This window comes from Semicossyphus pulcher, unplaced genomic scaffold (genome assembly GCF_022749685.1).
Source record: "Semicossyphus pulcher isolate SPU_LCO1_2020_fin unplaced genomic scaffold, fSemPul1.0.p SCAF_7, whole genome shotgun sequence".
NCBI classification, from domain to species: Eukaryota; Metazoa; Chordata; class Actinopteri; order Labriformes; family Labridae; genus Semicossyphus; species Semicossyphus pulcher.
Genome location: NW_027211748.1, coordinates 10,608,955 through 10,675,899, shown reverse-complemented (window position 1 = coordinate 10,675,899; position 66,945 = coordinate 10,608,955). Strand labels below are relative to the sequence as shown.

The 66,945-nt window shown below is 42.5% G+C and overlaps 4 protein-coding genes across 23 annotated transcripts; 2 read left to right on the top strand and 2 right to left on the bottom strand.

The window, feature by feature from the left end:
- The first annotated feature begins 9,086 nt into the window (after positions 1–9,086).
- LOC138611246 (cerebellin-4-like) lies at positions 9,087–10,301 on the top strand. Its single transcript, XM_069684227.1, has 3 exons — positions 9,087–9,321; positions 9,408–9,530; positions 10,021–10,301. The coding sequence occupies exons 1-3, from the start codon at positions 9,087–9,089 to the stop codon at positions 10,299–10,301; spliced, it is 639 nt and encodes a 212-aa protein (XP_069540328.1).
- A 2,174-nt stretch (positions 10,302–12,475) lies between these two features.
- On the top strand, positions 12,476–13,640 carry LOC138611244 (complement C1q-like protein 4). Its single transcript, XM_069684226.1, has 3 exons — positions 12,476–12,728; positions 12,859–12,981; positions 13,114–13,640. The coding sequence occupies exons 1-3, from the start codon at positions 12,476–12,478 to the stop codon at positions 13,392–13,394; spliced, it is 657 nt and encodes a 218-aa protein (XP_069540327.1). The 3' UTR covers positions 13,395–13,640.
- Positions 13,641–17,690: 4,050 nt separating this feature from the next.
- LOC138611844 (ras-related protein Rap-2b-like) lies at positions 17,691–19,762 on the bottom strand. Its single transcript, XM_069685095.1, has one exon. It carries the CDS (start codon positions 19,463–19,465, stop codon positions 18,917–18,919), a length of 549 nt encoding a protein of 182 aa, XP_069541196.1. The 5' UTR covers positions 19,466–19,762; the 3' UTR covers positions 17,691–18,916.
- A 1,752-nt stretch (positions 19,763–21,514) lies between these two features.
- Positions 21,515–61,773, bottom strand: mbnl1 (muscleblind-like splicing regulator 1). 20 transcript variants are annotated; one of them, XM_069684569.1, is made up of 12 exons: positions 61,657–61,773; positions 48,901–49,847; positions 32,740–32,955; positions 32,351–32,572; positions 30,572–30,811; positions 29,586–29,639; positions 28,227–28,380; positions 26,919–26,954; positions 26,160–26,251; positions 25,796–25,840; positions 25,108–25,179; positions 21,515–24,951 (listed from the first exon to the last, which is right to left on the bottom strand). In XM_069684569.1, the coding sequence occupies exons 2-11, from the start codon at positions 49,072–49,074 to the stop codon at positions 25,123–25,125; spliced, it is 1,290 nt and encodes a 429-aa protein (XP_069540670.1). In that variant the 5' UTR covers positions 49,075–49,847; positions 61,657–61,773; the 3' UTR covers positions 21,515–24,951; positions 25,108–25,122. The 20 variants fall into 20 exon arrangements, with proteins under 20 accessions (XP_069540670.1, XP_069540671.1, XP_069540669.1 ...); XM_069684570.1 differs by lacking the exon at positions 61,657–61,773 and adding an exon at positions 57,344–57,524; XM_069684568.1 differs by lacking the exon at positions 61,657–61,773 and adding an exon at positions 56,394–56,730.
- Between the last annotated feature and the right edge of the window lie 5,172 nt (positions 61,774–66,945).

The following is a 66,945-nucleotide window of genomic DNA, read 5'->3' as shown; positions in this document are numbered from 1 at the left end:
CATAATTATCTTCATTTCCACATTATAGCATTCACCATTATGACCATCAGCATCATTATCAGGCCGGCTTCTGTCACGACCTCATCTTAGTTTGAAACCACTGCATACTGTGACACTGATGAGCGCTGACATCTTTATTGTGATAACCTACAGATGCCTAGTGACCTTATGTGTCTGCCCAGCAGGCATTTGGCCTTATAGCAGGGATATTGAATGATAGAGGGACGTGGATGCATAGCGATTTATTTCTAATGGTGAGCACTCAGTGATTAATAGTTTTCAGTATCTATGCAGAATATCAAACCAAATTTAAAGGCTTACAGTATGCCCATAGTAAATGCAACAAAGCTATCAAAAGACCAACTGCTTGGCCAGCTACATTACTGACCAGTCACTGTCAAAGTGTCGCTTGAACATTCATTAACATAGTTCTGCGTTTACGTAGTCGTCATGGGCTTGCGCGTGGTATTAGACTCTTCTGGCGGCCTGGCCTTACTGATTGCTAACTAATTAGAAGTTTCACATCTTAATTCACTTACTTGTTTCATGCAGAAGATATTTTTTGGTTTATCTCAGATTTCTTCTGGCCGCTAACTTTCTGTTAGCTAGTTTGCTCAATTAGCTGTGCAGCTGGGGTCCAAATACCCTGTTATGTTTTGAGGTCATCGCACCGGGCCAAGGACAAGGGGTCATCGAAGAATGCTAGTGGGGAGTTGCGTCCAAATGGCCACCAGAACCAAAGCCATGCGAGCACACAATGAAATCAGACTCAGCATCCTGTCAGTGAACATGGCCTTACCAGTACTGAATACAGGCTCAGAGACCGGTGGAGGCCAAATTAAAGACAACGAATACAGAGGATGAGGCCAGAAATTGTGAAGTAAAACCATCTGATCATGCTTTATTGCATTCATTCAGTTCAACTTTTGTTTGTAGCGCGTTAAGCTAGTTAAGCATTGATAGAGTGTAAGGTGTCAGTGTGTCAATAATGATGCCGGTTTTTATTGAAAACTTGTAGCCTGATGCTTTCTCAGGGGTAGGCTAGTCTGGAAACACTGTTATGCTTTCTGTATAGGGATGTATTTTAACACATTTTTTCAACTACACCAACAGCTCATTCAAAAAGCACTGAGAAAACGATTCTGAGCTAGCTATGAATCTATATTATTTTATTGTTATCATCAGATTTTAGTATAGTCAACCCTAACCCTAGCAAAAATAAGGTACCATTTAAAAAATAGTTAAACATACTTGGAAGTAGCCTTTTTGTTAGATGAGAGAAGCGATACTACTCATTTAAAGGCTAGGCTAGCAAGTGTGTAGCTTAGCGATGCAAGCATAATCTGCTAGCTTGCTCTTTCAGAAATGAACAAATCTAGTAAAGCCTCTAAAGCTAACATGTTCTATCCATTTGTTTAATTTACACAAAAAATAAAGACAACATAGAGTCACAGCCGTGCAAAAAATAATCTAACAACTCTGTAAAATCATTTCCCAGTAGGCAAAGAACACTAGTGGCAAACACAATAATTCCCTCCCTTGTCAGAAGTAAGATCATTAGCTTGATACCACTGTTTTGTCTTTATGCTAATATACTGCAAACAACCCACTAATTTAGCTTTAAGATTAGCAAGTGGTAACTTGCTAGCCTGGCTCTGTCAAGATATAACATGTTTGTTAAAAATTTGGATTGGTATCTGCAGATTTGTATTTGTAGCTAGCCATTTTTCCCTGCTACCAGCCTTTATGCTTAGTAAGCTAACGGTCTACTCGCCTTCCCTTCAACAGCCATGAGAAAGGACTTTCATTTCATCCATGTAGCTCTTGGCAAGAAAGTAATAAGTGTATTTCCATAGGTTAACATTTGCGATCATTATAAGACGTAATAATTAATTGTGTTTCCATTACATGGAAAATTTGCATTCAGAGATGGCTACTCTGGAGAATTCCCTCAACTGAATGATGTGTCTGATCATTACTGCTGACAGCTCACAGTCTCCTTGCTTTGCTTTGACAGTCAAACATTAGCCTTCTTCTTCATTACTTATTTAAATCCTCAGTCTTTCCACAGCACTGAAACCTGCTGTAGCTAATATACATAGCAGTATGTCTGGTGGTGGTCTCATGTGCCTTAAAGTCTAATTGCAGAGGAGAATTAAAGCCGGGGCTGGCTGTGCTAAGAAGGACTGTTTCTTATCAGGAGTTGATGAAGGCATTAGGTATTTAACAGAGCAGGAACCCTGCTGAGGAAAGTTTTACTATAATCTTAGTTCCAGTGGTTTAGAAAATTATTCAAATTGGAATGAGTTGACAAACAGGCAGCTGTTTTTCCTGATTAGGTTTTCGACTAATTTCACATTACTCATGAGAAGATGAAGAAATGCTGATATGCTGCTGAATCACCGAAATAAGCCTTAATGGTGCAAAATGTAATCAATGCATTAACGTGCTGTAATTCTCCTCCTCTAATCTCTCTATTTGAAGGTCTGCATGCTTCTTCAGATCTGTATGTCCTACCTGTAGACCATGTTGGCACTAGGTTGGGTAGACGCCTGGAAAAAATGGTTTCGTACAAGAAGACGCTCTTCCAAACTCTGCTGCTCCTGAGGTCTGCAGGCTTCAAAGCTTCCTGGAAAGAAGCTGGTGGGGCTTGAGGGCTGCACCCTGGTTCCTGCCCCCTGCCTCTGCTGTATGGAGCTGGGGCAGCGATCCAGCCTCGGCCCCCCTCTCTGCCTGGGCATGGAGATCTCGCTGCAGGCTGCCTTGAGATACATGTTTTGGATCAACCTTGTTTCCCACAGGCTGATGGGACACTTTCTTTTGTTGGCAAATCCTTTTCAATATATTTAGTCATCCTGTGGAGAGAGTCTGGCCTTAAAACATCTCCATGTAAGTACAATGCACTTCGGGTCATGCGGGACCACTGAGGATATCCGTATTTGTTTGCAGAAGAGTTCTTGTCATGCCTTGAGCTAACGGAGAGCTTTAGAGTAATATCCCAAAAATTTCTATAGATATATAAAACAAAAGTTCACATAGAGCAAGCCAAGACAGCCGCACAAACAAATTAACAGCTAACCGAAACGGGGGCCGAGATATCTCCGTGAGCCATACCTGTGATGTCAACTTTATTCTTAGATGAGTGACAAATTAAAAGACAAAGGCAGCTTTTGTTTGAGCTCCTGGTGGCTCCACTGAGAGAATCCTGCTTGTCTGTGATGCAAGCCAAGCAAAGCCGGAGGGATATTTCTGTCTACTTGTCAGAAAATATCTCCATGATACATCTGTTGAGTGTATGTAATTCAAGTTGCAGCTGAGAACAAAATCTGGCCTCCTGGTCTGCTCTGGTTTAAAGCTCTTACAGCAAATGGGTATTAATGACAGAAAGAGCAGTGCAGTGAAATGGTATATAAGATGTTTATTCATGTTAAATACACAGAATCCAGGATCTTTCATATATGTAGAGGAACCTTAAAGCTCTCCCGTGAGGAGTTTTTCACTGAAACAGCTGAAATTAGCACCCTGCCTTTGTTTACATTTTGCAGGGCAAAAGTGAGTGATACATATGACTGCTAACGAAAGCATGATGCGATTGTTTGTTAAAAACCACCACTTAAGCGTGTACAGGACAAAATCAGCAAAGAAATAAGAGGTACGGCATTGTCCACAGGGGGCGCCAAAGTCAACACAATCCAAAAGTTCCTCAAAGGAGCTTTAATTTGCACTACAGTACCACAATCATAAGGCAATTAATGTTACAATGAGCTTAAGTTAACAAGTTTTAACAAGTCATAGATTGTTGTGGTTGTATCCCTGAAGCTATCACAACTGTCGCTTGTGGTCTTAGGGGCCTGTGTCCACTAACAGGGTTTTATGCATTAGCAGCACCCACAACCTCAATTTCCGAGCGCTTCTACCCGGCACTTACTGTTGCGAGGTTCTGAAAGTTGTCTGGTGGCTCTTCTGCTTCCCTCGGTAATGACCGTTACGTTTGTTTTAAAAGGGTTTAGTGTAACAATCTCGAAAGCGTTTAATTTTTCTGCTCTCGAGCGCCTTCCACTGGCAATAACCAGTAATAGGTAGAGCACTCTTCCCAGTTAAGACAGACATCTACGGCTGGCTCCCTTTGTCATGGTTTTAACTCTTGATTTTGCTCGCTTTCCTTTTTAGACTGTTTACCTTCATCAAAAAGTTCGAGATGTCTGAAGTCACAGCTCTTTTTGATTTTGTTCATTGACGAGCACGGCGGCGTTCCAAAAGAGGAACTCTTTTTGAGAGCGCTGTGAGTGCAGCGACAAAAATCTGCTGACGCCGAGGGCTCTTGTGTGCTGAGGACGCTGAAAACGCTGAACTGCATTGGTTTCGTATAGAAAATATGCTGCCAGCGAAAAAGTGCCGTAAGTGGACACAGACCCTTATGTGGCCACTTTTGATCTGCTTGCTGCTTTCGTTTTAAATCGTATTCTTTGCATACAAAACTTTGGTTCCAGACTTTAGGTTATTAATAAACGTAAAACGTTTTTACTATCCAACAAACAAAATAGATTTACAGGCTTAGGCCTTTAAACAGGGTCAAATCAAGCCCTTTCTAGTATACTAGGACAGTTATTCCATTGAAATGTTATGTCACACATTGCTGTGTACAATACAGATTGTTTTATGCTTGTTTGTATCAAACAATATGTCTTACAATTGAAGTGCATTTAGCTTTCCTTGTGTTCTTTGGTCTTAACTTAAAGTATATTTTTATTAATATGAGAAAATATTTCAAAAAACTTTGCAAACCGTGTCCTAAGACCAGGTTTTATAGCTGCAATTTTAACAGTGAAATCAAAGAAACACATTTTATTTATTCCACATTACTTGTATTTGTGTTTCTGCTTGGTTTCAGTGTGAATTAATTTAGGTAAACATATCCTAAAATGTAGCACAAAGAACATGTTGAAACAGCATCTTACATATGTAGCTATATGGGTCCCCTCTGTTCTTTTGGTCACTTGTACCTGCCTGCCCTCTTGTGAACAGACACGATACAGCAGCCAGAGCCACGGAAGGATTCAGTTTTAGGCTCTCACACACGATCAAACCTTAAGAATATTTGTACATTTTGTTCCTTGCTCATCCAGAAAAGGAACACACGGACCTGCAGAAACAAAAAAGGATAGAAGTGAATGCAAACACACTCACACACTCACACACACACATACATACACACACACACACACACAGTCATTGAAAGCGTGTGACTAGATGGGCTGAAAACAGAGATAAGATGTTAGATGAATGTGGGGGAGCTGAGAGCACCTCTGTGTGTCTGCTGTGTCCTCCCACTCAGTGTGCAATGTGAGAGGCAGATGCAGAGCATTTAGTCTATTTCAGTCCATGGATATGTGAGGTCTTTTCTTCACTGTTCCCTCCAAGAGCAGAGTGACTCATCCACAGTTGGACACAATCTGACTACTGCAGGGAACAACGCTGCAGGAAAAATGTGACCCTCACTGTGCAAGAGACTCGTGGTCATCATGTACAAATGTCTTGACCTACTCTCCAAAACTGGCGTTATTACTGTGACTCTGGTTGGTTTCCGGTTGGGTATTAGCTTTCTTCTACTTTCTGATTTTCCTTACTTTGTGTTTTTTTGCTTATAATTAGACACAAAGACGAAAACCAAGAACACTGAAGCCGTCTACAAGACGGTCCTGAGCCACCACTACTTCATGAGGAGGCTGAGGTCCTTTAACATCTGCAGGACGATGCTGAGAATGTTCTATGAGTCTGTGGTGGCTAGTGCCATCCTGTTGGCTGTTGTGTGCGGGCAGCAGGCTGAGGGTAGCTGACGCCAACAGACTGAACAACTGAATAACTGAATAAACTGACCAGGGACATTGTGGGGGTGGAGCTGGACTCCAGCAGTATCACAGACAAGGTTGCTGTCCAAGTTACGTGTCATCTTGGACAATGTCTCCCACCCACTCCATGATGTGCTGCTTAAGCACAGGAGCACACTCAGCAAAAGACTCATTCCCCCGAGATGCACCACAGAACGCCACAGGAAGTCATTCCTGCCTGTGGCCATCAAACTCCACAACTCCTCCAACTCCAACATATTTCTGCATATATAATGCACACTTTTTAAAACATATTTCTGTATATATAATGCACACATTTAACATATTTTTTACTCTATTTATATTTTCTATATTTCTTCAACTGCAACACACAAATTTTCCCCCGGGGATGAAAAAAGTTTCTTTTTTTTCTTTTTTTTAATAATTATCTTTAATCTTTATCTTTGATTTCTGATATTTCTGATTCTTATTTTACCATAGTTTGCCTGACATGAAAACATTTCTTTCTTTTGTCTTATCGTACCTCACGTGCAAATGCTTTTCCTGTCTCTGAAAGATTTACACCTGTCACGTTTTCTTTGGAGGACAAGTAAGTCATTGTATCATGTATCTTATCTTTTTTGTGTCCTTTAACATTGTTTATGTTTTTGACCTTATCTCAGAGGAACCATAAAGCGCCGCCATTATAGTGATAAAAGATTCAATGCTGAGTTCAAAGAACAATAATTACTGCCTCACGCTTTCATGACTCTGCCAGCCAGGCCAGTCATAGTTTACATCAGTCTGTCTAGGCTCATATAATATATGTAGTGGTGACTTGAAAGCAGTTTAATAAAAGATTTCAAGATTATTTTATGTGAAACTGAAGTTATCACTGTCTGGACATGTATTTTTGCAGTGAGTAATTACCAGTGAGGAATATGCAGCCTTCACTGAGAGGCTATAGAGTAGAGTATCAGGTCCTCCCAGATAAAAGCTGTCATATATTTTTACGTACTGTTTGTAATTTGGTCTTTTTGACTGTATATTGCAAAGTACTAAATCTAGTGCCTCCATTGTTTCTCTTCCTGAGGTTTCCTTCTTTTTGCCCATCACTAAAGGTTGATCCTCATCTGAGTTGAGGGTCTAAAGATGGAGGACGTCATTTGGTTTACAGATTGTGCAGCCCGTTGGGGCATATTTTTGATTTGTGACAGACGTTTTTTGTTCTGCTGTATGTCTTTTAGAGTTCATATAGAAAAACAAAAAATCAGATCAAATCAAAGTTGTAGCCATGACAGGAGAAAACACTTTCAAAAAATGATGCACGGAAGCTGCTTATTCAAAAATGTGGAACCTTCACAACGATCTTTATCCACATTTGGTGATTGAATGGATGCACCCAAGGGTAGTATCACCCATTCAGTATCCGACCAAATATGGTCACAATCTTGTGGAGTTGCACTGTTGAATAAAAGCCAGAAAAATGTGTTTTTGCCTTTATGGTGTCATATAGATGTTGACCTTTGACCTTTTGGATATAAATGTGTTATATCTGTAATATTTATTCATAATCATTTTTTTTGTCTAAAGACGTGTTGTCTGAGGTCACAGTGACATTCAGTCATTTGACCTCCAAATTCCAATCAGCTCATTCTCAAAGTGAACGTTTGTACCAGGTTTTAACACTGTTTTTTGATTTGGTGATCATTTTGGCTGTGATACAGCTTTTGGCATGAATTTTTGCAAGACCTTTACTTTTAGGTCAATTTTTTTTAAATCCAATGCCTTTTACTCTTTCGTGTCTTTTATACTCTCGTGATGCATTTTGCACCTTCTGGACACCTTTGTGACAAAAATGTACACGAACAAAAAACTGCTACTAAATCATCAATATTTTTTTCTGCTTTTTTTTCTATAAATCACTTAAACAACTTCAAACTTGCTCAAAACTACCAAACATTCAATAATTTTCAGGATTTTAACCCTTTAAATGCCAGTTTAATTATTTGAATTATTAATTATTTATTACAAAAACCACAAAAAGTTAATCATTTTCCATATAATAAATAGTAGGGAGATGGGCTTTGGTGGTGATTAGAGTCTTGGATATGTCAAAGATTAGCAACAAAATTGATTTGATTGCATTAGTATTTTTCATGTAGTATTGCATACTCCCTCCGGACACCTTCGTGGCCAAAAATGCCTCATTGACTTCCATTAAAACCATCCAACAGAAACCACCGACACCGCCACTGCTGCCGCCAGCTTGACCAGGAGGAGAGTGTTGTGTTGTTGAGGTGTGTGTTGCCTGTGCACAGGCCTAAAAAAGAGGTCTTCTTGGTAGTTTTGAGCTGGTTTGAAGTTATGTTAAAAAAAAAAAAAGCAGAAAAAATATTGATGTATGATGATTAATAGCAACTTTTTGTACATGTACAATTTTGCCACGAAGGTGTCCAGATGGTAGTAAATTTGAGGAGGAGTTAAGAGATTCCCCCTCCTTTCCCCTAGCAACAATCAAGTTGAAGTTTATTGATTTTCAAAATATCTCGCCGCTTTGTTGGATGGGTTGCCAAGGCCTTTTGTGTAGACATTCATGGTAAGCAGAGGATGAATCCTTTTTGACTTTTTTTTAACCCCTGGCTTTTCATTTAGAGCCACGAGCCGGCCAAAGTTTCAATTATCCAGTGAATTACCTCAACATATGCGAGATGGATTCCCAACACATTTTATACAAATACTCACAGAGGATATATCCTGCTGTATTTGGTGATCCTTTGAATTTTCCTCTGGCACCAACACAAGGTTTGGTTTCTAATGAAATGTCCCAACAACTATTGCATGGATTTCATACACACGGTCATGCACCCCTTTGGGATGTCTGTATCAATCACCTGCCTTTTCATCTTGTATTGTCACCAGGTTAAAGTTTTTTAGCAAACACTTTGCTTTATGACTAACTACTCCAGAAGTAATAACGAATCCATCAAGCTTACATGTATTTGATTAGCAGATCTCAGCGTGCTTATACATCGAAGTGAAAGGGTCATTCTACTGAACATATTTATGATAATAGTCTACGGCTTTATTAACCAAAACTGACAATGATAAACTAAGGAAACCTTTGGACAGCTTCTTGATTATTATATGGCTGATAACAGTTTTGCTTTCTGGTAAAATCACGGTTATTTCCTTGTTCGTGTGGTATAAAAGGAAAAGTGTCGAGACCTGATCATCACAAAGAGAAGTTACGGAAAGATGAAGACCTCAGTGGCTGTGTTGGTTTTATCCCTGTTCTACCTTAGCGTTGCTAAGGCCCAGAAGCTGGATCACGCAGAAGAAGAAGGCAATGACTTACAGACTTCCAACATCGACCCGGCCATGGCAGGGAACCTAAAAGACAATATCCCAATCTTTATTCCATTAAAAGAGCTGGAGGCCAAAATCAGAAACACTGAGAGACAACTGGAGGATCTGAGGCGGGAGGTCAGAGGTAAGAACAGGCAGTAACAAGGCCAAGTGCACGTATCACTTTCATTGTTTTCAGTTAAAATGACATCCTGTTTGTAACCTCTCAAGGTAACCGGGTGGCATTTGGAGCATCTATTGGTAATGTGGGAAATATTGGACCATTTAATTCTGAGATCACACTGGCCTACAGGGTTGTCCACTACAACTCAGGAACATACAACCCTGCAACAGGTAAATATATACATGATGATGTGTCTTCATAGAATACATGGTAAATAAACAAAGATATAGTGTGTCAAACAGTGGCTTTAGTTCTTCCAACCTGCAGTGCTGTCACCTAATGTTGTTGGAGGCCAGAAAGAACTACAAACTATCTCAGCTTTTATGTGTTGTTTGCACTTGATTTGAAAACTGGCCACAGAAGCATCCTGTGAGCAGTGAAAATGGCTAAATGTGGGCGCAAAGTTATGGACAAGAATACATTTTGCAGTGTTTAGAATAACTCAATATTCAGATATTATTCAAATAGGAGTTTACAGTTGAAGAGAGGCAGCAATGCATCCTGGAACATGTAGGAAATACCACCACAGCCTAGTGATCTCTGTCAGTATAGACACTGAAGAATGTATTGCTTCAGTTAGCCACGTTTGCCATCAGCTCAGATTGGACATCCATTAAACGTGACAGAATATTTCATGATGTAACTCTTTCTCATCCGCAGGTATTTTCACCGCCCCAGTCAGAGGAGTCTATTACTTCAGCTTCTCTGGTCATAATATATCATCCAGACAAATGGGGCTGCGACTGATGAAGAATGGAATGCAGGTGGTTACTGTGTTCAACCATCGTGATGGAAATCGCCATGAGACGGCAACCAATGGCATGACTCTACGGTTGGAAGTGGGAGACCAGGTGTACATGAGACTCAGGGCACACACCTGGATTTTTGATAATCTGAACAACCACAGCACCTTTATTGGACATTTGTTGTTCCGTCTTTAAGTTAAATAAAGTTCACATAGGCAGAAAAAAGAGGCTTTAAATAGTGAAACAGGGTAGTCAGTGAGGACAACAAAATCCAGCCAGAGGAGACACTACTGTATATTATCATTATTATAGAATAGCAACTCATTTAAGAGATATCAGAAAGATATACTACTTTAAGGGGGAGCAATGTCTCTAAATATGTATATATTGTGTATAAAGTTAGACTTAGAAAAACAAATCACCATCTTCTTCTTCTTCTGATAGCACACTCAGGAAGGGACGCTCAGATGCTGATATAATGTCGCACTGCTGCATTCCAGGTTGGATATAGTATAAAGTAAGGGGTCTGATAAATTGTCAAATTATGCGATACATGATCTGTCTATAACTATGTTGAAGTGCCTACTTTTATCTTGATCTTTGGCAGGTGGATGCATGATTATGTTCAACTGCAACACAATAAGTTTCTCTGTTAGCTTGTTTGATAATGGGCAGGTAGCGAAAGTGAGTTTTATTGTTGGAAAACGGTTCTGTCACCTTTTACTGCTCGGAGCAGATATGTTCCTGTTTCATGTGCTGTCTTATCTTTTATGTATTGTGTCATATTGTTTGTGTTTTATACCTTTATTTTTTGAGTTTCACCTTATCTTAGGGCTACCATACAGCAACACCATTAATGTCATAAAACAATAAAGTTTAAAAAAACTATTCTTTTTATATCATTGCCATTTTTTCTATCTTGTCAACAAATTCCTTGATAAGTCCAAGCCAACATTGAACTGGTGCCAGGCTCACCAACATGATGTTTGTGGTTTCTAGTGGAACGTCTCAACAACTGTCGGATGGATTTTGTACAGACATTATTGCCCCACCTAACCTTTACTTTGTCTTTAGTGCTGATTCGCAGATCTGAGCATGCTAAAACACTTAGGCCTAAGTAATATGGCTAATATGGTGAACAAAATACCTCATCAAATCATTATGCTAGCATTTTCATTGTAAGCACATTAGCATGCTAATGATAGCATTTTTACGCTAACCAGCAGGATGGTCTGATACTGACCCAAGTAAAATGCAGAGCTGCTAGTCATTGCAACAAAGACACCCAGTGCAACAGCGTCGCCCACTGATGTGTCTTAAATAATTTATTCACAGCAACAAAGATCTGTTGCAAAAAAGAATAAATTAATTCAGGTGTTGACAGGTTTAATGTGTATTTCTAACAGTAAGAAAAATATAGCAATATCAAGCCAGCTGTATCTTTTAAGTGAATAAAACAATAGATTTTAAATTTTAATCTGTGATTTTGTGGTGACAATTAACAATTCAAAAATAAACCTTTAGTATAAATAAAACCTTAATTATTACATGGCGAATTATAATTAGTTTGTTGTGGTAAATTGTATCCACATGGTTGAATGTAAGTTGGCTTGGATAAATAAAGATGAATAAGATGAAATAAATAAATGGACTGTCATGTCACACATCATATACATAAAAATATTCATTTTAATACTGGCAGTTCAAGGCTTCGGTACATTTACTAGCATGTGGCTGACCGCATCAGGTCAATGTGCGCTTTTGTGGGCAATGTGTTACAAGGACTGTCCTTATGAGGTCGATGACAACGTGTTTGAAAGCAGGTGCGCGCTGCGGACGTAGGTGAGGACAGCGGACGAGCAGCCCCGCCTACTCCCCGAAGTATCCAGAGAGTCGTGTCAGTGGAGGTCCAATATGCTCAATGATCCGCCATTGCGATGTCACAACTCTCTCTCTCTCTACGGTCACATACAGACCAATGTCAATGGCTGACTCCGGCGGTCAGCCAAAAATAAGCTTGTTAAATAGTCTGCGGTTCAAATCACCATAAACGTGTCCTACATCTTTTGCTTCTGTTTATTGTTAAAGACAAATAGTGTTTCACTTTGGCCAATCACATACAAATTCCTTTCCTTCATGTCAAAAGCATCTGTCACTTAATTCTGTTGCAGCAAATATGTTCCTGTTTCATGTGTTTTATTATCTCTTCTGTACCGTATACTATCTCTGATAAGACTTTGTTTGCTCTGGTTCACCAGAGCAGAAAACAAAACAGCCTTTACTGGTAAATTCCAGGGTACTTCCTTCTTTGTGTGGTATATAAAACATGGGGCAAAGAGCTGATCATGACCAACAGAAGATATTAAGAGATGAAGACCTCCATAGTCGCGTTGGCCCTATCCCTCTTCTACCTTAGTGTGGCCGAGGTGCAGGCGCTGCAGCAGCTGGATCAAGATGACAACTGCACAAAGATTCCTGACATTGAGCCAGCCTGTGTCTGTGCTGATGACCCAGCAGTGAGCCAGGAAAAGTATTACCAACTTGTTATCATCTTAAGAGAACTGAAGGCCAGACAGAAAAACACTGAGAGCCAATTAGAGGATCTGAGGGCGGAGGTCAAAGGTGAGAATATTCATTAACTAAGCTACGGGTTTGTGTTCTGTTTTTGTGCATGTCTCATTTTAATTGTTCACAGGTTGGTCAATGTTCTTTAAAACATTACAAAACCTCTCTCTTTATGTCACCTCTAAAGGTAACCGGGTGGCCTTTGGAGCATCTATCAGCGATGCTGGAGTTATTGGACCCTTTAACACTGAAATCACACTGACCTACAAGAACGTCTACTCAAACACAGGCGCATTCAACCCTGCAACAGGTAAACTTACCATGTTGACGTGTACTCATGGACACACGGTTACATTTTGAATATCAATATCGGATATAGTATAAATAGAAAAGCACAACAGATATTCCAGTGGTATATTGCATAACTGTTGATCATCTGCAGGTATTTTCACCGCTCCAGTCAGAGGAGTCTATTACTTCAGCTTCTCTGGACATAATGGCTCGTCTAAACCGATGGGGCTGCGACTGATGAAGAACGGAGAACAGATGGTTACTGTGTTCAACCATGCAGCTGGAAACCGCCCCGAGACGGCAACCAATGGCATGACTCTGCAGCTGGAAGTGGGAGACCAGGTGTACATGAGACTCCGTCCAGACACCTGGATTTTTGATAATCTGAACAACCACAGCACCTTTATTGGACATTTGTTGTTCACTAACTAAGGGGAAATAAAGTAGGCAGAAAAGGCTCTGGTATTGTCTCTGTTAGTGTCTTCTTTGCTTAGTGGATAGTATAGAGCTGGGTACTTTAAGTGTTGATAATTGCAGCTGAAGAAATGTTAATCAATACACAACATTCGGCAGGTTAAAAGGAAGCCCTATCATGATTGTGTGCATTGGAAAAATGTTTTTTCATCAACATTATGTTTGCCTTTCTAAAGTGTTTTGTTTAAATAAAGCTGCAATGACTTGAGCATAAAAAAGCAAACCGCTATTTCCTCTTTTATTAACATTTGACACCGGCAGGAATCCTGACACAAGTGGTGTTTATCCCAGTTTGCAATTTTACTTTTAAGTTGGGTAAGCATTTTATCTACATGTTACAAAATTAAAATGTCAGTTGCCAAACTTTTGGAAACAAGGGTACATTGTAAAGCACAATAATGATATTAAAAATCTTACATTATGTCATACTGGGTAGCAGTAGCTCAGTCTGTGGGAGCTGGAGGCTGGCCGGTTCAAGTCCCGGTACGGACCAAGTGTGGAATTGGGGCTGGTAGCTAGAGAAATGCCAGTTCCTGTCCTGGGCACTGTCGAGGTTCCCCTGAGCAAGGCACAGAATCCCCCAGCTGCTTGGGGCGCATGTCCATTTGCAGCCCCCTCACTCTGACATCTCTCCATTAATACGTGTATTATGGGTCTATGTTTGTGTAGCATGTTTGTAATAATGGAGTGAAAACATTGAAAAGTCTGCTTAAAAATAGTTATCTGCTTCTTAGTTAGCTGAGAAAAATGATTAGCTTATTAGCTGATTGGTGATTAGTTTAGTTTATAGCAAAGATATCTGAAATAGTCCTGCTTTATGAAATAGTTAGACAACTTATCTACATTTCTGTATTTGTTGAAATTTAACAACCTGTGAAGCTAAAGAGGTAATGCTAGGTGTATTTTGTAACCACTTCACGCAGCCAAGCTAGCTACCTCGTTTCCATTCTTTATGCTAACCTAAGCTAATAGTTGCTGGCTATAGCCCTAAATCTGAGTAGTATCAACCTCTTAATAAATCTCTAGTAAGGATGTGGAGTAATGGTGTATCAGGAAAAGCCTGGCTGTGTCACAATAAGTAAACTATGAGCAGTGGTTGTGGTGTTGTTGTAAGCTAACCACGAAACTAGCTGTATGCTATTTTAACTTCTGAAAGCTGCCCTCCCATCTGCAGTTATAGACTGTTGTTGAAAACCATGGTCAAGCACGGATGAAAGAGGACTTTCTTACTTCCACATTTATCACATGATGAACCAATACTTGCTGCTGAGGTCAGACCGTGTGTGTGTGTGTGTGTGTGCTGTAACAGGTTTGATTTCATTAGGCTCAATTTCTTTACCAATCAGCTCAGAGATAACTTGCTGTGAAAACTACAGTAAATTAGTGTCATGTGATCCCGCTTGTTTCCTCACTCAAATGCAATCACATGGAGCCACCACGTGCAAAACAGCCGCACAAACCAAATCTATTCATCCTTTTCCCTCCTTGTCCTAATTCTGTATTTAAAATGCTTTATTCTTAATTTGATATTTTTCTGTGTGAGCTTTGGCTTAAGTTGAATTAAGGACTTCTCGGAGCGTTGCAGGAAAGAGGTCATGTCCTGTGTTGTGGGCACCCGATGGAGAACAGGTTGTGACAGTGCAAACTACATTTATTTCTAAATGGTTAAGAGGAAGTGTGAAAGTTTCAACATGCCATAGATGTGAGGTTAACTTACTGCAACACAACAGGAAGTGCCCTCTAATCCACCCTTCCTTTCCTCCATACGACAAAACCCCAAACATATCAGTATGTAGGGCAGGTTGTATGTGTAAAGGCTTTTCATCAAACAGGTATTAGCTGAGTGGAAAACAGTGCTAACTCACATGTATTAAACGTGTTACTTACTCTGCTATGTAGGTTGTGAAAGTGATGAACAGAAATAGGAACAGGAACAGAGGAACTGTTTGTGTATTAAGGGAGTAAGCAAAAGATGGTGTCAGATTTAAGGTGAACATCCAGCTCCAGAGATGCAATCGGCAGTGCTGTGACTCAGCTAAAGGCACAAAGCCGTTCTCTTATTCAGTATAACATCACGACCTTTAGTGTGATATTGCTTTTAAACAACAGTTCTACAAGTGGCAAATAGTAGTAAACAGTATTAATTAACAACAGATTGTTGTTCTCTGCTCCACCAACTCAACTAGTTCCACAACTTAACTGAAACTGGACTGTTGCCAAGCAACCAAAACATTCTCCTGCACTCTGCTACTATGTGTCTACAGGTTACCACGGATCAGCTACTTTGATTCATGTACATTTATCTGTATGTTTTTATGTTTTATTCACAACACCTGGCTGAGGCGGAGTGATATACAGAGTGAAAAGTCCCACTGATGTTGTACTCTATATCAGCAGTCATTGAAAGCATCTTGTCCAATCAGATTACTTGTTCAGAACTAACGGTTGTATAAATGTATATAACTTGTATACATTTATGGATTGTATACAACACTTCAATACTACCACTTCAATACTGCATGTATTTACATGTTTTAAAGGCTGCATGTTTAAAGCCCTATTTCCTCTTATCAACTTCACACTTCAACCCTGATACACCAGGCTTAATGCTGCTGGTGTCACCAAAGTGTTACCACTGCTGTAGAGAAATGGACGGAAGTGTAAGACACCCCTCATGCACATATAATAAATTATTTTAATGGAACCTGATGGGTTGTGTGACTGAAGTCTTGCAGGGCTAGAACCAATACGAGGAGAAAATTACATGTAGATTATAACATACCACAACAAACCTGTTTTTTCTTTTCAAAGTATCCATCATCCATCCAGGTCTTCTTTATATAAGAGGTTTAGTAAAGCCTAAGGGTAACACTGCATTGTGCTTTACAAACTGATCTTTCCCTTTGAAATGTAGGGGAGTAGAATTCTAATGAATTACATAATTTAAAAACTCAGGTAAAGAACAGGAAGTGAGTAAAGAAAATAGTTACTGATATGCAGAGACAATAGACCTGCTGTTGCTTGTTTTAGTCATTGAGTTATACCTGTAAGGCAAACAAACATGTTTAACCACCTGTTGTGGGATCAGATATGAGCAGCTGAACATCTTAATCTACTTTACATTTTCTTTTGTGGTCTGCTTCCTTCTGTATTTAGAAACAGAAACCTCAGGGAAATATTGTAGGATTTCCTGGTTGTTAATGACAAAGTCTTATTAGTCAGAGTTTATTAGTCTTTAACTTAATATTTTACTGTGCTGCTGATTTGTGTGCATGAGATCCAGGTCATACATTTACAATCAAATAAATAGAAATGAAGGCCACCTTTTCATCTATCAGTAACTAAGGTGGCATTAATTCTTCTCAAACCGCCAATAACTGTTCACATTTGAGGCAGATGGAATCTCGATGGATTGTTTTTAAGGGGTCAAACTCTTGTGAAGAAATAAAGCCTTGTTTTTTAGCTGAACTTCATTTCTTTGTTTGTAACAGCCAAATATATTTAAAAAAACAAAGATTTGGAGTTTCACAAAGTGCAGCCATGTGGGAGTTCAAGATGAGCAGAAATACATTTGGAGTAATTTGCAGTTGATAGATGTTAATAAATTGAATAAATCTGTAATTAAGGACTGCACAGTGTTTTAGCTTAGAATTTAATTCACTGACAGTTGCAGCTATAGTTTTAAATCATTTTCTTTACAAAGAGCATGAATAGTGCTGACATGTCCTCAGATTGAATCTCGTAATCTCGACTTTAAATCTCTGTGGTTTGATGCTTTGACACTTGAGGCAGCAGCTCATTGGCTAGTCTTAGGGATGTGCCATTCTACAGTATGTATGTATGTAAGACACAGAAAGCCCTCTCTGTGCTCCCTCTGCAGCAAAACACGCAGCAGGTTGAGGGGAAACAGCCATCCCCAGCTAAACACTCTGACTGGAAACCCTTCCCACTATCCAAACAACTGGACTGAGACGGTTTTCATTCACATGGGCAACGTCACTGAATAATACTAATTGGGTGTTTAAGGCCTATCATCCTTATAGGAACTGTAAACATTTAAAAGCTTGACCTCACATCTATGAGATGACATCTAAATACCATAATAAGTCGCCACCCGATTGAGATGTGGTTGACACCCACATATACATTACATTTTTTTACCATATAAACAAAAAAGAAGCAAATCCGAGCTGCTAGAACAAGACATCATTTTGAATTTTGAAAGGGCAATCAATTAAAAAAGGACCCCTGAAATAAAAAGCAGACACTTTATGTTAGGTAAAATGCTTTTTGTATTACAAGTCTTTTAAACTGACAGGTGGATGGCAGAAGATTTGTCCAAAGGGAGAATTACAATTACGGTAGAAGTCAAAAAATGTCACATTTTTTAGAAAAAGGAAAAAATCCTAGATAATACAGACATGGCTTGCCATTCACAGAACCAAATTCCTGGTCGGTTAAAGTTAATCTGTTGTTCTTGTTGGGACTAGTACCTGGAGGAACGGCCTGAATCTGACCCTGAAACAGCAGGTCCGACACAGGCTGCGCTTCCTGTCAGTACAGCAGGAAGAGGCTCTTCTCACTTTTGACACCAAAATGAAACTAGATACTGAAAACTGCTAAAAAGTTCTGATTGCCATCAAGACGCACTGCAGAGGAAGAAGGGCTCATCAGTTGGCACAGTCACAGGAGTTTTTCTTAGGAAGGCACTTGACATGGGGTCGTGGCGTTCCCCATGCAGCGACAGCAATGCACTAAGGTCCTTGTTTGTGCACACTGAGGAGGGACACCGTCAGCTAAGTGCAAGTTCCATGATAAATCCACTTTCACCACACCAAAGAGGAGAGAACTCAAAGAATATGTAGGGAAACACAACTCCACCACAGTCCACAGCTTCAAATACAGTATCTTAGAGGGTGGGGTGAATCTCTTGCATCACACTTGACCTTTTTTGGGTTGATAAATTGTGTAAATCAGATCTGACAACCTGTGCAAAGGCTTGAGCGGTGATTGATACGTTTAAGAGCGAAAGATTTTTAAGCACTTTCAAGTTTCCTGCTCTGTAATTTCAGCCTAAAAGATCCTTATAGCGACCAATCCCACAACCACCACCACTCTAAGACAGATGGATCCGGCCCAGAAGATGTAACAACAACTTAACAAAATAAAACCACTAAAATTAACAAAAACAAAAGCAGATGTCTCTTAGGTTTCACAATAAGACATTCCCATTGAGGCACATTTCCAGAGAAGTGTCATATACAAAGCTATAAAAAAAATCCTCAAAACATTCAAGTAACTTTGTCATGTAAACACTTTTCCAGACTATTATACATGATCGATTGTTGTCATCGTCGATTTGTGTTTGTGTGCAACAATAAGACAACAGTGTGAGGAGAGAGAAGAGTTTTGCAAGAAGCCTGCAGGACAAGTAAGAAGCTCAAATCCAGCCCGGGTGCACTCTTTCTGTAGGTTTGTTTTTAGAGCAGGACACATGAGCAGCACTGGTCGCCACCACTGGGAACTGTTGAGTAGTTCATCTGTCTGACTATTTCTGCAAACAGTTCGTCGACTGATCCTTTATTTTTGGCTGAAGTTTCCATAAACGGGCAGCTCCAGTCCTGGGCCAGCGCCTTGCCTTCCCCGGAAGTCACCTCTCTCTCCCCCTCCAGGTCCACCTTGTTTCCCACCAGGATCATGGGCACCCTCTCGTACCTCTTCACCCGGATGATCTGGTCTCTCATGGGCTTGATGTCCTGGAAGCTCTGCTGGTTGACCAGGCTGTAGACCAAAATAAAGCCCTGCCCGTTTTTGATGTACAGGTCTCGCATGGAGGCGAACTGCTCGGTCCCCGCCGTGTCCAGGATCTCCAGCACGGACGGGGACGAGTCCACCTCGATCTCCTTCCGGTAGAAATCCTCTATCGTGGGGTCGTACTTCTCGATGAAGGAGCCCGTCACGAACTGGACCGTCAGCGCGGATTTGCCGACTCCTCCTGACCCCAAAACAACCACTTTGTACTCCCTCATGGCCGGGGTGGGTGTTGTAGGGGGGGAGAAATGAAAAAAAAGGCAGACACCTCCTTTTTTCCGCGACGAAGCCTCCTCTCTCTCTCTCCCTCCCGCTGACCAGCCCCGATGTTTTCAAAGCGAGCAGGCTGGGAAGGCTGTCCTCTCGCTCGGCTAGCAGTCAAACCCCACGCCGGCAAATCCTCTGCGACAGCCGCGGAGCCCAGATCCGACCGCTCCTGGACATCAGCGTGGCGGATTAAAGCGCATTTTGATCGCACTGAATTGTGCAAACGCTGCTGCTGGGAAGCGTGATCGTGTCTCTGCTCTGTTTCACGGCGTTTCCTGCCCACCACATCCTCAGCGCGTCAAACAGCGACGCTCAGTTCCGCTTTCTTAAAGGAGCCGTCACCCGAAACCTCCTCAGTCAGATGACCAGACAGATACTGCAGGCGTGTGCAAGTCTGTGGCCCAGTCTGCATGACCTCTGACCTCATACACTTAGTCACGGTCATTGCTCTCAATTAGAGGCTCTCGAGCTGCCCAATGTCTCTGTAATTATGATTGTACATTAGCATGCATGCTAATGAGGTCATTCACTAACTCATTATCCTCATCACATGCAGTAGCACTGAAAAACACTAACAAGGAAAAGCCCTGTTGTTATAATGTGAGCATATAAGTATTATCAGTAAAATACATGTTAAATAACTATTAGACTATTACATATTACGTTAATTATCACATTTGATTTTGCTGATACTTTAACATATGAGCAGATTTTACTTTTGTAATTTTTTAAAGATGGCGCTGAATCACTAAGACTTTATTTTGTAGCTCCCTGAAATTTAATGTATGGGATTTTGTTCCAGTTATAAGAACACATTCTTCATTTGGCAGACTTCCAATTACTGTAATGAATTGCTAATGTAGCCTAAATAGTCTGACAGTCAGTCATAAATAATTTAGTTGTTCCTTCATGGAAATTCCTCTGCAAATTAGTCACTCTTTATAAACCCAACGCAATTAATCAAATGCATTTATCTGCCTCAGATCATCGTCTAAATATCCTTTCATTTCTACTAAAATGCATTGTTGTTTCAAGGTTGTTCCTATGGAGTAATTAGGAAAAATGGGACCTGTATAATAAAGTGTTACCTCTAATTATATCTACTTTTTCAATTGAATCAAATGCATTATATTCTTGTCATGTTTTGCTCGGAATTACAGGTGTATAATTAATAAAGAGGATGTTTCTTTCTGATATGTGGATCAAATATAATATATATTTAGATATAAAATTCTAAAGTAGCATGAAGTAGAAATACCAAAAGTACTTCAAATTTAACTGTAATTATTCTCTAGCAGGAACATTAATTATTCTTTATCTGTCGTGACAATCTTATCAAACCATCAGATGACACCTGGCAACATAAGATCCTTTATGGAAGGGAAAGTAGCTCGTCTCTCGACTGATCTTAAATCTTACATTTCTGCATTAGTATTTGTATTAGAAAACCCTGTCACACCATTTGGGATTGAAAGCAGCATTTGGATAACAGACGGGCAAACACAACTCACCGTGCGAGTAATCTACCCAAAGCTTCTGAAACGCTCTCATCAAATCATGGAAAATTAAAAAATAAGACCCCTGATGTCACCGAAAAGTGACATGCTCATACACAGTACTGTGGGAGACATGTAGTGACTTCATATGGGCTTCATCCAACATTATTAAAATCACTTCTGACCCACATAGTGCACACAATCTCTTGATAATTACCCTGCGCACAATCAGTTTAACCTTGCACATGTCATATATCAGTCTCTGAGGAGCTGCTCCAGTCTAATGACTCTGAACCCTCAAGGTAGCAATGATCTGATCACAAGGTCGAAGTTCAGACACGATTTGGAATATACAGACCTGGATTATCTTCTTGAATAAGACTGAAAAGTAATATATGAAATATGTATACATGCATGTTGACCTGCAGGATATAACAGATGTGTAGATCTTCAGTGACAAGGCCTCAATGTTCACGTGTCAATAAATACACACACACACAACTGTTGCATGAGCAAATCAAATATTGTTTTATTCAGATTTTTTTTCATCCATACAGCAAGAGTCAATTATGGCAACAATAAAATGTGCATAAACAAATCTGAAGTCAGAATAGTACATTATTGTGTGGCAACTGTTAGCAAATACATAACTGGTGGTTGCACTTACGAGTAAAAAGCAGTCAAAGCGCACGTGTGCCCTCAGCAGGGAAGCGAAACCCTCTGTACCAGTCAGCAGACTGAACATCTGGTTTGGAGAAACATGGTGCTTTGGTTCTGTAGCGACTAAACAGCAGCCTCGAGTCACAAACATGTTGAGCGGTGACTTACATTCATTTTAAAGAGTAAATATGCCAAATACGCATTTGGTGTGGTGAGCCTTCGCCTGCTGAGAGCACAGATATGATAGCAAGAACAACTTCCTGTGAGTCAGTGTCCACTGTAAATATATGGCTATGAGAAAGTATCCGGGGTGGATGAGTGCTAATATTTCGTCATTCTTTAAATAACATGTTTGCTTGAAATTATTTTTTCACACAAGAGTAAGATGACTTGTTTCTGAAGTATTATTTCTCCCCACTGTGGATGTTATCTACTGTATGCATAATTGTATAAAATAAACATAGTACTGTGTATTCTGAATGTTATCTTTCTTTACATATCTACGCAGTTTCTTTTGTTTACATGTTTGTACTTTTACATGCAGTCAAATCAAACTATAATAGAATATAAATTTTGATATTCATGTATCAACTGTACCATGGGAGCAGCAATACTGCATGACCAAGTCCAACAAATGATAACAGGACTTCACTGGATGTGTAATCCTACAGGAGGGGTGGAGTTAGCGTGACATGGGGGTATTTAGTCCCCTGCGACATTCCTTGGAGAAACTAGCCAGTGAAAAATAAGACAAAAAGCGCATAGCTTCCTCTGAATGCATTGGCCAAGAAACTAGTGCCCTTCTTTGCAAGCGATTTTTTTATTTAGCTGGTCTTCTAATTTAAGAATTTAAATTAATCTAGCAAAATTCCTTATAATTATAGATCTTTTTTTATTCAAAATAATATCTCAATATGATACACATTTTTTTCTCTGTTCATTTGACTATATACAGAAGTGCAAAAAGTCAACCTTCGTCCCTTAGGTTCGAACTCATCGTCTGCAGCATTTCGGACCCCTCCAGTTCCGGAGAAGCCTTTGCTTCCTCGCTCCTAATCTCACTATCCTCCAAACATCCAAACACCCGTCAATCTCACTGCTCGTTTTGGCCTGACATTCAGGGCAAACTTAAGAAATATTCAAACAAAAGTACATATCTTTTTTTTTTTTTGAAATGGATACAGTAGAAAATAATTTTTACTCTAAAACATGGCAATCTATATATCATACAATATATTTTCAAACATGATCTCGACATGTTACAAGGAAGTTGGTTAAAACATTAGTTTTTTGTCTACTCAGAGAAATTATTGATCTCTTTCCTTGTATCAAAAAACCCTCTTTCATCGACAAAATTAACTGATAATGTAACATCAACTGAAAAAGACATCCAGCTATATGAATGAAGTGAATATTTAAAACTGACTCAACACATTATCATTTATATGGTTTGAAAAAGTTATGAATGTCATACTACCTCAAAATCTACAACGGCTATATCAATGTTGTCAAGTAATATATAGTAAGGCAAAAATAAAGAAAAATCTACAACTACATACCTCAAATAGATTCAATCCTTAAGTAGTACATAACACATGAAATTTAAGAGAGTAATTGTTTCTTTTACACAGAGAGAAAGAACAAAAAAAAGATCATTAGCGGCGTGTGAGAGATTTAAAAACATCATTGGTGTTCTTTACCTGCATGGTGATTGAAGTACATTGATTGGGCTGAGACCCATTAATCGTAATCTAAGGCTTTGTTAGGTACGTTACAATCGGTAAAGACATACTACACACCTCTGTGGAAACAGAAAAGAAGGAAGTGATCATGGAGACGCGAATGAAAGATGATGAACACGTTTCCTTAATTGTTTAAGCCTGTTGAGAGATGCTGCTGTAATCGTTTGTGAACACGACCGGGAGAAAAACTGTGCTTTGGTTTCTGTCGTCAGATCTACAAGTGAGATTGAACTTTCATCTTTTGTTTTGGAAATCGACACAATAACGTGTTTCATCCCCTCAAAAGTGAAAGTTTGCTCAGGATGGCTTGTGAAATCAAAACAGGGTGAGCAGACAAACAATCATTCAAGTGCACATGTGGTTTAAATGACCTAATAGACCTTCAGGTCTGTTGTTTTAAATTCCCGTCGGTGTGCGGCTCTACGGTGCGTCTTGGAGACGCAGTTTGAGAGCGGCTTCTCTTTAAAAGAGGGGGAACAAGGTAACACACTGTCAATCAAAGCTACACCCTCTACCAGGCTTTAGAGTCAATGGACTTTCTTTATCCCAACAAACACAAACAACACTAGTCTATGAAAAGAGGTACGACAAACTTTAGAAAAACCCTCCATTTTTGATTTCAAAGAAAAAACATCAAAATAAAAAAAAACCCACTTCTAAAACTGATTAATTAGAGAAACAAAAAAAAAAAAGAGTTAAAAAAAAACACTCACAATGGAGATTCTGAAACAGAACAATACAAAAAGAGCCATACAAAACTTGAACCTTCGGTAAACAAATAACACTGCTGAGATAACACTCTGGTTTTAGCTGTATGGCCTCGATGGCACATGACAAGGTGAGAGAAAAGCTAGCCTGGCTGTGCTTTCAAGGTACACAGGTATGTTGGTTTACCCAGAACATTCATATGTCCAAGACCCTCATTTCAACATCTAGTTTCACTAGTAGCTGTAAAAACACAATACTGTACATGCCTAATTCTTTTGGCGAATAAAATTCCTGTTAAAATCATTGTGCCTTTCAGTTTTGAATTCAAATTCAAGGTGCATGTTTGCATTTCACGTGTAAACTATGAAATATGGCTATCAATTAAAAAAAATAAAATAAAGCAGAACGAATAAAAAAGGAAAGAAAAATCTTGGTCTACTAACGTACCAGCACTGGATGTTGCTTTGTGCAACCACGCTCTTGACCTTGTGTGCGTGCAGTAATGATCATAATTAGAACTAATTGAGTGCTTCGCTTTAGTCAGACACAGAGGTGTGATGTTCCCCACACTGACCCCCGCACCAAGATATCCTCCTCTCTCGGCTGGACGTTGAATTTGACAGCAAATTCTTCTTGACGTTGATATGCGGGAAGATGGCACAGATCATGTGTTGCACCTTTGATGTTTACTCGTGTGATGAGACCATCGTCGTGGACCGGCTGAGAGATGGCAGACCCTCCTCTTCGTCCCGCTGCTTGACATTCTGAAGGTTATGTACATAAAGGCTGAACTCTTTTGGCTTGGACGGTGCCAGCACACATTCATTTGATCTGGAAGACATGACGGATTTCACATTAAAAGTCGATACATTTTTGTTACATAAAGAGGCATAACTTTTATGTGCAAACTAAATCAATCTTAAAGCAGAGCTAAAATGATTCACACAACATCAGCTGAAGAATGTGAGGATTTAAATAGGAACTCACTGTTCTTGAGAGGAACTACATTTGAGTCAAGTACTTGTGACTACTCAGATGATCTGCAGATATTATTGGAATCTGTGGGTAGAAAACACACCGAGAGATCAGAGGGAGAATCCAGAACTCAACATGGACGCTAGCCGACAACACAAACACATCCTTTCACAATAAGATGGATTCAGCAACTCAAAAAGGATAGATGGCAAAAATAGAAGAAGCATTTTGGCTACAGTTGTGGCACGGTTCATTCCGACGTGAGATGTCAATAAGAGTTAAACAACACTCCTGGAAAGCAGGGAGGGGAAGAGGAGGGGTGAAGGAAGGGGATGCGATGATGAGGGGAGCAAAGGGAAACTGTCAGTGAGGTGGCTCCCCCATGCAAATCTACGTCCTCCATGTTGTTGACCTGCACACCTCAGTGATATGAAGAGAACTGCACCATGATTCATCCTACAAGTCTCTCCTCTGGTAGCATGAAATTGTGCAATGCAACAGAAGTCTTTTAACACTTTTCTTAATGAACGTGTCCGACTTTTTAAAACACCATCTTTGCTTTACTCGCTGGAAGCAGCAGCGGAGAAAAAAAATGGAAAAACAAACAAAACAAAAAGCCAAGCACAAGATAGCGACGGTAGAACAAGCTGTGCGAATGGCTCTTTTAAAAAAAATGAATTAAAAACTACCTCATACATACCAATTGCATGTATTCGTTGGTAGTCAACTTTGATAAGGAAGAGTCCTCAAAATGGGAAAGGACAAAAATCGAGGTTACAATGAGGACAAACATTAAATGCATTACAGTTTGTTTATGCTCCAGAAAGACAGAAAGATAGTCGTAGAAACGTGTGAATGTTGTGATTGTAGATAAAATAGCGATAAACGTCTCAGAACGTCACAGTATGATATGTGTACACATGTTGGACCCTAGTGTAGGCCAACAAGAAGGAGTACTGCCTTTTACCCCAACCCACCCCTTGCTGTCAGACACAAGCATCCCCAGATCGTCCATGTGCATTAAGAGAGAGAGAGAGAGAGAGTGAGACGGTAGAGGTGCAAACCTGATTGGCGGAGGCAGTTGCGAAGGGAACGCTTGTGGCAGATGTGGTGGCTGCAGACACAGTGGCTGGGCTACCACCGTGCATCATGGGAACTTTTTTTTTGGAGGGAAAATCACGTAAGCATAAATACACAGGAGGAGCAGTGGAGCCACATACACACACACAACCAGGCAAATGAGGGAAGGAGAAGAGGAGAGAGAGGGAGTCAGAGGGGGGATTCAATATAACTGCTTCCCTTTCTTTCCTCTGCCGTCACTGATTGTCGGTCCTGTGATTTTGCTGTGGCACAGTGTAAGGAGCTTCCACATTTGTGTGTGTTACTTAGACTGTGCTTTTACATGAGTCGTTAAGGCAGAGGAGATAAGAGGGGAGGTTATAATTGAACTCCCTCTGGTTTTTTTAATGTTTTTAAAAGGGTTTCAGTAGGTGTCAGCTTAAACCAGCCAAAAGCCAAGTTTAGAACGAGCACAAAGTATGGTCAAGCAATATACAGTAGGTGTACACAGACACATGTCTTAAATTGATATACTGAACAGTAGCAGCTGTCATACATGTAATAAACAACATTAAAATGTCACAGTATTTGTCTTTTCTAATGTGGACTCTTGATTATGCTTTAAATCACAGAAAGTATCTACACCAAAACCTCCTAAAAGGCGCTATCAGACTGACAGAAAAATTCACTGCATGTTTGGATTTTGGCGTGCGAGTCACAGACAAGAGGTTACAGGTAACTAAAGAAGGAAAGCTGGAACCTACCAACGCTGGCTGCAGGAGTCATGCACAATATTGAGCCTGCCCATCATGCAGTGCAACAGGAAGTGGATTGGATAGGGAAGAGAAATCAAAACAGGCCCATCACAAGGTTTCGTTAGAGTGAGGGGGAGAGATAAGGTGGGAAAAAAAGGTTAATATCTCTTGGACACAGTCATCAGTGATTGGAAAAAAAAGGCGAAGTGGTGAACTCATCGTAAGGCAATCTGTTAATCAAATGAGACTTTTGTCTGAAGTGAAATGCATATAAATGTGTAATACAACATAGTGCGGTTATGAGTGTAACTACTGTATTAAACATTATATACACACTCTAGACAGAAGTGAGCAGCAGATGTGTACAGAAGCCAGACTTTCGCAGCCTGCTGCTTGTTGCCAAACTGAGTCGTACTGTAGGAAACCATTACCATCCGGCCCCCTTCATCCCAGCCAAAGCCAAAGCCCCACAAGTGGTTTATCATCAGATTATAAATAATCACAGCGCGGACACTTTAATCAGACAAACTAGCTACTGAGTTCTGTCCTCTCTCTAATGAATATCCATGCCTTCCTCTTTCAGCCTGCAAGGACTAGTGGTTCACAAACTTGTTTCTGTAATACATCCCCTTTATAAAGAATAATCCTTGTTTATAAAAAGAAACAAAACTGCTGGGCCATCAAAACAAGTTTTCTTCCTGGCACTGATGGTTATACTGTATATTTCAGTCTCTGCGCTGTCAGCTGTATTAATGCTGCGCTTAGACGGGCTCTGCGCAAAAGTAAACAATGTGATCATTTACAGCTGTTCAGGACAGCATTAAAAATAGAAATATTCAATATAAATGTTGGTTTACCAAACTAACATTTACACTTTGCATAGAAATATCTATATAATAAGAATTGAAGGGATAATTTAATATGTAAAAAAATATAAAAATACCTGAGGATACTTTTGCCCCCTGTTTGAGAAACACTGTACTAGACAGGGAAAGAAGCTATGTGGAGTTATATTAAGGAAATTAGAGACAGACAGACATTCTAACCCATTACTATTGGCCATGCAACGCCATACAAAGCATACTGCACAAATTCATTGAAGCATTCTGAGCTTTTAAATTGCAATTTCAGATACAAGTATTTGACCCTCACTGGCAAATAATGAGAGCTACAGCATTTATGTTTTATGTTTTATAATAAGTAGTCCACAGCTGAACTGCTCTGTACTGTAATCTACCACTTTGCTCCACCCAGTCAAGCAGGAGCCGGGTCAGACTGATCCCAGAGCTCTAGTGGTGGTCGCTTTGGGAGCCATACCTGATGGAAGGAAAGCAGCCTGCTGCTGAAACTGCATGCTGGCCAGGGCCTGTTGGTACTGGAGCATGCCGGTGTTAAACATGGCAGAGGCCCCGTTGGCCTTCTCCAGGGCTGCCCGCTTGGGCAGGGGAGCCATGACATTAGGGGCGATGCCCTGCCCAGCCAGACAGAGGGGGGTCAGTGAGAAAGAAAATAAAAAAAACAGAGACAGAAAGAGAGGGAGAGAGGTGCGTGGAAAAGAGAGAGAGAGAGAGAGAGAGAGAGGGTGTGTTGGAAAGAGGCAAAAAACGGGAAAGAAAACAAAAAAGGTACAGTCGTTAGAGCACACAGAAACAGCATCACAACATCCTTGTGTGTACAACAACAACAACATCAATATCATCATATCATCAGTAGCAAGCAAGCAGCAGTCTGACACAAGTACTACACAAGCAGGAGCATGGTGCTTACTGGAGCGTCTGGCTAACAAGCATTCATATATTCATTATTATTACAGGAAGCTGACTTGGATTAACGTTGTACTCCTAGGGCTGACTAAATGCAACATATGCAAGCATTAACTATTAAAACAATAAGGCTGCTGCTAACAAGAGGTGGAACAGGTAGGAAGCACAGAGAGAGGGAGGCTGCACTGCTAGCTCCATGATAAACTGTGTAAGCCATGTTTAAGTGATGGTTCACTCTCAGACAAAGGTCAAAAATGGTCTCAAGCCAAGCGACACCGTTCAGATGTTAGAAAAGATTTGATACAGTGATACTCTCTGTGTGTGGACTTCGCCCTGGCATGAGGCCACCTTTGAGGTCTGAATATCTGTGACAAGATTTGATGATGGAGTGAACAATCATTTGAACTGTAATCATCTGTTATGGTGGGATCACTCCTGTAATGGTTTTAAAGACTGTTCCTCTTAGCCCCACCCTTATCCATTATCTGACATGCACTAGTAACACAGACATGCACACATTTGATTGAGCTGCTCCACAACACTGACCACTGACTCGGACGTAAGACTGAAGCCATGCCACCGTTATAGAAGCTCTACTTCCCTAGCCCTCACTCACTTTGGTTAATTAAGCTACAGGTGATGAAATGATTGTGGCTCCTGATCACGAAATTCCACATTTGAATTCGTGCTTGAGGTGATTTCTACATGATTTTGTTTCGTGTTCGATGCAAAAACCTTAACCGGGAAAGCCACAATCGTTTCATCACGGGCAGTAAAAATGACAGATCAACAGGAGGAAAAAACAGACATTGCACTGAGACAACGACAACAAAAATAGCTAGGTATCTTTGGTTAAAAACACTGCTCTACAACAAAGCCACATGCCAAGCTAAAAGGTGAAAGGTCATAGTACCAGGTCAAAGGTTGCGTCGAGGGGTCGCTTCAGTGATTTGACAGCCGACTGAGTCTTAATTAGCAGGCAGCGAGCACATGATGGCAATGGGCCAATGGGGTTCAAGCGCATTAACATAAACCAGCAAGCAGAGGTGCATCATGGGGGCAGCAGTGCAGTTTGGGTATAGGTGAGAAAAAACAAAAACAAATAAAAAAACAAATCATTGGAATGCAATATACAAGGGGATAACAGGACTAAGGCATGCACAGTGTGGACACTAGCTCTACTGCTCGACAGTTAAACGATCATCAATAATCTATGGTAACTACCAGTCTACATTAGTCATTGTCACACAACGATGGATGAATACAGCGATGAGAATATTATTCAATCATTACTTTAAAGCGGGTCTCAGTAATCATATCGGACAGAGAATTATATGGAAGCACTGTTTCACTGTGCACATCATAGTCAGTGTCACATTACAACGATGCACTGCCTCGCTATGTCAATAAGAGCACACGTAGAAAACACTGTGAGGCTGTAATATTATTCACAGGTGCTGCTACTGTGAGACAGGACTGAAAGCACAATGAACCCTTTTTAATAATGTCAAGAGGAAGAGAAGTAAGAGATAGGAAGCACAGAAACAATGGTGTCACAAAAAAGACCAGGCCGTAATAGACAGAGAGAGAGAGAGAGAGAGAGAGGAACTGGCTCTGTGTTTGTGGTGTAGGATGAGATGAACAAGGAACAAGACGGTCATGTTTTTTTAGTATGGGAGGCAAAAAGAGCGCATCATCATGTTCCCATGTCTGATCCTTCTTCATATCATCCTGATTAGAGCAGATCTATGTAAACCAACCTTTATCATTTGACCTTGCAAAAGCAGAACTGAAAACAGCTACACAATACACACTGGCTGATTAAAAGCAAGAAAGGCCCTGGTTTAATTGTCCTCATCTCGTGTTGTGTTTGTGATCGCGCTCGTACAGACTGCTCACCATGGCCGCGGCGGCTGTGGCCTGGTTCACCTGGTGCTGCGTAGCCTTAATTTTGGCCTGCAGGTGGGCCGGCGGGTGGAAGTACTTGCACTTTTCCCGGGAGCAGCGACCCTTGATGTAATCCATGCACACGGTGACGGTGTTGTCGTTGTTGTCGATCATGGTGCTGTCGGCGGGGTGAGCGAAGCGGCAGTCGTTCTCCCCCCGGGAGCAGTTGCCCCTCTGATATTCCCGACACACCTGGATGAAGAAGACGTGGAGTTACTTAAAAATGTATACATGCAGCATGACAATAGTTCCATGTAGACCATTTGTGTGTTTAGGAAGACTATATTAAGGATGACTCATCAAGCATCTCCTTTGCCATTATAGAGAATACTTAGACACAAACATCCGTTGAACCTGCAGTCAAATAAATCGTTTGAATTTGCTTTGGAAGATTCCCTTTGCACCATTTTCTAGGCCTCTAAGCAAGATCTGCACAGATACCTACAGCGTACTTCCTGTTTCACCACAACTGTAAGACACAGAGTTCCTGATTAAATATGACATTAACAAAGGTAAAGGCCATGCTGAAGCTTTTGCTCTTTCATAAAACAAACATAAAATCTCTTATTCTTGATCAAGAACTGTGATGTGTTTGTTGTTGACGTGAGTTTCAGACATGTTTAAAAATCTATATGTGAGACACCAGAGGGCAGCACCTTCTTTTAAATTAGATGCATGATGAGCACATGGGTATCTGCTCTCCACTCTTCTCGCCTGCTGCTGAGTGTGGCAGAAGTGTTCGGGTGATCTAACATAAATATGTCCTTCTTAAAAACAGTAAAGGTGACAGCTTAATAATTAAATTCTTAATTTTCCTGGTACGAGTATGTACAACATGTACGCTGTTTCATGATCAGCTTTGCATTTCTCGTCTATTGTGGAGTTTATCATTTGTTTTTGAGCACAAACATAAAAAATGCTATGAGAAAAAGTGATAATAAGAAAGTGTAGATGTTTCACTTGGTGGAGATGAGAATCAGAGAACAAAGCCTTCTCTCTAGACTCAACACCACCAGCCACGGCAGACGAGGAAGCACAGTAATTTCTCTGCTGACAGTAGCCTTGAAAGACCAGAATGCAATGCTGCCGCAGCAAATGTTTTGCTTTCAGCAGTGAGGTCTTTTTTTTTTTTTTGATTAGAAAGAATGTGTTCCTTTGCTGTTGCTTTACTTAACGGGTGCTATGGAAATCATTACTGCCCTCCCCACTCAAATAAATATTCAACAAGTTCAGGCTCATCTGAAAGTGTTTCATGACACGTGCTGTACAAAAGCACAAAGTGTGCTGGAACTAGACGAGGCAGATGAGGTGAGAGTGGGCTCATCAAAAAAGTAAACAGCTCTTAATTACAAACAAAATGTTTGAATGCACTCATGAGCTGATCAAATATTACACTTTATGAACATCTGAAGGTTTTATTTTCTTAAATTATCTTCTACTTTCTGTTATGGTACCTGCTCTTAATATTACAGTTCATTTTCAGAAACACTTTCTGCAGGTAATAAAGGGTCTAATTATTTTAGTGCTTGTTAAACATCGTGTTAACAACACTTGTCTTGTTTACAGGCTCATTATCATCCTGGGTGCCTCCACTCACACTGAGAAGCAAACATGAGTTTATGAGAGTTTTCCTGGAGGTCTTTGGGAGGAGTGGGCTGACTCTATGCTACACAATGCACCAAAAACAAAATGATGAGAAAACCAGGCTCAATCCATCAGCGTGTCTGTTACCTCAAGTCTGTCTGTTCTCAGCAGTTTCTGGGCTGCAGCAGCAGCAGCGTTGGGGACTTGGCTCATGGTGGGGCTGGAGGCCATGAGGACAGGGGTGCTGGGCATGATCTCTTGGGGCATCAGGCCGGGTGACACAGGGCTCAGGTAGGGATTAAAGGCCGCGGCTGCAGCTGCTGCTGCACTGGCGTTGGTGGCCAGGCCTGGCGTCACCGAGAACATGGGCTGAATGAGAGCAAATAAAAGCAGAGGGATGAAACAACTGTGGATAAAATGTACTCTTTAATGTGCATCTTTCTTTGGGACAGAGACAGAGAGAGGAATCGATACGCTGAAAGAGCCACGCAGACAGGGAGGGAGCTGCGTGAGCCGTTATGTGTATGTGGCCTCACCGTTGGCAGTAGCTGTGGTGTGTTCATACGTGTGTATCCTCTCACCATAGATGGTAGCTGCGGACCGGGCATCATGGCGTTGGCGAGCTGCATCTGCTGGGCCAGCATGGCCATGTTCTTCTGCTGGATCAGGTTGTTCCTGCCATTGATCTCGAGCTGGGTCTTTAGGTGAGGGGGAGGGTGCAGGTACTTGCAGTTCTCCCTGGAGCAACGGCCCTGAAATGAGGAACAACAGAGACAAAATGATGCACGGACTGTAGGTCAAACTTCAGTCAGATAGGTTATATTTTATCGGTACAATTTATGGACAAGTATGTATGTTAAAACAACCAGGGTCAGGTCATTATTGGCATCTTGGATACAGAACTTCATTTGTTTTTTTTCTATTACTCTGTAGAACTATTAGGTTTTTACACTTCAGTTTTGGTCTGTTGGCCGGTCCAACATTTTGCTCTGGATAGAAATGTCTCAGCAACACTTTTATGGATTGTAAATTCTCAGATGTTGAATGAATTAACTATGAGTTCGGGTGATATAGCTCGACAACTATGCGTAGATTCCTCTGAGATCTGGTACAGAAACTTACATTTCCCTCAGTATGGATCGTGATAACTTTAATGACTTTTTATCTAGTGCAGTCATTAACATTGTCCCCTTCTTTGTTTTATGAAAACAGCAGTCTCAGCTGAACTTTGTGTTAAATGCTAATTAGCAGATGTTAGCATGCAAGTTCAAAGCAACGTTGTGCCAAAGAAGAGCCTAAAAGGGGAACAAGCATGTGCAGCCATGCTAGCAATGAGCTAAGTTGTGATCTAATGGATGTCCATGTTATCTCTTTGTTACATGAAACACACGCCCAATGACAGCATGCTACCTTGTTTATAGCGAGCTCAATGTCAGACACTCAAATTCACTTTAGGTCTGGGCTCAGTCTAGCACTAATTGTTAACAACTTGCTATTTTTGTCAGTCCCAGCAGGGACATGTCTGCGTGTCAGTGTGTGTGTGTGTGTGTGTGTGTTTGTGCTCAGCTCAGGAAGTCATAACTGACACATTGCTGCTGCTCTCCAAACGTCCAGCCTAGCTACATATCTAACCAACGCTATAAATACCGTCCACTCATAGATCCATATATATCGGCTCAGCAGTCAACCAGAGGTCACACGTCAAACTCTTCAGATAATTATCATAGACAGGGATCCCTTCTTGCAGCTCGCTCTGAGTCTGGAGAGGAGGAAACATTCTCCCCCTCGCAAGAATGCACACACATTAATGCATGCACGTCGGGGTCATGCTCCTGCAACAGGTGGCAGACAGACGTCACGCGAACGGCCTCGGTCCAGTCCAGAGTTTAGGAAAGACTTGTCTTTACTTTCAGCCCTTTGGCACAGCTGAGCTGACATTGGCCGACTGTGCCTTCCCTCGCTGACAGAGCTGTCCCCACTGGGATTCATCCCTGCATCCCGTCATGACTTCATTCCCCTCTCCCAGCTCCTTCACTTTCACCGACACCAGAGCAGCAGACAGGTGCAGGGAATACGTGTGGGGGAGATAAGGACACTTAAATGGCAGAGGGGCCTCTTTAAGATATTTTGTTTTGTCCACTTGTCTGAATCTCATGTTCTCGTTTCCTTTTAAAATGGTTTCAGATTGTGTTGCAGCAGGCAGGTGACAGGATGGGAGGGGATTACAGACATGTCTCCTTGATTCTGTGTCTCTTTCATGCTTCAATAACAGAAGAGCGACTTTTTTGTGCTTCTGTTTTCATGTAAAAGCCTTTCAGAATAGCTCACTGAGGTACGACATTATGGAAAGCTTTATATCTACTTTTAAATGCTTGTGCAGATCCATATCATGGTAGACATTTCAGGCTGAAATACAGTAGATAAAATGTGCATAAATGAAGCAAGCACTGTTTTTCTCTTGACGCGAACACAATGCGCACACAAATACACCAACGCCATAAAAAAGTGTAACTAGATCTTGAATCAAGAATTTGTCTAAATTTTGGAAGAGTACGGAAAAAAATAAGTGATTATTTAGCTCCAAAAATAAGATAAAGTTCGGGGTAATGTTGATCGATTAAAGGGGAATTCCATGTAAGCATAACTTTCCATGCTGACGGGACGTTTGTCCATAAGCTGAGCTGGCATTCAGAAAAATTCTGACACTGACAACACTCAGAGGTGTGTGTGTGTGTGTGTGTGTGTGTGTGTGTGCGTGTGTCTGAGGGAAAGTGGGCGAGTGTGCCGTGCGTGTGTGTGAGATGAGAGGGGCTGAAAGCAGGTTCTAATAGCACTCATCCAGAGAGTGACAATGGCATGCAGGAAGGGGAGGGTGAGAGTGTGTGGAGATTGTGTGTGTGTGTGTTTGAGTGTGTGTGCAGAGGGGGCAGAAAAGGCATGAAGGATCATGTTGCGTTCACCCTACATGAACCTGTCTGTCGACCCCCGGATTAACAGCAGTGAGTATGTGTGCCTGTTAAGGTTGGAGGGTAATGTTTGAAGCAGCAACACGTGTGTGACTTTAGGTACATTTTGCCGAATCATGCAAAGAAAGAAAGCCATCAACCAACACCGGCGGCCATCTTGAATAAAAAATGAGGTCCCAGAAGAGGAAACGTCAGGCTGCATAAGTGAGAGAGAGAGGCTGTGGAGTAAGAGCTGCGTAAGGGAAATTTTAGAACTTGCAGAAGAAGTGATTAGTGTGGGTCATCACACGCAGGGAGGTGAGAGAGAAATGGAGATGCAGACAGAGAGGAGGAGGAGGAAGAAGACACCACTCCGCTAGCTTCATGTTTGTGGCTGTTATTGTGACATCAGCGGCCTTGAGGCGCAGCTAGAGACTGTGTCCACGGCAACAAAGCAGCCAGACACTCCTGCTCCAACAACACAGTGATTCCTGGAATCTTCCCGATCGCTGGAAGATTCTGGAGCTCAGCGGAGAAAATACGACACAAACAACGACTATTCCAAGAGAACCCGTCTCTTCCCTCGTGATCTGGTCCTTTTCATGCCACTGATAACATCTATGACATTTCTCTTTCATGTCCATTGAAGAACTCAAAACTGAAGCAGAGTTACATTATCTCTTCACACCCAAACTATCTTAAAGGGATAGTTCAGGCTTTTTGAAGTGGCATTGTATGAGAGTAGAGAGAGTGTTCTTTGTACAGGAGATGGTTGTCAGTACAGACCCTGACAGAAAAGCTAATCTGTGAACCTCTGCATACGAGGCTGAGAAACCTGCATAAAAAGATGGACGACATGACAGCTCCATAAAACATTTCAAGCGCCCCCTGCTGACTGGCTGCAGTATAGGTCATAAAGCCCGCCTCCCCTATGTTAACAAATGGGACATGAGTCAAACTATAAAAATCAAAATACCATTCTCAGACATGTTCTCTGTCATCATAGTGAATAATTATCATGTTAGTTTATGTCCAAGTGTTCATTTAGTTTTAATTAACTATTTGATGCTATAAAAAGAGGGTGTAACACCTCGATTGACAGCTCTGTTGACAAAAGCGGCTGCAGCAGCTGATCTGTTCCGCATAAGCAGAGTAGAGGAGGAAACATCGAGAGGAGACGTAACTAAAACATGAACTACAGTCATTGGACTTTCCATATCCGTGATTATCTGCTTCAGACCAACAAAAGAAGCCGTTCTGCTGCGACACGAGGGATCTCTGTCATTTTTTCAGTGAGTTACATGTGTGTTTCTGTAAGCAGAAAAGGGGCAGGGCTTCAACACCACGGTTACAGCAGGCGATCTCTACTGCGCAGACTCTGGCTCCAAATGCGCCTGATGGCAGCGCCGGCTCGCAAAACATCCCAAAAAATAACTTCATTGTTTAACTTGTTTAGCTTGAATTGTTTTTAACACTGTCGTTACCGAAGCCAAACTATTCTTGAGCCCGGTTTCTTTTAAAACACAATGGAGTGTTATGTGTTATTTTGCCAACCCTCCAGCAAAGTGAGCCTTGTTTTCCTCACTCCTGCTGCCAGCTGAACTTCCCGTGCCTTCTTGTAACTTCAGTCCACATTGTGTTTTGTATTATCAGTGGGGGGTTGAGTTTCTCCTGGTGAGATCAGTCTTGCCAAACTCCAGGCCAAACAGGGAACAATAATCCCTCGGCTACCGTGCAGTCTGATTGATGATAAGTTGTAATAACATGTCCCACCCTGATCGCTCTCTCCTCTGACTCTCATCCACGCTCGCAACTCTAACCCTGCCTTTGTGACTGTGTGGGATTTAAAACAAACAATGAACCAATGTGTAAAGAATGCTGGGTGGGGCTGCATCCCATCCTTTGGAGGAGAGGACATGATGCATGCAGTGAATGTGTGTGAGAGATGGAGAGTGCAACAGTGGAAAGGTGAAGAAAACCTTGCTTCCTTTAAAGGGTTGGGGAAAAATAGGTGCAGTAAACCAATGGATAAAGCGCTGAATGGGCAGGGCCAATAGAGGTCTCTGATATGCTGCTATGTTATGAAGCGTCCAGACTTCTCAGGTGGTCAGTGACAGGTCTGTTTAACTTTTATTGGTTTACTGTTCTGCATCTTTGGAAAAACCTGTCAAAAATCGTGACTAATATTTAGTTTTACGTTATATTTTTTATCTTATCTTAATGTTTTTCTGTCTTATGTAAACCACTTCAAAATGCCTTGTTTTGAAAGAAGCAACAATTGACCCTTTGCTAAGTCCTGCCCCCCTTGGTTACTGTTGCCAGGCCTGTCAAGCGTTTGCACTGGTGTATTTAACTATAACAGTGACAGATACTCCAAGGGAATTAATAGCACATTTCTGGAAAAGTAGTTCCCAAATATCAGAGAGAAACAGAGAGAAAGAACAACAACACGCATTTGAAAGCTACATCCAGAATATCATTAGTCAGCGGAGTGTTGGGAGTGAAGCGTCAGGCACCCCACGTCTTGACAAATCATGTTAAGGACAATCATACAGGAACAGCAATGTTCTTGCACAGCAGGGTGAGTCAATAAATTGTTTTATTTTAAGCTAATGTTCAGATATGACTCCCTGTAACTTTCATTATCTAATATGTTTCAGCCCATTGCAAGCAAAACTAAATTATCCCACTTTTTCACTTAGTTAAAAGCGCGTCAGGAAATTGTTTGCATATCGAGGGTTTAATCCAGACACTGGATCATCCTAAAGGCACAACAGGAAAGCCCAACAAAATCCTGTACAAGTTTGTCACAACAATGGCACAAACCAAGGGGTGGAAGAATAAAGGCATCGGTGGTGGTAGCAAAGGCCGGAGACCAGTTGATTGCCTTCCACAATTTATAATCCACATCCGACATGTCTCCTCTCGAGTTTTTGGCTTCGGAAAAGCGAAAAAATATGACACCCCCCTCTAAACTTTGAGGATATCTGCTGTTGGACTTGCAGATTCCGTATGCACACCGTTGTTCTGAAAGCTTGACAGGCCTCCCGCACCTAGTTACGGTTGCTAACGTACGATTGAACAGTGGCCGTTCAAGGGAGGGGCTTAGCGAAGGGTCAACTGTGACCATTTCAGCCAAAAAGTGATCTTTCCGCCTCAGATTATTTTATTTAATTAATTTAAAGAGTCCTGTTAAGCTAAAACTGTCACGTAAAACATTAAAAAACACACATTTAAAAAAGTTTGTTAGCTTAAATGTTGTGTTTTGCTTTCCTCTCCTGTTAAACGTCCCATGACCTCTCAGATCTACATTATGGCCCTTTTTCGAGAATCATTTCGATCCAACAAAACATGGAATTTCTTACAGACATCAAACTAATTCTCAGCACTTGAAAATTCGTCTTGTTACACCAAAAAACATCTGCTGTTTTCTGTTTTGAAGCACCACCTTTAAATGTAAATGCACCCTGCGTGTCTTTCTCATATTTCTCTACTTCTTATCTCTGTTGCTTTACTGTTGTGGTGTGATGTTGTGGCGTAAGCCTCGGTTGTGCTGATGTGACGCTGCTCTGTTCTCTGCCCGGCGTTCCAGTGACTTCTGTCTAAACATACGCAGAGATGAAAGCCCTTTCTCCTCACACACGCTGTGAATGAAGCTTTGTTTTGCCGGAGAGCAGCGGAGACTCAAAGGGCCGGGCCCAGCGGTTGGTCTCTTTGTCTACTGTGTGCTCCAATACGGCATGAAATAAGAAAATATATCAATCAGTTGATATACTGGGTATGTTCAGATCATGTTACATGTTGTGGAAACTGGAATTTCCTGAAATTCAGTGAAGAAACATGCAATTTATGAGCATCACAGCAGAGCAATGTGTGCAGCGGTTTACATTTCTATATCAAACCATGAACACACACTGACACCCTCGTGATTATATCTATATCTCCCTGCTGGGACTAACTGTCCACATTGATCCATGCTGCACAGCTTTGTGGTCAGGGAGTTGATGTGACCGGGTGCAGCTTATTGAGATATGGAGGAGGGAGTGTTAATCTACGATAATAGTTACAATATGCCCCCGGTGACGCATTACCAACCTCACCAAACAACGGCAGAGAGAAAAGGATTAAAGGCTGCAGCACGGACCACACAGAGCGATGAGGTTAGCCACATAAATACAACGAGTTTGTGTGGATGGAAAACTTGAGAGGGTTTTAAAAGGTTTTGAAAATTAAATAAATTCTGTGCTAGCTGGAGAATAAAATAGTCTCAGGTAGCATGAACACACACACACACGTATCAGACACAGTAGCAGCCACACAAACCTGTGACACAAACAGACCGACACACACGGCAACGAGTTATTCACACTTGAGAGGGTGTTGGTTCTCAGAAATGCCTCGGGTCAGATGTCACGTACACAAGAGCCCTGGATCCAAACTTAGACCTCTTTGACTTAGACCTTTTTTTTCCTGACGCCCCCCTCCCTCCTCTATCTCTCTATCTCTTTCCACACAAACAAACTTTCATGTGACTTTATTTACAGCGGTTTTCTCTCCCTATGCTCTCTGTACCGTGCTGATCTGCCCCTGCTCCTGTAAGAGCTAACAAGGTTAGCTCTGTACTTTTCATTATCAGTAATAACAGAGCGATCACGCAGGTATTGATTTGAGCAGCAGCACTTTATGAAAGCCATCCAGTGCTCGCAGTGTGAGTGCGTGAGGCGGCCTGGGAACGTTCATTTAATCATCTCTGATTCTTGCTTTCCAGTGGGAGAGAGAAAGAAGAGTCATTGAGCAGAAATCACAAGGTCCGGGCAGCGGCGAGGCGTCGATAACTGCACCGTTGTTTCTGAAATGACTGAGGTGTACTCTTTTCTCAGAGTGTGTGGGCCTCACAGGCTGCAGATCAAAGCCTGCAATTTATCTAAATCATGATCGAAAAACTAGAAAGATGAGTAATCTAGTGACGCTGATACTTAGCTTCTTCTTTTTGAATAGAGATTTCCCATTGAAGAGCATTAGTATTAGCTAATCTAACTTTTATGACACACAGATGGATATCTATGATATATTTATCTGATATGTGCTTTAAGGCAAGGATTAGGCTACCACAACAGTCCCACACAGCAGTAAAAATCACATAAAGATAAGCGTGCGTGAAAAGTAGTGAAAAGAAAATAGTAAAAGAAGGAACAAAGGCCCACGAAGAAAAATCTTAGACTTTTATGCGGACTATATTTTTGTCTTTGGAGTCTTTGCAATGCATCTTAAAACTTCAAAGGCTAAATAAAAAAAGAAAGGTACGCCACGCCTTTTCTCTCTCTCTCATCCCCGCTGTCTGTTCTCTCTTTCTCCTCCCCTCTCCACCACTTCGACCGTTATCTGCACAGGGTTCGTGTCCTTCTCAGTTCTGGGACACCTGGACTGAGGAAGGAAAAAAAAGTCTCTTCCATCAAAGGGCCGTGTAATAACCAGCGGGCAGATGGTTTTATTTGCAGCACTAACAGATTAAATCTGGCATGTATTATGCTAATCTGATCTCACAGACTGTAATCCTATCCGCAGCTCTAATCCCACTGTCGACTGGCCTAATCCTGTTTAGGGGTGCGATTATCTCCTTCAGCCTTGGCACTAGCACAGTCAGGATGCTTTCACTCTCTCTCTCTCTCTCCCCCCTCTCTCTCTCTCTCTTATTTGCATTTCAGGAAGTGATTTTGCTTCACATCCATTTTTTTTACTCTTTCTCTGGAAAAAAGTAAAAGTGGAGGGGGGTGACTCAAGTTGTTTCCGAGACTATTTTACTTGCTTCACAAATTCTGTCCATATATGGATGCTCTTTACTATCTATCACCGAATGAGGTGACACAATGGTGATTGAGGCTATGGCCGACTGATGAAAGCCTTTGTATTTGCAGTGTTACAGACTGGGTGTTTATGGCAACTTTCGCGGAAGAAATCACAAGCGGTGCCCAGTTAGTGACGCGTTTTCCATCACCCAGCAGTGGTCGGTCTGCCAGAGAGGGTAGGCGGAGCTAAGCGGTTGCTTTTCTGGTCTCTGCAAGTGTTGCGGGTAAACAGTAATCTACTCTGGCTGAACAAACAAAGAAAAGATCGATGACTACAGATACAACTTCAAAAATAAGTGAAAATCCAAAGAAAAAAAAAACAAATTTGACACTCAGATGAAGGCAAACAGTCTGAAAAGGAAAGCTACAGTCAGTGAGGAAAATCAATATTACAACCGGGGACAACCATGGACGTCACACACATGCGACACTGTCTGGATATCTGGGAAGTGTGGTCCTGCAATTACCGTTTATCGCCATAGGGTCGCTAAAGAGAACGAAACTGAGATCTTTGAGACTTTAAGGCAGAAAAAACATCAAACTGAAGCTTTGTCTTTTCCATCATTTTAAAAGGGCTGATTCAAATATGTTAACAACATAAATTACCTTTCCTTACAGTTGCAATGATAGATTCTGAATCCTACTGTACTGTACTATACTGAGAGGAGCCACTTTTACGAACAACATCCAACCAGACTTTCAACCAACAAATCAGCATGTTTCACTGAAAATAATATCAACACTCCAAAAAAACATTAAAAATTGTAGTAAAAATTCTTATCAGAAGGTTCATTGATATTCAGCAACATTATAATTACTTTTTTTGAGGAAAGCTCTTCAAGTTATACTAATGCAAATGCTCCCAGTGTTAATGATCCATAGTCAAATATTATGTACCTGGTACCAGAATGAGTAATAGATGATGTGCTTTGTGCAGAGCAGTATAACGCAGTGTAAACAGAGACTCCAGCAGGCTGTGCGTGTCACACAAAACTAATTAGGGCTAATGCTAATTGGACCTCAGGTGGTGTGACTGTTGCAGGTCAAAAAACAAGGACACATGATGGATCCGGCCCAAAATGAAGACATCATGTGCGAGGATGTTGATGATGAGTTCATCGCTTGCCGTGCAGAGATTTTGCTCAATGTCACATTAAAAGACTTGATCAAATCTGCATGTTTTGTTAGGGTTTCTTGGATTTTGTGCAGTAACAGTAATTAAAACACTGCATCAGAGAAAAGGAGAAAGTAACCAGGACCAACGCTGACAGGCCCAGACACCGTGCGTCTGAGAAGGAATGTTCGTTTAGAAAAAAAACACACACAGATGGACGGTCATCAACTATGTGTTTCCTAGTTGCCTCGCACAGTCTCATTCCCTTCACAACCACCAGCGGGCATCTCCCCGCGCCGCTTCTCTTTCACGTTTTGGCATCGACAATGGAGATAAGGAGCGGGGTAAAGTTGACTGATGGACCTAACAGCTGGCGGGAGGGAGGGGCGGCGTGAAAAGGTGCTGAGAGAGGAGAGTCTAAGTGAATAGCTGTGCCCTCGAGCTCCTCTCTCACCTGTCTAATGGGAGGATAATGGCTGAGCTGCTGGATGTGTGACTGTTTGCGTGGAGGATGTTTTAGAAAGCTGAGAAGAGAGGAAAGAGAGAGATGTAAATGTTGTGTTCTGACCTTTAAAGTTGTTAGATTGTACACATTTACCCATTAAACATCTGTCTGCTCTGCATACTCCGTGATATATAAATCAGCTAATGCAAAGCAAGTGACAGCACCAGGACCTGTGAGAAATGTATGTGATTTTATGAGGTTTAGATTATGTAACACTTGGCTTTGATCTGTAAATATTTGTTCATTGGCAAAGCAAACACACCCTCAGGCGGTGTGATGTTTTATGGTATGTCTGTATGTTAAATAGAGAGGCAGCGGCAGAGAGAGAGAGAGAGGGATAGAAAAGTAATCATTGTATCAGTGGTGTAATAAAGGAGCCCAGTGTGATGGAGGGACAGGGACGGCTGACACTGAGAAGAAAAGACAGGCTGTTGTCGCTGATCTTCCGTCACATAAGCTCACAGAAAAGACGCACAGCCGCACTGATCCGACAAGGATGCACACACCGTGGGATGAGCACAACCAAAGGACGTCTCTGTGCGCGCGTCTGTCGCCGTTGCGAGTGTGTGTGTGGGCCCCGGATTAGTCCGCTCCATCCAGAAATCTCTCTAGCGTGAAAGTGAGAAAGACGTAAGAATAAATCCATCAACACCGGGAGACGGGACGTAAAAGATCCCACTTATTTGTATAAAAGCCGCCGTAATGTGACTCAGCTGTTATCCAGAGAAAGCTGCCCATTTTAATCAGCGACAGAGAAATCTGGGGCCGCGATATGGACGGCTCTCTTCTAGTAAAAGCTAAATCTTATGGATCACTGAATCCAAGCCTTGTTAATTAAAAGGACAGGTTTTTTTCATTGAGGATGCTCCCACAGATATCCCATTAAAAATCCAATTAGGATGTAGATATCATGCGTTGACTGCAGAGGAAGAGAAACCCAGTCTCTGTCTGATTTATAGCATCACTGCGGTATGCTGACCGGAGACTAGCACGGTGCTACTGAAAACAAACCTCCCCAAACACAGGTGTGATGAAAGCTTCATCCTGAAAACAAGTTCGCCTTGGTCGGACACTGACATTATAACACTGCGGACAGGTGTCCAATTTCCTTTTCTTCTCAATGTTTTCTTTGGGCTTGTGGTTTTTGGCAAGAGGCCTGTGAAGCGGGCGATGTGAGGATCACACGTCTATGAGCGGCTTCGGATTCTGCACGCCCATCTGTGCAAATAAACACAACATTTGGATTGTGCCTGAATGTGGCACAGATCTATTCAGACAACATCAAAGGAGGGAGTTTCATCTGTTTAGGTAAAGAAAGTTATTTACATTACACACTGTGCCACCGAAATGTATACTGCAACAGAATACAAAATAAAAGCTCTGCACTGAAAGGCATAATAAGTAGGATAAGGTAGTAAAGAGGAGGAGAAATAAAATATAGACTTTTACAAATATAATATAAATCATCACTTGGGCCTCTATACATGTGTGTTGGTGAGTGTGTGTGCAGACCCTTGTGAGACCCTTCCCTCTGCATCTATTCCGTTTTCAGGAGGGGCCCAATCACAGGCCTTCTTTCTGTTGGTGCCTCAAACCGGGTAGGAGAAGCTAACCGGCATGCTTTGCATGCTAGTACAAAGGTAACTGCTGGTTAGCATGCTAGCGCAACAGTAACTGGCAGTTAGCATGCTAGCGCAAAGGTAACCGTCAGTTTGCATGGTAGTGCAAAGGTAACCACGATGCTGGCTGTGTTAGCTCGGCAGGCGTGTTCTCGCACGAGACAGTGAGCTTCTGGTGACGAAGAGCCCAGGAGGAGGGGTTTGAATGTGTTGTTGACAAAATGCAGGACAAATCCTACTTATTATACCTTTAAGCTAAATGAAAAACTAGGAGTTCACTCCTGGCCATGGAAATGACTGCCTGCACGTGGCAGTGTGCAGTGTTTCTATTAATGAACTGAACAGTGTGTGACAGCACTGTCAAATACACATTAGCCTTCTGAACTCATAACCATATGCTCACACACACACACACACACACATACACACACCCACAGCATGACGTGTTGCGTTTACTGCCCAGAGATTGGCTGGATGATTTGTTTGAAATCATAAAAAACACTGTCGACTAGCAACGAAGCTAATATTTACCCCACATGTCTGTCTGCCCGGCCACCTCTCAATCTGTGTGTGTGTTTAACCTGATTGTTCCATGGGACCACTGTGCATAAACATGCCATCGAAATACGGCCAGCAAAATGAGAGGAAAGACAGATAGAGGCGCAGACAGAGAGTTAGAGAGATAGAGGCAGAGAGAGATAAATAAGAGGTATTTTACCCGCCCTCTGCTCTGCAGGAATGTAATCTTGGCTCAGAACAGCGTGGTTACACAAAGAAACTCGCTGCAACAGCGCTACTAATACAGATTTAACACACACACACGCACGCTTAGTCTCTTTTACTAAGAACTCAGACATGATGACAGTGGGTGTGTCGGGTTGGCAGGTAGACAAAGTACAAGGTTTAAGCTGTGTTCAAGTGTGCGTATTCAAACTATTCTCCACAGTAGATGGTTACAACTCTTTTTATGACCTGGGCAGCAGTGTTGGGGGTAAACAAAGGCCGTCTGCAGCTCTTGGGTTCACACAAGGTCACGGCTCTGCAGCCCCTTAAATAAACGCCATGTTATATGTTTGCGTGTGTACGTGTGTGTCTATCTATATGGGTCCACCGGGGTGTAATGTGAACCATCCTGTCCAGGGAAGGGTGTGGCCTGAAGTAAATGAGGCGAAAACCAGACTGAGCGGGAAATCAAGTAGAAGGAGCCGTACCAAGATGGGAGGAGAATGAAAACAAGAAGCAGAGAAAGGAGGAGTGAAGGAGGAGAAGTGGACTAGAAGAGGCTTGCATTAAATGAAGACAGGATGGTACAGTAGTTTAACTAAGCATGGCAGTTTAAGTCTGCGTGGGCGGGGAGGAGCAGCGGCGTTCATTCACTTCTGCTTCAGACTCTAGTATAAACTAATGAGGCGGGCATTAGCTCACCTACTTCTGCAACCTGAGCTGACTCCTATACTCTGATCTGATAAGGAGTGCCCTGGTGAAGCAACACAACAGATAACTAGTGATGGTTCAAAGTAGACTCAACGTCTCTCGCACATTTTAAACCCTTCCACTGGTATTTTATGTCAGATACGCAGCAGCTAAGAGGAGCGCATGCTGCACCACACTCTCCACCTGTCTCATCCTGTTTGTGTTAGCACAGATCTAAATATTTAGCCGTAAATATGAACAGTTGATGCAGATTTACTATCAGTGTATCCTTCCTAACCTGTCTGCTCGGTGGTTAATCGTTAATAGACAAAGTTGCAAAGCTTATTTTAAATCAGGGAGTTCTGGCAGCCGTTATCCTTCTCCAAATATTTACCCCGCTTTGACATAGCTGAGCTGTCTGTGCGGCACGGAGCAGATACACAGACAACAGGCAGGGCTGAACTCTGAGGTTAAGGCCACGTCTAAGGCATGTATATTGTACGTGCATCGACACAGACACATAACTTCTGCAGCCTCATCGAGAGCCTGGTTCTGATCGAATGTCTTGCTTGAAGGTTTGTCATCCACATGTGATTACTGCCACTAGCATCTTCCCATGCAAAATAGCGATTTAACTCTATTTTGCTATTTTTGGTACAAATATATTCCCTGCTCTTATTCCCTCAACGTGGATTCTACAAGTGTGGTTTGTGCAGGACACATGTTTTTTTTTCTGTGAGTGAGGCTGTGTCTGTGTGCACCATGAAAAAATAGGCCAGAGAGAGAGAGAGAGAGCGAGAGAGAGAGAGAGTAGCTGTTGGGGAAATGACTGGGTTTGGGTGTGACCTGCTCAGCTATGCACTGGTGATCATGTGAGACCTGTTCTAATTATACACCTCTCAAGAAGAAGAAGAAGGCCGATCCTCTCTCATGGGCAAGAGAGTGTGTGTGCACATGTGTCCAAGAGGGTGCAGTGTGCGTGTGTGTGTGTGTGTGGGTCTAAGGGTTGCAGGAGTAGTAATTGGGAGCTTCGTGCAAGACAACTAAATTGAGAATGTGTCCTATTTCAGCCGCTTAAAAGTGAAAGTGAAGTAGGACGTGTGATTGTGCAGCTTGTGGGTGTGCGAGAGGAAAGCCTTGATAATGTGGTGAGCGTCTCTAAGTGTTTGTATTTTAGGTTTCTTTCCGGCTGTATACATTCAAGAAACGAAACAGCCTTTTGCGCCTGATTTCCTCCATCCTCTTATTCTCTCTCTCGCCCCCCCCTCTAGCTTTCTCCTGCTGTTTCCACTGTGGGTTTCAGAGACCTGCTCTGTTTTTCATTACCAGTGGAAAAAATGGGGCAAACAGTTAAAAAAAGTATCAACCATCTCCGTTAATACACGAGTCCTAGTGGAAAATGAGTCCAAAGTACTAAAATAGGCCCCTCGGTTCCTTCAAAAAGCCTCCGTGTATCTGCCAGCTACTCTTTTCCAGAAGCCGACCTTTACCTCAGCGTGGATGACGATTTAAAGACATGTTCGGGAGCCTTGCTTCTGTCGATAAAAGCACTGCTACAGTATGATGTCTGTGAATGTCTACACGTCGTCAACGTATCAAACTGTGGAGAACATTTGTGTTGGTGACAGTTATAGTGCAGCTGGGGCTCTACTTTCTTACAGCTTGGGTCCTATTTTTTGCAGTTTTGGAGTTATTAGAACATCTTGCTTCCCAAATATGTCAAGATCACTTCAGCGAAGTCCGACATGGAAAGAAAAAAGCTCTCAAGCCATCAGCGATCAGTTAAGCTTGATTATTTGCTTCTTTGTGAGAACACGAGATCAAACTGAAAACTGATGATCAGACAGTTTAGGTAATCATTTTTCTGGCTTTTGTTTTTTCTCTTCCTGAGAAATGTTTGGTTAACCTGGAGGGTTTTTTTTGAGCCTGTATGATCTTGTGACTCCTTTTTCTTTTTCACCCCATCTGACTTTGTTCTAACTATGTTGCCATGTTCCCAGATCTTTCAATGAAATCAGAAGATCCCGGGAGAATCAGGCAGAAAGATGGTGACAATCATCAACAAGAATGACGGCCAAAACTATAAAAATACGATTCAAGATGTAATAAAGAAGAATGGTTTAATTTAGCGCATGCACACACGTGCACAGGCCTTAGCACATTGTGAGGAAACTTGGGAAGAGTTCAGCCTGGGCTCGACAATGTTCCTCTGTCCACATCTGGCTATAAACGCTGTTTCTGTGAGCCGACTCACACACGCTGTCCTCATCCTAACCCTGCCCTGCTCGCACACTGCCAATGACCACGAGTCACTGATGTCTGCAGGGGCAGTATACAAACAGAAGTGAAAAACACACACATGACCCAACCTGTGTGTGTGTGTGTGTGTGTGTCAAGGCTGGAAACTTTGGGCTGGGGTCCGCCCATCTCTGGAGATCATGTGTTTCGATAAAGAGACAGATTGTGAAAGCGAGGGAGAGAAGCAACGAAGAGGTGTTTGCTTTTCAGCTGCTGCCTAAAAATGGAAAATTACAGCAGACGTTACCCCAAATAGTCCCCCAACTTTTCACGTGTACCAAACCACCACGCGCGCACACACCCACACAAACCCCCTTCTAACTGCCCCTAGGCCTCTACACAGGAAGTGGTTTGACTGACTGAGACCTACATGATGACGCTATCACCTCGTTTCCTCGCTGTCGAAACATGTTGTGCTCAGGGCATACATATGAGTCTGTACATGTGACAGCATCTCTGTTTTCCTATTCAAACACTGGCACACAGTGTTTATCACTAGTACAAAGAACTGCGCTGACGTAATATATTCATGTAACAGTGCTCATTGTAATCTATCGGAAACGCCGCTGACTTTTAAAAGACTACTGGTTATAAAAAGTGCAGCCAAAACACATCACTCTGTTCCACAGTGTTGTTTTTAAACGCTTCACTTCTGCTTCCTGAATCTAAAAAGCTGCACCCGCACCCTCCCCTTCCTCCTCTCTGTGCCCTTGATCACGTGTTACAGTCACCTGACCAGAAATAGGTGGGACCAAAGGGGAGCACATGCCGTGTCCAGATGGTGCACTCTAGCATGATGTACACTGCAACAACTGCTACTTCAAGTTTATAACCGCCTTTATTCCCTTTAGCTGCTTGTCAGACAGAATGTGCTCGCCCTCTTATCAGCGGCTCACTGTTCTGTCTGAGATGTGACCTCTAGACTTCCTGTTCGCGCACCTGCCCCTCCTTTCTTACCTTGAGCGAGTCGAAGCAGGCGATGACCCGTCCGTTGTCGATCTGACAGCTCTTGGCCGGATGAGCGAACTTGCACTCCTGGTCGGAGCGGGAGCAGGTGCCCCTCTGGAACTCCCTGCATACCTCCAGCGTCAGCCACTTTGTGTCACGAATATGTGCTATGTTCATTGCCATGGCGACACGCTGGCAAAAGGTATTCCGAGGTGAAAGCTGTTCGAGGGTGAATACAAAACCTCTACTGTTTCAATCCACAACCTTAAGGTCTTTATCTGTTGTTACAGACTGTGATAGGTGTGTGACACGGTGAAATGAAACATTCAAAGCTCCTACTGATTGAGAGGGCTCCTTTTCCAAAGTGAAATGTTGCAGGATGATGTTTTGCTGTAAATGCTAATGGATTATTATCCCGATCAATCGACCACAGAGGAACTGTTTGTATCCTGTAGACGACTGTGCCTTACAGTTAATATGCACTTGGTTTGACTTTTCTCTTCTGCAACATTCACAAGCCAAGGAGGCGAACTGATGAACAAGAGTCCTCTGGTTAGGTGCAGTGAAGCAGGCAACAAAGGTGATAGTCTGGGTGTAGCCTGCTACAGGAAGGTTAAGGACACTGAGGACCGAGTGGAGGCTTAGAGGGTCAAAGGCGAAGGTTAAAGGCAGGGTGGGTGAGATGCTGCGTGGGCCTGGTGGTGTGTCGGGCTGCTGTGGTAAGGCTGGTCAGCTGGTTTAGAGCAGTTGGCAGCGAGGCCGTCGGGCAGGGAGTGGATGGTGATGGTGGTGGATGGGCGAGCAGGTCGGAGCGTTGGCTGCAAGGAGGGTGTGGTCGCTGTCCTTGTACTCGAGTTACTGTGGCAGCAAGCGAGCGAGGCAGGGGGGAGGGAGGGTGGAGCTTCAGCTGTAGAAGCAGGTCAAAGCTGCAGCAGACATCAGGGAAGGCACTTCCTCTGGAGGGAGAGAGAGAGAGAGAGAGGAGGGAAAGACAGATAGACAGATTAGTCTGATGATACACATCCAAACTTTCAGGTTTATTTCTCTTTCATTAATCTTTCATAGGAGGCTCTGACCCGCACTACTTTTTAAACGTGTGCTAAGCTATGCAGCAGTGGGAATGAAGAATAAGTAGAAATGTCAGAAATGCAGGGGTGTCAGCTAAAACAAATAAAAAGTTCACCCGCCCTGCGCTCTAAACACACATGGTGCACACACACGCTCATCACGCCACGCCACACACACAAATACACACACAGAAACGCACAAAGCAGCCATTCACAACTTTCCAAGTCCTCCGGTCGACGCAGGAAAATCAGATCAAATCCTGTATCACTTACGGACGCGCGCAGCGAAGCCGGCCATTGCAAATATGTTTAGAGGTGAAAGAAAGGAAGAGAGTGAAAGCAGAAGGGAAGTCGAGGCAGGGCATGTGGGAGAAGAGGTTAGTCATTTCCCTTCTTGCGAAGCGGTGTGAGAGTGGGGACCAATGAGAGCCAGCGAAGTTGCAGCAACATTCTGGGCTGAGCGCCAGGTGAGAGCAGGGGGAGGAGCAAAGAGGAGGCTGACCTGCCTGCTGCTAGAGGAGGAGAGAGAGAGAGAGACAGGCTGAACTAATCGCTCTGCTCACTTTTTCTATTACTAACTCTCTCGAAAACAGAAGATTTTTCTTTCAAACAATCAACCGTTTATGAAAAAATCCTGGAGAATAATAATCTCCATGAACTCGAGCATTTCCGGATATAAAGTACGATCACCACCATGTATCCTGCGGTTATCTCACACAGATTTGAACTTGTGATAACATCATGTTTATTATCACAACCAAAGTCCCCCTCTGTATCACATGGGGCAGAGATCATGGGTTGCAAAGTGTTTATCGTTCAGGATTTTGTAATGTTGTTTGTGGTTTCTATTTTTGGTGGATCCATTGTACGGGGGTCTGCTCACAGAATTTGAATGACTGGACTCCCAGGGGCCCGATCTGCTCTTATCGCACAGGCAGGGTAACTCGCCACACCCTGTGTAGAGAAATCGCTTTCCCCCAGAACAGCATGTGCACCTTCAGCAGTGCTACGAAACCACTGCTAAACTTTACAGCATTGCAACACTGCAACACGGTATATCAGAGCCCTGCAGCAGTACAGCTCGGGTCATGATGACCCAGCATCATGGATATATGTTACAGAGAAAGAGAGAGTGAGGAAGGACACTGCGTAGTTTCACCTTGGGTGAACCAGACGAAAGCAGAAGCAGCTTTACTGCTAAAAACGACCTTTGGAGCGCAGGCATGATATCACTAACTGCCCTACCCTCGCGATACACATATACTGGCACACACACAAACACAACAGAACACGGCAAACTGTCATGTGCTTTAGAGGGGACCAAAATACATGAACTTTTTAACAGAATGCAAACAGAGAAGTTGCTTAAATAGGAAGCAGAAATGTTTTAAAGTGTCTTTATGCCAAAATATATTTTTACCAGGACCTGCAGGATTACATGTCTTGTTTTGGAATGAAACTGTTCCAACAAACGGCATGCCGTTACTTTGTTTACATTACTAAGGGCATGTTTCTATTCCTATTCATGTGGAAATGTCAAGTCAGCCAGGCCTCATGTTACGCTGTAACCCTGTATGCCCGAGGACATGTGTTTTTAATATCATATTATGCTGATGTTACATGTATTTATGGCTAAAGCTCAGACTTATTTTGTAATAAGTTGAGTTCAGGTGAGAGAGGACCCTTTCACAGCTGGACACGAGCTAATGATGTGGAATAGAGACTTCTATTAGATTTTTTTTTAAACAGAAGGCTCCGGGAACTGTCTTCAATCAAAAGAGAGAATGTGATGACTCGATTCACGAAAAGCTGACTCCCCCTGCGTTCAGTCTGGCTGCCTAACCTGTTTCTATGGTTTCTATTAGAGTCAGATGAGCACATATCTGTGAGAGCGAGATGATGCAGTGTGGTGTAAGACAGTGCCAGAGTGATAATCAGCGCTCATTATGATCCATCGTGTCTGGACATGGACGTCCTTCCCCGATTGATTTTTTCATCTCCGTGGTCTTTCTTGTCAGTGTGCCACTCCCTCGATCTAATTCCACTTCAACTGCTGATGCTCTTTGTCTCCAAGGCATCCATTAGAAATAGATGTTTAAAGTGATCTACTTCTCTGCTCTAACCACAGACTATGTACTGTTTTAACCAGTCCATCCTACTCTGCTTCGGCTTTCCTGTTCTGTCCACCCTCCCCAACTGCCTTCGTGCCCTCAGTGTGACTGTCTGGCCTCCATTCTCTCCCAGCATCCTCAGCAGCACACCCTCAGACTCCAAGGTCTTGCGAAATGGTGCAAGGTCAACCCCAGTGGAGGTAGGCAAGATGGCGAAAGTGCGAGCAAGAGATGTGTGCTTCCTGTCGCCTTTAGAACACGTGGTGAAAACATACTGCAACATGGCCGACAAGAAGAGGAAGTCAGATCTAGGTCATGTGACCTCGGTATATGCTTCAGCAGCAAAAACAGATTCTGACATGAAAAAAAACAACCTTATTTTCTCTTGGTTATGAGTCACAAAACCAATCTGTCCACAACGAGTCAAAGACGCTGTCGAAAACCACTCTTCACCTTTAGTGAAAGCACAAAATATGCATGAAACCTGCCAGCGATTTGCACAGAGTCTGTGATGAATGGAGCTTACACACATTATGAGGTTTCCCTGAACACAGAGGAGCTGTTATTAAGGCACGTTTTAATTGATCGCTTGTTGTCGACCTGGGCTGGCCTGGAAGCTGTCGGTGTGACTGACTGTTGGACGCAACCACAAAGAGGGTGTGGTCTGCTGTTAGGGTTAGACTGCCTGAAAAATGACACATTGTTAGTCCAGTTTAGCAAAGCTGAACAGCAAAGGTAATGAGTTACTCGCGGCTTTATTCTGCATGATTATCATAAATATACACTGTAGTTAACTAGTGCAGTTTGAGCGGAGTTAAGCTGTAGTAGCTAGCTATGGCACCCTAACTAATAAACATTAACTTCTCGCCTGAGCTCCTATTCTCAGCTTTGACTGCAGCGATAGAGACGTTTGCTGCTGTTCAGTAAAAGGAGTGGTTTCAGCATATTGACAGAGGTGGAGTCAGGGTGACAGTGTGCTGAGACAGGTCGTCACGGTGGAGGACGTTGGAGGAAATGCAACACCCCCAGACTCTCTGCTGCTGCCGCTGCTGCTCCATGTGCTCGGCATATAGCATGTCAATATTGCCCTCACTGACCTTTATCTACACACACACACACACACACACACACACACACACACACTAATGCATATGTGGACACGTGAGCATGTTCTCCTCACTTCTCGCTGATCTTTTTCGCACTGACTGCAAATTCTACTCTCCTTGCATCCCTGAGTAAACTGCACTTCTTTTGATGATGGGACCTTTCATGTTGGTCGAGAGATTGCACCCATTAATGTCTGCATTAAATGAGCTTAAAGGGCCAGTTCGCCGATTTTCAACCTCAGTCCTATCATGCTATTATGGGGAGCTAATGGTAGAAAAAAAAATGCAATTTCGCTCTGTGCCTTTGGAGGATGCTATCCACTTCTCCAATGGGCCCTGGAAAGCCTCTGCCAGACTACGTAAAACGTGTCAACTGGCAGAGGCCAGGGAGCTTGCTAAACTACACTTCCTCAATCTAGGTTCGTCAGGTTTGAAATGTAGACTGCAGACCTGAAGATTTTTTAGACGATCCACCGGTATATTCTCGTCATATTTCAGATTTTGTATCGCTCTGAGCCGTTGCCTGCAGCGAAAACGGTAGTATTTCACTCCAGCGTCTCTCGATATGCCGTTCCTTTCAGAGGGAGGGGCGCAATGCATGCTGGGTGTTGTAGGAATGTAAAATGGGCGAAACCGCGAGCTGTTTGTACAACTTTCTCCACAGCTATGGCGCCAATTTCAAATATTATTGCTTCTATCGATTACAGAGAACACCAGCTTTGACTGACAGTGGCTTTTCCCAGGGGTGAACTGCTCCTTTAAGGGCAACAGCACATTCCCATTATAAAGAAAGTATGACTGCACTTTTTATGTTTGGTTTGCTATGAATATAGGTTATAGATTTGAAATATTAACACTGACAACAAGGCTCCACAGTGTGTTGCATAAACACAAATGCTTATTTCTAGCTTATGTGAGAGTCACCACAGTTTGTGTTGTCATCATCTCCTCTCAAATATTCGTTTAACTCACTTATGTGTCATTGGTTTAAATAACAGGGCTCTGAGAGTGGGTCTTATGCGAGGAACGCACAACAAACAATACCCATTGATTCCTCTGAGCGCAAAACCTCTGGAGACAATCAGATCTCTTGTTTAGCATACATGGACAGAGCTACACACACACACACACACACACACAGTGACAAGACCCACAAACCTATACAAACACACAAACCTTTATGTGTCCTGAGACAGAGTATTCTCAAGCTGTGGTGACTGTCTGACTGTGTGCGACACTGCATCTTTGTCATGCGTGTGTGTGTGTGTGAGGATGTGGCGGTCAACGGACAGTGAGGATAATGGCGGGCCTTATGGTTTAATGAGTGGCTCATCGGCTCACATTTAGGTTGCCTGGGTCAATGTGCTGAGAGCGCGACACGGTCGGCCTGATGGTCACATATGGGAGAGGTGATGCGTTTAAGTGCAACATAGCACGCGCAAAGGTTGAATGGTTTGATGAGACTATACTAACACACAGTTTATGTTGTTTATTCCCACTTTACAGATACCGCTTAACCTACTTCTTATCCCACACCAAGAAGGAAGATAGAAACGTCGGCCATTAAAAAAAGTTTGCTGTAAAGTAGCACAAACTGTCAGTTTGAAACTGCACCACTCATGTGTTAAAATACTCCCCTTTGCATCCCCCTATCTGACATTTACATTAACATACATATAACACTGAATATCTTTTCATTCCTGAGCATACACCACCGTATCTAATCATGAATGCCATTACCACAAGGCGCACACTGTACCTACATTTAGCCTCTTTATCAGCAAATTACATGCAAACATACTTCCCCAGCTACTTATCTGTAAAATTTTCATTTAGCCGATCATTTTCACGGCGGGCTGGCCTTGCCGTGTATTCGCTGGCTTGTGTTGGGGCCTGCTTTTAACAGACCTGATATTTAATGAAAGAAACAAAGGAAGCGAGGTACGTAGAAAGAGACAGCGAGCGGGAGAAGGAGACTTCTGGGGGAAGGAGTATGTTATTAAATGTTATAGTCGTCTGTCTCTGCCTCTGAGATGGAGAGCTTTAAGATGTCAGGGCTGTAAGTGGGAGCTGATGCAACTGAGGGTGCAGAAAAAACAAGGACAGGCTTGTGTTGACACGTGTTCTTCTGGACAGAACAACAACGAAATTACAGACTCTACGAACAACAGCTTTGGCATGCCCTGCTTTTCCCCCACTGTTGTGCAGTATAGATAGACACTGGATTTGTTTCCTCTATATTGCAATATGTATAAAGAATTACTATTAACCGAGTAGAAATTGGGGTTAAAGCCCATCTCCAACCTGTCTCCAACGGTGGCTGAAGCCAATTCAGTTTAGCTTAGCTTGGAATTTCATTAAGTGGAAGGTGTCTTACTCAGCCGTGGCTGTGTCAATCTGTTGCTGTGAGGGGCTGAAATGTGGTCATAACACGGTAGGAACATACAGAGAATACCTCGTGTAATAAAGGCTTAACCTGTCAGCGCAGATTCAGCCATGCACATAATCCTGTCTGTAGGGCAGATCTTAGATCACACTCATAAACGCAGAGCAATTTGCGCCTAAGTTCCCAACAATACAAACAGGGCCAGATATTATTTTTGACCTTATTGGCAAGTTCTTTCACAAGGACACCAACAGCACGTTCCTCGAGCTTCTGTTGGACCGCAATTGACAGTCTACCTGCAGCAGAGCTACCGTGGCGATTTTACAAAGTCTCCACAATGCAATCTGCCGCACATCTGTCTGTGCTGCGCATGCCTGCATGTGTGTGTACACTTGTGTGTGTGTGTGTGCTACTGTCTGAGCCACCCTGAATCCCTCTAAGTCACAACAACAACATTCCTCATCATCGCCCCAACCACGGACACACCAGCAGGAGGAAGCCTGGAGAGACGAGGTGGGGGGGCAGAGGTGGCGAGGAGAAGGGACAAAGAGGGGAGGTAAGGCTGGAGTTTAAAGACCCCCCTAACTCTCAGATACCGCACGACTTCACCCGAATCGCCCTGCTGTTATTCCGACAATTTTTGGATTCTCGGTCAGAATGAACGGCTGCAACACACTCATATATATTATAAAAACAATATTATCACACATAAGGAAAAAGATATCAGTCTGTTTACGTAATAGACAAACTTAACTCCCTAAAGAAAGACAAACAGTTCAGGGCAAATCGTACGATATCTTCCGAAGCCTTATAAAAGTGCGAAGCTACTTACTTTCACTTCAGTGACGTGTAAAATCCCTCCATTTACTGCTTCTCCTTCTCCCTGTCTCTCTCTTTCCTTCTTGCCCCTCTTTTTCTTCTTCAACTTTCTTCCTTTCTCTCAGTTACTCCCCCTCTGTCAGACGCATGAAAACACTCACTTAGTCACACACACACACACACTAATGCACGCACTCCCACAGACAGAGTCACCCTCTCACACACTCTCTCCTCCCGCGACCCGGAATGCTTGGCAAGATCCAACTGTACTGAAATACTGTGCTCGCCATATAAGGTAGCAGCGGCTTCACATGTCACACATAATTTACATGCAGTGGGGCGGGAGTTTGCCTTACACAGCACACACACGTAGAAACACACATGCAAAACCATGCTTCCCCCCTTTAGGCTGACGCAGCGAGGGAGGGAAGGGGCAGAAAGAGAGGCAAATTGTGCCATTCTCTTGTTAAGCAAGCCCTGCAGGATAACTCCCAACATGTCCAATGTTGAGTCAGACGAAGGGAATGAAAGCTGAGTGGGCGATCTATTGATCCTCTCCGCTGCTTCCTGGAACAACCACGGCCCTCCAAACACACACACAGACGCACACAAACCATCAAATTTTTCTTGCTAACTAGCGCTACCCTCAGGAAGTAGCTATTGTGTGACTGTCTGCTTTGAGCCAAGAATGTGTCTTACTCTGTGTGTCTGCGCGCGTGCGTGTACGTGCGCGTGTGAGGCTATATCTATAAAACAAGACGTGACAAATAGATGTTAACCCTGTGGCCCACATACTGAACACGCACGCACACGGGAGACACTAAAGCAAACAATCCCCATATCTCTGCCTGTACTCTAATGCACAGGGGCTTACTTTGGAAAGTAAAGACTGCAGCACACACAGGAGGAAAGATCTAGATAAACCAATGAGACAAGGAGGAGGGCTATGATCCAGGCGCTTACCTCTCACATTGCTCTCCAGTTTTGTGTGTTGTGTGCTTCCGCCTGTCGATTGACTCTGTGTTTATGCGTGTGTTCAGACAGGCCGCGACAGCAGACCCCCAGGCACCGGCTGGACCATTCTCAGGCAGGCAGGCAGAGCGCAGCAAGGCAGAGCGACTGGCAGAAGAGAGGCAAGCAAGTGAGCGAGTGAATCAGCAGCGAATGAGTAGAGGAGCTGTGCGGAGCCGAGCACCGGAGAGAGAGAGAGAGAGAGAGAGAGAGAGGAAGAGAGAGAGAGGAGGAGTGTTTGTCTGTGTGATTGTGTGTGTGTGTTGCAGCGTTGGCTGTGTGCGCTAGTGTCTCCCCTCCCCTGCCTCTTGAAGTGGCTGAGCTGGGCTGTGCTGAGCTGGGCTGAGACTGGGCTGTGTCTCTACTGACTCCCCAGCCTCTGGATCGTCTGTCTGCTGCCCGAGGAAAGTGACGCTCGCTGGGTGGCAGTAGCAACAGCTGTGGAGGAGGAGGAGGAGGAGGAGGAAGAAGAAGAGGAGGAGGAGGAGGGAGCCCTGACTGCACTGGGCATACAGATCCTGCAGTCCCCTCTCCCTCCCTCTCTTCCCTGCTGAAGGCTGGCCACGCCCCCCCTAAAACAACACCAGGAAGTGCTGGTTCAGTTACAGCAACACTGCCCTTGCTTTTCCAATGAAGAAGAGGGGAAGAAGAAGAGAAGAGGGAGGAAGAGAGAAACACGGCAAAAGGAGGGAAATCAGTAACACAGACGCATGCAAAGTGAAGGGCGTTGAGATAAAAGGAGGCTTACAAATATTAAACACGACCAGGGAGGAAAGAGTGAGAAGAATACACGTGGAAGAAGGGAGCAGTGGTTGGAAAGAATGAATAGATGAAGGGGTGTGTGGGGGGGGAACAATTTAAAGGGAGTTTGCAAAAGATTAGGTCTGGCATCTGTCTGGATCCCCCCTCTCTCTTTCATATTGCCCTTCTGCTGTGCGATGCAAACCAAAGACACCTCAGCTCAGACTCACGCTCACAGCTCATGCCCACACTGTGCAGCAGGGTACACTGAACTGCACTCAGTCAAGCTGTGATACGCTAGTAAAGGGTAATACAGTCATTCAGAGTAACACAGAGGCTGTAAATACTCTGGAAATGACTATTCAAACAGATGCTGACCACTGCGGTTTGGTTGCAGGTCAGCAACATATAACAAAAAAGGGCTAACCCAGACGACAATGAAACAACTGCTGCTGCTGCTGCCAACTCTCTTGTATTGTTGTTGACTCAAGGCTTCTGCCACCACAACCCCGCACATCCAGGGGAAAGCCGGAGCGGCAGAGGGAGCCTCCAAGAATTTGATTTGGACCTGATGCTGCAATATCCGGTAGCCATGGAGATAGTGGCCTTGGCATCTGCAGGAATCTTTATAGATTTTGCGCTGTGTGCTGGCGCCAAGTTTTCTGTCTGATCCTGCATATTGTCTATGACTCACTTCATGCGATTGTGATCGAGGAGAAGGTGCATTCATAATGCTGCCTGTTTGGAATATTGAAAATAGACGAGCAGTGTATTTTTAATCTCAAAGAAAGTTCGACTGAAATCACACCTGCAGCCATATTGATGGGGAGACGTAAGAGCCCTTTCTGTAATCGGTATATTTGCATCGACACGTGTAATGCAGCAAAGAAATATACAAATGCCTCTATGTAAATCAAGTCGCAGCTGTGTTTCTGTTCCACCTCTTCCGTCTCTCCCTGGACCAGTTTCTACTGCTGCACGGCTCTGTTCGATACAAAGCCTGTGATAAGTCATCTCTAATTTACACAGCAGGCCTTTAAACCCCGGGTGACAATCTGTGTTAGAGCCCCAGCTGCAGTGCTAACCTTTTACCTAGCCACTATTCTGGTGCAATGTGCCTGTGTACTCAGGCAGAACAAAAACACGTATGCTTCAGACAAAGGAATATGTCAAGCAGTATTTTTCAAAGTTTTGATAGCAGCAGCAAAATGCATGCCTTGATCTATCTCCTAGCATCATTCATTAGCGGTGCAAGGGGATCTATTTTCTTGCCTTGCGAGGACACATACGGCATGTCTTTTAGATTAGCAGAGCAATTTGTTTGATTGCTGATCAATGCAAGCAGCAGGTCACTCTAACCTCCAAATGGAATTTTTCTTGACCCATAACGAAACAACACAGTGATTGATGTTTCTCTGGCTCGATAGTAGACACATTAGCAACGCCTCCAAAGATCTGGGTTTTTCTGCGAAATTCAGACACTGACGTGGAATTTCCCTTCTTCTGCTGCAGCTGAGCGCATGCCAGTGCTTCTGCTTCTTTCTGTCTTTTTTTAACTCCTCTGCCCTGCTAGTCCATGCTTTCTATTCTTTATCATTTTTATGTGTTTATCTCTTGCTCTTCAACACCTTCTCTCATTTTTGACTACATCTTCATTCCCCTAAATATCCCCCCAAACAACCACAACCACTGGTCTATTTTTCCCAACCCACAGACCCATATTCCCCTTCTCTAATTAGAGCTATGAATGTAGAGCCAAGCTTCGCAGAGGCCAGATGGTTTGCTCATTCAGCTCTATGAGTAATACTTTCAAAGTTTTATTCAGCATTTATTTTATAAAATGAACAACAGAGGCCTACTTCTCCTTTTCTAGGTCGTAGCTCTTTATTCGAGGTGAAATCAGCTTAACTTCCTGCTCCACATGTCGAGTATCTCACAGATAAGAGGACAGTGTGACCGTTGCTCTCTCTGAGTTCAATGAAGTTTAAGTATGAGCAAAGAGCAACAGGAATCAACATAAAGTACCGGGGTTGAGCAAAGGGTTCACACACACTCATGTCAAACAACTGAAAACAGGAAGAGGTGTGCGCGTTGAAATTAAAAGGGGAATACCACCAATGTTACACATCAAGATTAGTAAAGAAGACGGGGGCGGGGGGTACTACTCAGCCTTCGGAAACACTCTGATGACTACAGTCTGAGAACGAAACCCTTATAATGTCATTATCAAGTTGTATTATGGGAATTGTAGGACTCTCTGCTATACCAGTTTTGATGGTTATACTTCCACAATCTGCTTTGCAAATTTAATTTGTTTCAGCTGAGAATAAAAGACCAGTTTTAGAAGGACGCTCTTAATATTCCAGAAACTTCCTCACACACTAATCATCATTAATCACATTCACCCAAAGCCAGCACGGTCTAGCATGTGTGACCCCTGTGCCTCTGTCAAACCGTCAAAATCTTAACCCTTCACCATCATCCAACCTTGTTTTCTCTCTGTCCCCCTCCCCCTTCCGATGAACGCAACTTTCCACCTTAAGCTTCCCTATCATCTCAGCGCTCTGCTATTTCCCAGCTCTCTGTAAATGACACTGGCTGGCTGATGTGAACTCTCACTCCACTGAGGAAATGTCCCAGAGCTTTTGTGTGCCAAACTCCGATGGCTCATCTATCACTAAGGCCGCAAATACACATTACACTCCCATTACAGACCATCACAGCAACAGTACACAGTCCTGCAGAAGGGCCCGCGGCAGGGAGCTGCAGTCAACATCATTACAGCGTAACATTATAGCTTATTTTGAGGTAATGTGTACACTTAAAGTACTTTATATGATAAATTAAGGAGATGTAATAAATATGCAACATATTTCTAAAATTTGTCATGAAAGTGGGACAAGTTGCTCATGTGTGTTTACTGACAAATACTCATCTGGAGTGTTTTTTTCTCCTGCTGCATACTTTGTGGTTTCTCTTAACTTCTTTCCACTTTGACGCCGAGAGGGGAAGCAGGTGCTATTCAAGCTGTCAGGTTTGAAATACAGAGAGGAAATAGCACACTGTCTTGTCCCCATATGACACCATTGTGTGTGTGTGTGTGTGCATGCGCCATCCAAGTTAAAAGCTTATCTTGGAGATAAAATGAAAACGAGTGGAAACACCCTTTGCAAAGAGGCCTTTTGCTCAAACGTTCGGCCATTTTTTTGTCTCAATGAAGCCTTCAGATATTCTTCTGCAAATATAAAATTAAACTCTCCGTACATCCCAAACTTCCGACAAATTTCAAAGTACAGAGAATCACCGGGCATAGTTGTTCAGCAAATGAAACAGCAGATGTTGTCTTTCATGCAGCTGAGAAACTTGCAAATTATCAGATAAACTTTTGTTTGGTAAACTGAAAGAGGGAATCTCCACCAACGACACAATTATGAAATCTTAGTAAACAAATCAAGAGAAAACACAGAAGAAATGTCAACGGATGTTAATTTCATAGAGAGTAGTTTCATAGCCAGTGAGCTTACCTGTGTGTCTGTCTAACGCTGACGTGCCACTGGGACAGATGAAGCCGCTTCAACACAGGTCACACTGGCGCAATGCATCATGGGACGAACTAACATGCTCATTTCTCTCTTCCTCTACTTCTCTCACTCTCATCTCTCTCACTCTCATAATAGCACCTTCTGCTTGGCAACGGCCATACCACAAATGTGGTCAGGTTTACAGCGAACCATCACTGCGCAACATCAAGTCTCCATGACAACCACCCTCTTATCTCATTTGCATCTTCTGCTTGCATTATCTACTGACGCCAAATATGGTCACCTTGTTACTTTCCCCGCCTCTTTCTGCATCCCCTTTTATAACTTCCTCTTTCCCTCCATTTTCACAACTGAGTATACACGCTTTGTGTCTGATGTATACGCGCACACACAGTGTGAACTCATGCTCGCAGCCTCCGAGTTTGAGAAAAGAGGAAGCGCCTGTGACATTAGACCAGTTTGCAGCCTGAGAGATAAGCAGTGAAACTGTTTTGAAAATCAGGAAGTGCGGTGTTGTCGAGGCAGCTGCTGAAGGATTTAAAACAGAAAAGAGACTGCAGCATGTTATCACAGTCCTCCCATGGCAGGTGCATCGTCACAGGGTTTCACTTACCCCCTCAGTTTTACTTCTTTAAGGTCGGTGCAGGCATTTACCCTCCTCCTCTTCCTCCGCCAAGGAGTGTGTCTATCAAACTATCACAGGAATGTTGAACCAGGCCCCTGGAGCCCACACACAGCAACACTCAGCAGCACTCAGCACCTGTCTCCCACTGCCAGCGCAGAGAAAGAGAAATGGTCAATCACACTGGACAGCACCGCAAAGGAGAAAGAGCAGAGGAGAGTGGGAGGCAGACAAGTAATTTATCAGCAGAAAAAACAAACAAACTGAGCAGGTTGCATGTTGTGCACAACACACCAAAGACAGGTAAAGGACCTCATTTGTTGAACATAATATATTAGCATTAATTTGATTAATTATGGCATCTTGGCATACTTACCATAAACAAAAAGGTCGAGGTTCAGCCTTGTCTTACCTGCATAAATTTGCTTCTTGTTGCAAATTTAATGGTACATCACACATACTTGAAGCTACTTATAAACACTGAATATAAGGAGGGTTTCAATGCAAAGTAGGATGTATTGATCTTCTCACATTCTTCTCTCATTTCAGAATACTTATTTCTGGTATTTTGGTGACTTTTAAGTAAGACATTATTCAAAAAAATGTAGTGCACCTGCACTTTTCTTACACACAAGACTCCTTAGTTACAATAACTTAAATCCTATAGTCAAAGGGAGTTAAAGGGGGAATAATCAGTTGATGTTTTAATTGCTGAAAGTTTGGAAGACCCCTTTTTTCTGATCAAGGTATTTTTTATTGTCCCCCCAGCCCCTTGAAATATCAAGGTTGACCCTCTGATGGTATCTCTAATCTTCTACAATTTAAGACGGTACATGACTTCCCTGATCCAATGACTATATATATGTGGAAACGGGTCCTTCCATTTTAACAATGTCAGCCTGCTGGCCAGGAGAGAGAGAACAGAAAGCCTCTCCCAGCAATAAATGTTTTGTTCTAAGAACGTTCTAAGAATGTTATGTACAATGTTTTTAATAGTAGGAGAACGTTCCCTGAAAACATTTTCAGAAAGAAAATGTTCAAATCACATTTCAGGAACGTTTTATAAATCACGTTCTGATAGTTCAGGTCGTACTAACATCCTGAAAAGATCTTCAGAATGTTGCAGTTAAAACGTTTTTGTCTTAATTTAAGTTTTAACATTAAAGGAACTTTATTTGAAACGATTCACATCCTTAAAACGTTCTTTGAATATTAGATTAAAACGTTTTCTTCATATGTAATTAGAACAACAGCCTTTTTGGCAATTAAGCACTGGTTCCCAATCTAAGGGTAAAAAAAATGCGAGATGGTTTAAAAGGTACAAAGATTTACTATAAAACTTCACTATTAAGGCCTTTTTGGACACATGTATCCCTCCAGACCTCCATAAATACAAAAAAACTCATGAAGAAATAATTGATCTATAGGTTACCATCTAATAAGCAAAAAGTACGGGGATGTAGCAGATTCCTTTTTGCAAAAGCCCTCACGGTTTACTGTGTTGTTTATTAACAGTAATAATGTTGTCACTGCAGTTCATCTAATAGTGATTTATTGATGTAAAATGCTAAACGTCTCAAAATCTTTAATATTATTCATGTTTCTTTTTCATTCACTTTAAATATTATCCAGAGATGCAACCTCCCGACTCAAGCTTTTAAGACACATCATCTCTTCATCTGACACCTCAACTCACCCAGGCAGCATCTGGAGAAGCTCCGAGGAAGCAGCAGAGGCCCTGAGCAGCAGCCAGCCTCCCCTCCTCTGGGCTGCGGGGCTGCTGGGACTCTGGGGGAATGGAAGTCAATGAAACCAGGCCTAATTTAGCCTCCGCGGCCCCCTCGAGCTGCCAGGAAGCAGAGTGAGACTCCTTCCCTTTTTAGGGCTCTCTGGACACTGCAGTCTGGAAGTGGCACTGCTGCATACCTCGCTACAATAAGGTGCTGGAGAGAGAAAGAGAGGGGACGGTCAGAATTTGTTATATGGAAATGCCATTTTAATTATTATATAGGCCTAAAAGAAAACTCTGCAGGGTGCGAACTAAACATTATAACAAAGCCCTGATATTACTCACACTGTGAGCTTATTAAACTGCCAGTTTGGACACTTTTACAATCTTCTTATCTTTACACCACTTTCTCAGGATACACGGACAGCTTGGTCCTGTAAATGACTGAGACACATTGCTCACTATCACAACAGCTTGCCATAAAATCACACCAGTAATCAGGTGTGAAAAGAGGATTATGAGAGAGTCTATACTTACACTATCCACTCAGCTGGGCCTGACACTCTGTCATGTAATCTTTAATAACCAGAGTCTGCTCTGAAACTGGATGCAGGCGGCCTAGAAGTGTATTTCTCTCCTTCAGAGCGAGAGAGAGAGAGAGAGAGAGAGAGAGAGAGAGAAGATACTCATCATCCAATGACACAAGAGACTTAGGATTTCATTTTAGTGTTAAAGTTTACTACCTCGTAACATGTAACTAATATATGATCTATCATGTAAACTTCTTTAGCAAAAGAAAAACAGCACTTCACATGTAGATACACATGTACACATGTGTTTTCCTTCGAGACTAAACAGTCTACAAAGTAAAAAGAGGCAGTGTAAGGCAGCAGTACTTATAAAATGATAGACACGTCACTATCTATTAAGCGTGGCAGCCTAAGTATTTTAAATAAATGGATTAGATGAGGATTACTCATTGAGCCTGTGCTCCCATCCTTGTGTTTTCCTCGTATGATATGATTACACATGTATTATCAAAGAGACAGCGATCACATAAGCCATGGCATGAAAAACACAATGGGATTATCTGTGGTGGCGATATGAAGTCTCTCTTCGTTACCTCCTACCACCTTTAGAGAGCGCTAAATTCACGGCTGCTGTTTTACTGCAAAGTTTTGGAATAACATCTGCAAAGGCCGACCCAAACTGACATAATCCCATTAGTCTGTTCAAGGTCCCCGTCCGACCACCCTGCATAATGAGCAGGCTGCTCGGGTAATATCCACAAGTAAATGTTTTTATAAAGAGAATTACTCATGCCTCTTGTGCCATGGACATCTTTTAATTCAATTAATCTCCCCCCGCAGGAATTTTATATTACGGAAGTTTTTTCATTATATTAGCAAGTTTTCGTCTGTAAGTGAAGCCCCCATTAAGACCGCTATAAGAAGCTTGCTGAGAGTTGTTTATCCGGCCGCTCCCATCTCAGACTGCAGCCATCTCGCCTCCATTTATACAGCGCTTCACTGGAAATCTTTGCAGCTCCTTGGAAAACTGTCTAGCATGTGACATCATTTATGTGAACGATGAGCTCAGCGACTGTCATCACCCCAGCATGCAATTAGATAAGCAGCTTCATAACTAGAGGCTATTAAGCGACAAGTGACATCAATAAAACATTAAATTACAGCCCTCTGATGGTATTTAAGTTGAGCCCGTCTCTGCCAGTATATTTAGATAACAGTTAGTCATCAAGTCTAACAGAAATGAATTCATAATAAACAACAAATCAGGAACCTGAGTGGGCTGTTTAGCTCTATATATGTCATCCAAATGCTAAATATTGTACATGTGAACAGTTCATGTTCACTGGGAAGTACAAACACTTTTGAGATGAATTCAAATGCAAGCCTGGGTTTTGTTATTCCCTCTTATTCTGCATTTTTATATTTATGAAAGAAGAGGCTATTTTATTCAGTTAGTTTTAACAAACCAATGTGACCTCTGTTCTTTGTATGAGAGACAATAGAGGAATGTATTATTGGTAATTCAAATATCACATAAAGAACATTACATCAGATAACAAATCAGCAAAATTATACTGCTGTTTTTATTTTTAAAGACCCCCTCCAGTGAAAATCAAGTGTTTAACCTTGTAAACATCTCCATGTGGTGTTCTTCATGTGCTACAAGACATATCAGGGACAACATGAGCAGTCATCTCCATGGCTGGGCCTGTCTGCTTTTAAACTGCAGTGTACCAAGGACAGGCTGAACAACACGTTTTCAGATTGGCAGGTTTGAGACGTCACAAACCTAAGGAGCCAATCCTGTTAATGGACGGGGTGACGCTATGCATATCATTATGTGCAAACTATGGCAACCACTTCAGTGACACGCGAGCCAGCTGTAACAGTCTTCGTAATTTGTGCAAACTTGCTACTAATGCTACTGCGACTACTGTTAACGTTACTACTACTAATTACTACATTTCAAGCTAGCTAAGTTTCAACAAGTAGCCTCTAAACGATGGCAGAGACGTGTTTTGTTTTCGTGACGAAGGGGCGGTTGGAAATGTGCATAGTGGGCGGGGACTATGCAGATTCCGGAATTTTTAAGGAGGGAGAAGAAGGAGATGCCTTGGGAGGTATATGTTATTTTAACTCTGTCTTAACAATACTCTGGTTCCCATATTGATATAGAAATAGTTTCCTCTTGCTGTAATCATTACTCCTTTTCATAACAGCCTATAAGAGATCCGAATGAATTATAAGGAATCAGCAGTGAATCATTACATTGTCCAGTGTTCAGTAACTCTAAGCCCCTCAGAGCTGAGGGTAATTCAGGAAAAAGGGTTCAACCACCAGACAAAGGTTTATATCTAAATCATATTCTATACAGTAGGAGACTGTTCTCT

Excerpts from the sequence above, each read along its gene's own strand:
- LOC138611246 (XM_069684227.1), top strand. The coding sequence starts at position 9,087 with ATGAAGACCTCAGTGGCTGTGTTGGTTTTATCCCTGTTCTACCTTAGC. Across the intron at positions 9,322-9,407 it reads TCTGAGGCGGGAGGTCAGAG|GTAACCGGGTGGCATTTGGA; the intron begins GTAAGAACAGGC and ends TAACCTCTCAAG. Across the intron at positions 9,531-10,020 it reads AACATACAACCCTGCAACAG|GTATTTTCACCGCCCCAGTC; the intron begins GTAAATATATAC and ends TCTCATCCGCAG.
- LOC138611244 (XM_069684226.1), top strand. The coding sequence starts at position 12,476 with ATGAAGACCTCCATAGTCGCGTTGGCCCTATCCCTCTTCTACCTTAGT. Across the intron at positions 12,729-12,858 it reads TCTGAGGGCGGAGGTCAAAG|GTAACCGGGTGGCCTTTGGA; the intron begins GTGAGAATATTC and ends TCACCTCTAAAG. Across the intron at positions 12,982-13,113 it reads CGCATTCAACCCTGCAACAG|GTATTTTCACCGCTCCAGTC; the intron begins GTAAACTTACCA and ends GATCATCTGCAG.
- LOC138611844 (XM_069685095.1), bottom strand. The coding sequence starts at position 19,465 with ATGAGGGAGTACAAAGTGGTTGTTTTGGGGTCAGGAGGAGTCGGCAAA.
- mbnl1 (XM_069684569.1), bottom strand. The coding sequence starts at position 49,074 with ATGGCAATGAACATAGCACATATTCGTGACACAAAGTGGCTGACGCTG. Across the intron at positions 32,956-48,900 it reads CCTGCTTCGACTCGCTCAAG|GGCCGTTGCTCCAGGGAGAA; the intron begins GTAAGAAAGGAG and ends TCCTCATTTCAG. Across the intron at positions 26,252-26,918 it reads GACTCCTGCAGCCAGCGTTG|TTCCCATGATGCACGGTGGT; the intron begins GTAGGTTCCAGC and ends CCAAAAAAAAAG.